Genomic DNA, 60,948 nt, shown 5'->3' on the forward strand with positions numbered 1-60,948 from the left:
CACTGTCCTCCCCAAAAGAAAAGAAAAATAACATATCATCGATTGATGGATAAAACAAAATAACCCGAAGATTTGTTAGCCTTAAACACAGGAAATGAGTTGTTTGGATCGTCAAGGGGTTGGCGACACTGCGGAACATGGCTTCTCACTTTGATTTAAAATTGTGTTTTTGCATGATTAGATATTAATTACATGTACGAAATGTATTGAGCAGAATACATAATTGCTTGGTTTTATCGTGAAAGAGGTTGACATAATCATTTTTTTTTTTAATATGAGGTCTGTTTGTGTGATTTAGGATTTACTGGAGCGGAGACCTGAAATTATGAGATGAAAACAGTATCCCCCTCAAGGGTCTGGGTATTGTCCTATTGACTTTCACTGAGTATACGTATAAACTGAGGCTGTGAGGGCCAGCTTGACAAGGCAAACCTGGAGAAAAATAATTTGTCCAATTTTCGGAATGGCACTAGGGATGGTGGTGGGTGGTGGGTGGTTGGGGTGGGGGGAGGGGGGAGGTTAAAGTGAGTGGTTAAGGAGGGGTGCAGGGGTCAGAGGTTAAGGCAGGGGTCAGAGGTTAAGGAAGGGGTCGGGCTAGATAGGTGGGCAAAAAGGCGAAGGGAAAGATTTCCATATACGAAGTTCACTCAACACCCTGTGTACAAACCCTATGAGATTGGACTGAAAAATTTTAAGTGTTTTCTAAGAAAATGCTTGTATTTTCTCACTGCTCAAATTGACTTTGATGACATGAAATTGCTATGTGGGGGCTTGTTAGTCAATACAGAGGAAAATTAATGAACTTCGTATATGGAAATCTTTCCAGGCAACTTATTCAAACAGTTCAAACAACTTATTCAAACCAATGGCCTCCGTGCACAAGTTCACGTGTACCCCCCTCAAAGGTAAGAAGGGCGAGTGGGGGAGACCAACTGGAGCTGACAATCGAAAGCATTGCCGAAGATGCTTGACGCTCTCACACGAAGACACCCTCACCTGAAGACGCCATGGGTTTGTGCACATTCAGTATAAAATAAGTCGTGCGCAAATTTGAGCTTTTCGCATGCCACAACAAGTACGTGCGCAGTACGCCCCGTCCAAGAGGCTCTCATTAGTGGTCAAATAGCGCCCTCTCTTGTTTATGCATGGAGCCCATAAAATGGCTACATAAAGTTTTGCAGTACGGTTGTGTGAAGCTTTCACTTGCTGTAAAACACTAACAAGTAACATTGTGTCACGATTTTGACAAATGCAACCAGCGAAAATTGGACAACAGTCATGACAGTCATACTTTAACTGTCCAATTGCCTTTCTAAAGGCTATTGGAACATGTATTTAAACTCAATTTATATCCTGAATACATTTTTTTCCCTACTTGTTTTAAAAAAAACCTGGGCAATGTCTCTTCTGTAATCATCCGTATATATACGAGCTGCTCACAAACATGACAAATAACACAAGTAAACCACAAAACTATTGCAACATTTGCAAGGTTTCAAATACTCTCTGACAAAGCGACAGTGCATTTTAAATGCAAACAAAATCCAACTAATTCCTCCCCTGTACGAATGCTATTGCAGAACTTACCATACATGATGTAGTCATGACAAAACAAATATAAATTCATAATTTGACACCTCACATCATAAAAAATTACTACAATTACATTTTTCAATATTATTTCATCAGAATGCTTAAATGCTACAGCAGTCATGGCAGTCATGGTACTAGTACTAGGCTGTGATTTCAAAACAGTGTCAGTGACAAGCTACCGGTAGGGGTCATATAAATTATCCAGTTTTCATTCACGTCCATAAAATAATTCCCATTTTCCCAAATATTAAAAAAAATCTTTCCGTTTTAAATTATAAAAATAAAACTAAAGTTTTCACCTACCTAAATCATTCGTAACCGAATAGCCACTGACTTCAATCTCTTCGTGCTGACCTAGCGGTTGAAAATCTTTCTTGGACGGTCGCTGATTTCCTCCATGACCATGTCCTCCCTCGACTGTTTTCCTCGAATCCCTTTTCCGCGTTTGCTGTAGCTCCATCTCCATGTCCATTCCTGATGTTGCACCAAATACTGCAGCAGCGACTGCCATAGTGATACGTGTACACTGCGGTAATATCTATTTCATGCTCATGATGGTTTGTGAAATGTTTTATACAGTCAGTGCCTAGGCTATTGCCTAGCAGCCTGCATGCATGCACATAGGCGAATTATTTTAACAACTCAGCCACCTAACTCTAAACCAATGCTCTATTCAACGATTTACGTGGAAACTCACAGGCAATTTCCTCTATGGCATCTGATTCATGTTGCTCCTGCCGCATCTACATGTACACATCACGGATTAAACGAACGATTCACGCCGAAGAAATCGCGCATCTTCAACGAGATGAAGATGGCGCGCTTGTTGTTTATGTTGCTCATCTTTTCATCGCGATCACGTTGAGGCAGTTTCTTTTTTGAACGTGTAGTTCGGTACCGCTTGGTGGCGTCTTGAGGATTTCCACGGACCATTTCCATGATTCCTCATCATGCATCGTGCACGATCTTACGACTGAGCTGATGTGGTCTCGGCAGGACGGTTGGTTCAGTTGCATTTGTTACATGTACGTTTGAAGATTTGTCATTATGGAAGGAAAGAGAAAGAATCAGTATCTAATTAACACAACTTCAGCACGTCAGGCCAGAAAATCGTTGAAGATCTCCATCATATCACCACCCCCATTGCATCAACGTTAAAATATGCTACTGGCATGTGTTATTTTTTATGATAGCAAAGATATCATGCAATCATTAGTTTTTCCCAAACATTATTATGCAATCAACCATTTAGCAAACATATTTTTCAACCCTCCCCCTTCTCAACCAACTTTTTACTATACCTTTAATCAGTGCAGTTTCTTAGTTTTCAGTTTTCTACAAGTTTCAGTTTCTTCTCATACTTTCCTTTTCTCACATTAATTCCACCTTTACTTAAATTCATCTTCATCAATCTATTAGCGATGATTAATCTAGAGCAAATATTATTAAGTAAACTTTTATTATATTGCCTTTTTATAAGCCGATTTCTTCTTTTTTTTATCGGGATTCATAATTATTCTGTAATAACTTCAAGTGTCATTGCAATTCCACGGCCACACGGGGGCGCTCTTTATCAGGACCGTTGTTTGTTCGTCAGCCTTTCTATATTTACCTCAGTTCGCATCTGTCAATGTATTTTCTCAATATTTTTGTTATTGAGTCGTTAAAAATAGACTAATATCTTCGGTAAATTATATTTATATATGTATATATATATTAAATATACGTTTTTGTTATAACTTTTAAACTGTTAGGCGTATATTAATCTGTTCACATTGAAACGCAATTGTCCGTGAGATCGAGAGAAACGATTCTTGATTTAATTTAAAAAAAAAAAAACAGTTTCCGGTGAGTCCGGTCTAGTTATACTAGAAATGAACATTATATCCATTGAAGAATTATGATTTTTTTCTCAAGTTATAAAAGACGATGGGAATTTCCTGCACTTCAAGTTTGTGACTATAGCTGACATTTACAGACAAATTGCTCATTTCACCGCGGAATTGAATCGTCATCCCCAGCTTCATCTTATACTTTTCCGTTCTATTTACGTTGGTTCAGATCTGTCAACATAATTATTTTCTCAATATTCTTAATATTGTTTAGAATGTCGTAAAAAAACAGAAACGACTATCTTTGGCTTATTTATATATTATTTACAATATTTTGTTTAAATATACCTTTTTGTCATAACTTTTAAAGTGTTTTAATATTAATACATCTGTACATTGAATCGCAATTCGGTCTGTCTGAAGGTGAGAGATTTAATAAATAGTAAATAAATTTGTCAGTAAGACAAACAATCTTAAAGCCAACCAATCAACTGTTGTCAATGATGAAGGCAAAAATTCCAACGAAATGGTATGATTCAAATTTACTGGGTGCGCGTGAAAAGTATCCAAAGCGCCCCCGCCCCCCCCCCCCCCCCGGTCTGAGTATCACTCCATGGAGGAATAAAAACACATTGTTTTTGCCTCCGTGGTCCAACGGATCCCTCTCTGTCCCCGGCCTAATCAAGGGGATATATTCCATGATCCACAGACTACCCCCGCCCCCCGCCCCCCCCGGCCCCCCCCCCCGAATATTTTTGAATTTGTGTACAAAGTAAAAAAAGAACCTTACAAATGCAAGCAGGCCGGGGGGCTATTGAGAGGTCCACAAAACCACAAGATTTTTCAATAACTAGTCTCATTAACATGCATAACGTGGTCATACCATTCCTCCATGGTCATACTAGCCTAATCGGATTTGGGAAATCTTTTGTGGGCCTAATTAGCTTATAACAACTATTGTTTATTGACATTTAAAGCACAAATGTCAACACGATTATTCACTATAAAGAGAAACGACTCTTGATTTTGGAAAGAAAGGAAGAAAAAATGTGTGACTCACGTCACGCAACCTTTTGTTAACTTCCGGTCTCCTTTGACCAGAAATGAACGTCATTCGTTGACGGAAGAATTGTTATTTTTCCCTTCATATTTTCAAATAAACCACGATGGGAATTCCCGCACTTTGTGATACCATGGGCATGCTCTAACAATACAGCCAGGGACAGACACTTACAGACATCGCTCATTTAATTTCACCGGAATCGAAAAATGGCATACTTTATGAGCGCTACATATTTTTGGCTTGACGACTACCTGCAACCTCGTCCCCAGTGCTTACTTTATTTCCAACCGCGTTTCCAATAGTAAACCCTGGATAGGAAACTTTCTTCCTGTATCCTGATTGGATACCGCAATTGGCTTGTAATGGATTTTTATCGTGTACTTGGTGCTATATATTCACAACGTGCAGTACGTGTTTTTGCGATCATTCGTCCACGCCTTCTCGAAAATACTAATTTCCTTTCCAATTTGCTCATATTAATATGAATATGTTACTGCATGTTGTCTCGATAAGATCGTAACAGTTTGATTTCAAAAATCGTGTTTTCGTAACTCACGCCGTGCTCGCGCTGCTACGAATTGACTCTGTTTTTACCCCAGACACCCCATACAAAAACAAACGCTAGTGTGTAACGCATATCCAGGCACCAGACTGTTCCTCATTTGCATACGTGTGCAAAAATCTTGCACATGCAAATGATCCAATAGACCGCTTGCAGACGCGTTCGATAATCGACGCGCGAAGGCGCGCGACGCCATGTTGTGGGTCAAGCGCATATCTATCCATGCACATTTTGTCCCACAACATGGCGTCGCGCATCTTCGCGCGTCAATTATCGAACGCGTCTGCAAGCGGTCTATAAGGGTGAGAGAGCAGGTAGTGATGGGCGCGTACTGCTCGACACCCTGGAGACGAGGTTGGACTACCTGCTGATAACTCACTCCACCCCCCACCCACACAGATTGAAACGTCGACCCTTGAACTCAATAAATAGCTGAGACCCTAACGGACATAATCGATTTGTATCAGGACCGATAATTTGAGTCCTCATAACTGAAACAATATGTGACTACAAACTGATAATTTTGTAAAGTTTTACTGAAAGTAAATTGTACAGACTTTGTTGCGTACTTCGCATATGATTTTTTCTAATAAATTAGGTTTTTAAAATTAAAATGCTTCATAATCATGAAGAGCCGATTATTGTGATCATCGGCAAGTATCGATTATTCAACAGACGAGCATGAATCATTTACAACACGTACGTTGAACATTGTTGAAGTTGCGAATTCCAACTGTCAGAAATGGCGAGGTTTACTCCAGGATAAACCTGTTTCTCGATCTGTAGAGTTAAAAAAGAAGATAAAATGGATCCTTCAGAACATACCAGGTGCAAAATGGTGGCGTTACTGGTCATTTTCTGCGTGTGTTTTGGTAAGTAAATCGAGTAGGTTTTTTTTTCACACCGTACACACTCATGACACTGCACTGCTTGCTTGTGGATTTTTACGCGAAGGCCAACCCACGGCCCTCACGACCGTGGTGTCGTCTGCCGCGCCGCCAGACAACATGCCAGAGGCTGAGCGTGGAGAGAAAGCAGGCACCACGTTCTCCCCATAGCTAAACTTGCGATAAACAGCTCTGACATTTTTAGCCTGTCAGAGTGTCATATGAATGGAAAGAAAGATTCCCATATCTGGCCATCACTATCTTCCCCCTTCTACCACCAGCCATCAGAGAGTGATATGTCCTAAAAATTAGTCATAATTAATAGCAGGGACAAATTTTGAATTTTTTACTGAGAAAACACTTGGAAATTTTCAGACCAGTCCAATAGGGTTTGTGCACAGGGTGACAAGTGATGGCCAGATATGGGAATCGGAGTAATTGCAGAATACCCCGCCACTCGGAAATACACCCCTAAAATCACTGGCTACGAGGTTGGAATCACTGCAAAAGAAACAATTCAAGTCCATTGCCAGCTACGCGGATACTGAGTGGGGGTCCATTATTTGAGAACGAAGCAACACAAAATGAATGGGAGTTGCTGAAAAAATTCTAAGTCCAAACCAACCACCCTGTTGGCGGCTACGAGGCTACGGAGTGGGAGTCCCCTTGAATATGCTTGAGAACGAAGCAACACAAAAGGAATGGGAGTTGCTGAAAAAATTCTAAGTCCAAACCAACCACCCTGTTGGCGGCTACGAGGCTACGGAGTGAGAGTCCCCTTGAATATACTTGAGAACGAAGCAACTTTCCGAATGGACATGATGGAACTTTGAATTGAAGAAGAGGTCCCGGGAGCATGGGGAGTGTAACTCAAATTACAATTGGAAAAAATGTTGCAACCTGACGCCACTTTTTTTTCATAGTCCCTGTCATCTCAATGAACTTGTGAAGGTCATTCATTGCAAACATGATATTAAAGACATGAATCTGGAACTGAGATTGAGAAACATTTCCAATGTTGTTAGGAAGTACTTAAAAAATTGCTTGACTCTCCATAGACTTTGTACACAATTGCGGAAGTGGCGTCAGGTTGCAACATTTTGTCTGTTTCTCAGATGTCACTTCCTTTTTTGCAAAAAAAAAAAACACACCTAAAACTCAGCCTCAGGATCAGGATCCATGAACAGTGATAAGCTAGAAAGAAAAGATTTTAACGGCTACTTGTACAGTCATTTTCCTAGTTCCGGATTTTTCCTAGTTTCGGATCGCTTCAAATAAAAACCTACCTCTTTTGGATTAGTCTCCAATAATTTTTTTTCTGACGATGTGCATTTTGAGAAGAAAAATGTAAGCTCCTTGATACACAAAGATTTTCCCGATAAAATATTTAGAAGAGGAATTTTGGCCAGATTTCCGACTCGCACTTCGACATGTTTGGACGGTTTGTAGAAAATCACGGGCGCTGCGAATCGACGATAAATTTTCTCCTCGGTATATCACCTGTACCGTGTGATTTCGAATATTTTGTTCATACACTACAGTTGTATAAACTCTTGCATCGAATGCTTGTTGAATCAAAATAAGTTGTAAAGTCTCTAAGTTTTGAAAATTTGCCAACGAATGACCGTATGCTTTTGCCTAGTTCCGGATAGTGTGTGCACTTACGACCCAACTACACGCACGTTAATCGGTTTTGTGTGACGTGTCAAAGATTTTCGGTCGGTGCGTGAGTTCGAGCTGTTGCGCTGCAGACAAAAGTTTCAAAATCATTTACGTTTTTTTCTCTTTTTAAAATTTGCTGGAATTCTCTTGAATGAACTATTTTTGGAAAGTGAAATAATTCTTTATCAGACAATATGCTTGATTCGGTTGGTTCTGGCTGAAAAAAAAAGATCATTTTTTTTTTTTTCGCGTGAAGCAGTTTTGATCGATTCGGAACTGATTGAACCGATCCGGATCTAGGAAAAGTGACATCGGTACTTTTGACGTCGTGAAATCAAAATAAAAAGAGCTTAAATTTTGATGGCCTCTCCATCACTCAAGGTAAACTTTTTAATCAATGTCACTTGAATTCGTGGAGTAGTTGTGCCGAAAGCAGCCTGAATGATGTTTGCTATCCGGAACTAGGAAAATAACTACGTATAGTTACGGAATTGCAACATAACATTGGGAAACTGAGATTTTAAATTTCTCCAGCGATTGAAGCACTAAATGTGTGTTTAATGCCGAAAGTTCTGAGTTCGATTCCTGCAATTGAAAATATTTACCAGTAGCTTCGTTCATATCTCTGGACTTTGGAAAAATTTCTACAGTAGACGTTCGTATGGGCTCTATTCCTACTTTTTATTGAATTTGAAGGATTAATTGTTCTTTCTGATTCATTGCTCTGAAGGTTGTTTTCTTAAAGGGAAGTACATTGTACTTAAAAGTATGAGACCCATTCAGTTGACAACTGATGTATGTGCGCAACAGTTGACTTCCTTAAACATAACAATAACGTTGTTTTTTCCTCCATAACGAAATCAACTTCAACAGAAAGAAGAATTACATGTAACTTAGCAAGTCAAAGGGATAGTCCAATTTTCTTTGTGAACGTTGTAGATGACCTGCATTTTACTTCTTTAGTTTTCACTTTCATCAGCAAGAATGTTTCTTATCAGTCCCAGCTTCTTAAATCTTGATAAAACTTAAAAGCCATGATTTTTGTGGACGTGGATTGAATGTTTAACAGATTCTTAAATTTGTTACTTGAAACCAGTCTGCTATGGCACACAAGGAGATAAACTTTGACCAATATCAATGGATCAGTCGATCTTTCATTGTAGGAATGAGAATGTTTCTGTGTAAAATGTTCAGCATGGCCAGAATTTTAAGGGTTCAATCTGCAAATAAACGAGGGATGTTCAACGAAAAATCAAAGAATGACTAAAGACTGCCCAAATTACAGTAGTGTATGTGTGTGCATGTCAAATGGCTTCACTGTAGTTTCTGTTACGTTGTTACATGTATGTCTGTTAGGAAAAAATCTAACCCAAATAAAAAAAGAAAAGGGAAATAAAAAACTAGACAAAAACAGAAGATAAACCTGCATTGGCAATGTTCATTAAACCATTGGAGCTACTCAGGAAGTTATTAATCCTCAAATACTTCCTGTACAAATTCAGGTTGCATTTTAACAGGAAATTGCGAACTGTTGTATTGTATTCAGTCACTGAGCCAATTAACCTTTGTTTGCTTTTACCATGCTTTTGTTGGAATACTTACACAGTTTCGTTTGGACCATGGGTGACAAAAGTTTTACTCAGTAAAAATGTCCATGGCATATTTTGGTGACGCATAATGTACATGTAAGGTACATGTAGCTGAAAACGTCACTTACAAAACATGTTTTGTTTATAAATGACTAATTGTAAGGTTAAATCTCTAAAAGTCGATAACATACATATAGAGCAGTTTGATTTATAAATAAACATCCTGTCTGAGAAAAACAGCTACATACACGTAAGCAAGTTTTGTTTCTTAATTTCTTTTTTTTTAACCTGGTTAATGCTTGGGGTTTACAGGTGTGGTAAGGTTTGCATACAAATGTACATGTACTTGTACTTTGGAACTATCAAGACATGCTTAAACTTTGCACCGTACATGTACATACATTTTGTACATAAACAAGCACACAGTTTGAACATGTACACAGATTAATCTCTATAATTTGCTAGATATTATGATTATTTTCAATTGTACCCAAACTTTTAGACATCATTATAGTTCCCCTTTGGGCTCTTTTGAAAATTAGTACTTCTGAATTTTACTGGCTGCTTTAGATACAAAACAAATGTAGTAATGAACTTTTAAAAGAAAATCATTGAATAGGAGAGGAAATACCAATTTTTAATATTTGGATCATTGTACATTTCGTTAGACAACAAAAACAGCAGCAAGACCGTATAAAAATACAACTGGCCGCATACAATTTGTCACATATCCAGCCAGGTTTAGTTTATTTTTGCTCCATATTGAAGTATTTTAATCAGTTCTTCAGTTACATAACATGCATAGTTTACAACATTAACAAACAATTTGTATTATTAAGTAAGACTTAAGAAGTTCTATTCTGTTTAAACATGTTTATTTTTTGGCACTGCGTGTATATTATTTCACTGCGAGTCAGTGCCAGCTACCGGTTAATAATTAACAGTTGCAATAATGAGCGTTGTATGTCGGCAACCACTTCACTGATGACATGTATTCATTAGCGGACAGGCGCGCCAGATATTTTCAACCGTATCAGAAGTGTTGACAGTCTGTTAATAAATAACCAGGGTTCTGAAAACGCAACTACTAAACCTGTCCCTCTCTCGCTGTACATTGACAAAGACAGATTTTATCTGGTATTGCCTCACACAACAAACAGAAGTAGATGTTGAAATGTAGTAATTTTTTTACTGTAAATATTTGTCTGTCAAAGATTGGGCCTCACCTTTTTCAACAGTCTGAATTCTGAAATGGCAAGCTCATTATTTTCTGTGTGTGCATACACGCATGTTTATGTGTACTTTTCTATACTTCTGTTGAATCTTTCTTTATTGATGACTAATTGAAAGATATACATGTAGTCCATCATTTGTAATTTGTGCATTTTGTTCGTTTGAAGCAACAAAAGTGCTCAAAATCTAAAGAAGGGTACTGAACAACTAACCTGATGAAGTTTGAGCTCAGCTTCAGCTGTATATTCCGAGAAAAACAGCATTCTAGGATCTCAATTTTAAATCAAAAGTTGCTGAATCATGTTTTGAATTGCGCCTGAATTCAGCGTCCAAGACACGTTCTCACTGAGCCGATTGCAGCTACGCGATGTTGCGCACTGATCCGACGAATTATAGCAACCGGGGGTGCGTGTGCGTCGTGCCAATGCTTGCGCGCGCTTCGCTGAATAACAAAACAAACTACTAATTTAAATTTTCCTACGGTGCGTCTTAAGAAGCACCGTTGGAAAGGCCTTCTTTCGTTGATTGCTTCAAAATGACAGCTTGCCAGAAAGAATAATTTCACAGGGAGTTTAATTCCCTTACTATCTTTCAAACAAGTATGTTTTTCAAAAATAATTACGCCAGCTACTTTTCAGATAGCTGCAAATGATGGACATGTAAAACTGTACATTTAGCTTATAAACGTATTGAATGTGGCTTTAATGATTCAAATCAACAACTAACATGTATTTTTCTTGAAAAAAAAATTGGCAACACATCTGAGCTTGTTTTCCCATACTTGTTTTTCCTGTGACACAGGTCTTTGATTATGACCTCACCCCTTGTACAAAATGATATTTAAGAGTCCGATGTGGTTTTTGGTTACTGAGTGTTTTCTAAATGTTTACACATTGTGGGAACTGGAAGAATAATACATCATGTGACGTGATATCCTGAGAATAAACCAAGGTGTCTGCCTACAAGAATTTCTGATTTACTGTAGCATACATGTACACATGTACATGTAGACATACATGTATATGTACTCCAAGGAATGCAAGGAGTGCATGTACGTATGCTGAAACCAATTGTGAAAATGTTACTGTCTGCTCAGAGTTATTCAAACTAATTAAAAAAATTCTTTGCCATTGATAGAATGCACAAGTACAAATGTACATGTACATGTACATGTAGACTATAATTCATTCAGACATGTCTTTTTGAAAATAAACATGGTTTAATTAGTTGCCTAAATTGCCTTTGTATTGTAATTGGAACGAATTAAAGAGGACCTTTTTCATTTTATGAAGAGTATGTGTGTTCAAAAATCAGCAGTTTTCTATTTCCCATTTCTTCATTTCTGCATCCAACTGTAAGCAGGTTACAAATGAAGTTTTAACCATTGCATGTTTTTTCTTTGTTTATATACTTGACACAGGGTCCTTCCACCCATCACTAGCCCAGGACACCCCTGCAAGCAAAGTCTACTTCAATGTCTCATCAACTGTAACTATCGGCACAGTACTAGATTTACAGAGCCCGCTAGGAACGTGGCTGAATTTCAGAACTTGTGATGAAGGGGAAATTTTGACCCAGACGGGCTTCAATGGAGACACCTTCACTCTGTCCGTTACCCCTTCTGGCTACATCAGAGCTGCTTGGACAGTTGGGGCAATTTCAAAGTCCGCAGAAGTCGGACCAGACTACGCAACCAACAGCAAATGGGTGCTTTTAAGTTTGCGATACATTTTAGGAGGCATTGTGTTGACCGTTGACAGCAACTTAATAACACTCGCGTCAGCTTCGCTAAACAGTGAACTTTTTGAAATTGACCTGTCCGGCGGTGGTGATGAGGTCGTCTTAGGGACTGATTTTGTGGGTTGCATGGAGCAAGTTACAGGGCTGCCGCTGGATAGCGCGACGAGTTGGAACAACGTAAACTGGGGTGTCTGCCCTCTGGAATTGCAGCAAGGGTGTCGTAAGTAGTCAATGTGATGCTGGTGTGACCTTATGATGAGGTCATCTTCCCATATTATGGGAACGGGAATCAGAGCTAGATGTAGCAATGAGTTTAATTTTAATTGTCAGAAATATTTCATCAAATATTAAAGTGCAGAACTTCAGGTGAAAAATGGGGAGGGGGGAGGGAGGCAACCCCAAAAAGTGGAAGGCATCATTGTTTCAACGTGAAAAAGGAATTAAGCAACTGAGGGGATTTTAGAAACAGGGGAGGGAGAAACAAATCATGGGTAAAAGAAACGGCAGTTAAAACATCCTGGGAAAACTGAAACACATTGCCAATCCTTTGGTTTGAATTGGAGTTGCGAAGATTGATAGGCCTATAGAATTTGTGTGACCAATAACACCGCCATGGAGTTATGAAAACAAGTATTCATTCATTCATCATGTCATTACCACTTCATAATGGGCAAATCTTACAAGCGAATGGAATCTAAATAAACTTTATATATATAACTTGCAATGTTAAACATGTTAAATATCATGGTCCATGACTTCACACATTATGCAGTCATTCTGCCCGCTTTGCTACCTTGGGCTGTTGTGCTCGCTCTTTTTGTAGCCATTTAAAAAAAACAAGTTTTAAGCACAACCCTTCTGAGAACTCTAAAACCAATTTTCTTTCTGCAAATGTGCCTTTCTGTTCCATTTGAAAATCTACGAGTCTATTCCTCTGGTTTGACCTTTGACGCAATATTATCATGATATAGTTTTGAGAAATTACAGCACTCATACATGTATTACATGTACATTGTAAATATATGCATGATGTTGGTACTATTTTGAGTTGTTGGACATTTCATTTCTTTCAGTTAAAACCAAATTTTATTCAGAAGTGCTGTGTTTTGTTTCGATGTTTTGTGCATAATCTCAAGCTAGCATTTTCACTCTTTTATTTTCTTCCTTGAAGTTTCCTTTTTCAATTGTTAATCTGAAAATCTAACACTGACTTTTATGCCATCACTGCACACAATCGCCGCCATGTGGGTTCCTAAATGACTGCAAATCCACCATTTGATTTTCTGGAAAATTTCATTCTAAATCAAAATCCACGAACTCAGGACTGATCAATTTTCCATTGTCAAACATTGAAAATTCTTGTGCGGTAAGACGTGAGCTTTACAACATTTGGTCTAAGAAATGTTTATGAAAAGCTTTGGAAAGTGACCTATGAAACACATTTTGATTGGAATTCAAGACAAAAACTCTTTGGTTAATTAGCAAGGAAGTACAGGCAAAGTCATCAGAAATTACTTGAATGGACAAATCCATCGGAATGCTCATTCCGAATAGTCTTGGAAACTTGAAAAAATCAAAATGTAGCCTTACAGAAATTGTGATACGGAAAATGCAGGGAGGTGAAAGTTATTGAAGAATATTGGTATCTTGCATTGATGAGTTCTTTGGAAATTGGAATACAAAGGACATTGACAAAGCTCCATTGGTACTTTGCATTCGTTTTTACAGCACCGCCATTATCGCACCTTTCTTTTGGTTGAGTCTTGATGAGATTGTAAAATTGGAAGTCATAACTTGACCACCATTGAATAGTCTTTTGATGTTTGTCACAATTTGACAGACATGAAGGAATGAAGTTTGAATGAGACACAGTAAGAGTGTTGAGCAGAAATATTGTCAACGTGTCTCTGAATTTTCAGTACCAATCAATTTTCAGTGATCAGTGATTCTCCAAAACTGATCTCATCAAGCCTCATCTGTATGTAACTTCACTGCTCCCCTATCCCTTTCTACTAACTCCTCTGATTCTGGGCGCAGTGTCAAGGAGCTGCTTAGACAAACAACATTGCTCAGCATAGCTTAATTAGTATTAATCAGCTGAGAACCTTTCACAAGGCATGCATTGCATACACTTTTGGCCGGTATCCTGCTTTTTCTCAGCAAATAATTTCTGTGCTAAGCAATTTTCTTTGCTTCGGAGCTCCATGAGATTTGCAACCCCCCCCCCCCAGGTATGCCCCTTGAAAATGTTGTGTGTTCCAACTGATTTTGTTTTTCTTCTTTAGAGCCTTCAGCGTGCAATGATCCATGCTATACACTTCCGTGTAAAAACAATGGTGTTTGCTCTAGGAACGCTCAGGCACCGTGCGGATACTTGTGCGATTGCACGGCCCGTTACGATGGTGTAAATTGTGAACTTGACAAAGGTACATGTACATACACAACATGCAGATTAGAAAGCAGACAAAAAATGCAAGCTAGATATGCACTGTAGAAGCAAACAAGAAACATGGGGCAATTCCTTAGTAGTTTACTAACATTGCATAGGAATATGGTGGATTTAGCCTTTAAAAAAGTCAATTTTTCTGGTGGGGGCTAGGTTTTCTAACTGAAGGAACCATGGTTTGAAATGACTAATTTATCCAACTTTTAGTTTGGACATTTTAGACATTCACAATATACGTACCTCTCTGAGAATACTGAGAAAAAAATGTAATCTTCAGGACGTCCAGGTACATGTTCCGGTACATGTTGCTCATTTATACTAAAGAAGGCTGTCTAAAGGATTAAAGAAGAGCAAATCTGTAAATGAAACCCTGTTGCACTGTAGGCCTCTTGTAGTATTTATGTAAGGCCAAAAAAAAAATAAGTCGGTCTCTGGTCAGCGCGCGCGTCGATTTTAATCATGCGCGTCGATCTTTTTTTTTTCTTCAAAATGTTCCACGGTAGCTCCAACAGCGCCCTCTATTTCCGCACCTCAATTTTTTTTACCAAAGAGCACCAAGGAATGGGAAATTGCACCAAGGCAAATGATCGAAAGCACCAAGGCAAATTATGGAGGACACCAATGTACATGAGGACACCAGAAAAGCAAAATAGTACCCCACCTTGTCTGTACAATCCAAGCTTGAAAAAAAAAAAAAGCCGCGTGGCCGTGTCAACTCCAGAAGTTTGGTCTGACCAGAGACCGAATATTTTTTTTTTTTCGCCTAACAGGTGTGCTGAAGAGTGTGAGGAGTGATGTTACGGTGCAAACAGTCAGGAAAAGTACTCCTGTATCTGACATATTTGACTGTGAAATTACCGCAGCTTTTTATACTCCAAATGCACAGCTGAATTCGGATGGCTCTTTGTGAAAATCACAACTGTTTGATGGCTTGTAAAGTGGGAAGGGGAAGACCAATTGTTAATCAGAATGTCCCTAATAATTGTGCATATAATTGTTTAATGTACACGTGCACTCCTTATTTTGAACAATGTCACTTGCACATTTTAACTTAATTTAATGTGCCATTTGCATGAAAACTGCGGGAATGAAAAGTCTATTATTATTATTAACATTAACATTTTAACTATTTACTTTTTTATTTACTGTGCGGCTCACTTTTGCTTGCTAGTTAATTAACTTACAGTAGTTGAATGCACATTTGCATCCTACAGTATTACAAATGTGTACAGAAACAACTGAACAATGACGCGTTTGTTTAATGGAAGAGGTGTACATGTAATAGTTTGGATACCATGTGTACATGTACATGTACTGTACATGTATGCTTACATACATTTACATGTACATATATGTACCATACATGTACATGTATGTAAATGTACAATGAACATGTACAGGCCATAATGTCAATGAATGTAGAATGAACATGTACATGTTTCTGGGCCTACATACAATAATTACAGACATTTTTTTTGCATAAAGGACAGACCAAACTAGTTGTCAAATAGATGTGAATGTACAAGTACATTGTTAAATCTACCAGGAAATTTGGAAACCCTGGAGGCTGGAGCACTTTATGTATGGTGTAAAATACAATGACATTCCAGACAGGCAGAGGCGGGCAGACATGCTTCAGTAGCCTCACCAGACTGTGGCATTCCATCAGTGCAGTATTTGACCAAGTTTGGGCCAAAAAGAGAGTACAATATACAATGACTCACATTTATACAGAGCATTTGTGCTCAAGTTTCCGTCAATTCTGTGTCCTACATGTACATGAACACGTATCTTTGTAATACAAAAATAACACCCTTGATTTTATGCAAATATTACGTTTGACTGGTAGTGAAACCTTTTGAAATGCAAACATATATAGCCTCAATGTTTTAAAGAGCTACGTGTACTGACAACAACAGTACATGTACAAAAATGTACGTGTATGTCATTAGAAAGCTCTTATTCTCCTCCTTTGTGTACTTAATTTACTTTATCGCCATGTATTTAATTAATCAAAAGAGACTTTAGTGATAGTGCCCGCATTGTGTAGAATGTTTTTAGAATTACTGACTACAAACTGAATGCTTCCCATTGGTAACAGGTGGCTTGACAAACATTGAATCTGTTGATATGCATAGGCCTTTTTAATCTCTCTATTATATCTGGGTTACATGTATATATGCATCTCAGGGATTATCCGACATTGAAGTTTTGTGCAGTGTGTCACATCCACAAAAATGGCCGACTGGAGCCCATAGGCCCAGTTTTCTTCTGTTTCTGTGAATGCGAAAAACAATATACTCATTTAGCTTGGTTTTAATTATTCACCTAGATTTAAAATAAAAATTGAATCCCATAGTGTGTAATGCATCAAAATATGTTTTGATATTGGCTCTGGAAAAAGAAGCATTTGTTGCCCACATAACAGGGCCACTGTCTGCTATTCCCTGCAACATTTTTTTATTGTCCATGTTACAGGGCCACTGTGCATCAGTCCTAACACTCCAGAATACCACCTGGATTGCCAGAATGGTGGAGTCTGTGTGGAAGACGCCATAGGCAACTCCACCTACTGCCAGTGTTCAGATGAATACGAGGGTACTCTGTGCGAGAGGAATGTAACCTATGCGTGTGATGCGGACGCGTGCCAAAACAATGCAACCTGCCTACAGACTGACAACGGTGTCCAATGCATTTGTGCAGACGGTATGATGTCCACACTAGATAATCTCGGGGGAGATGTAGTTTTGACACAGGGTGGAAAACATGCAGCGTTTCACATTTTAAAATATACAACCTTGCGCCAACCCTGTGTCAACCCTGAGATTGATTTTGCCCCGGGTTGAACCCAACCCTGCTCCAGACCAGGGTTGAGATTTTCAACCTGGGTTGAAACTGTCACCAGGGTTCAACGCAATAGAAACCGAGCGAAATAAGCTCAGTTGTGCATGAAACAGTGTGAAATGATGCAGGGTTGAAGGTGGGGTCGAAAAGTAAAAAACTCAGGGTTGAGTTCAACCCGAGTTGAGAGGCTCCAGTGTGAAAAGGCCTGAAGAGATTGTACAGGTAACTACATGTACATGGAAGGCCAAACTCACCGTTTTGAACAAAATGATTCCTTGTGTGTAAAAGAAACGCAGTTCACATAACAGCTGGGCCCAATTTCATGGCGCTGCTAAGCACAAAGAGAGTCTGGCTTATAAAAGCATGTTACCTGCCAAAACTCCACGTGATGTATTGCTTGTGATGAGTATTCAGCTGATGTTTGCTTAGCAAGAAAATCACATGGAGTTTTAGCTGGCAACCTGCTTTTATAAGCCAGATTTTTTTGTGGGGGGGGGGCCTACATGTATCTAATGTTCTCTTTAAATACGCATTACTCAAAGCTCTCATGAGTCTGCTTAATGGTTAGCAAAAACATAAGCAGGAATTTTCATGCTTACGTGAACCATTTATCAAAGGTGGGCATCGTTGCAGTCCTTTGTTTTTTTTGTGTTTCAGGTTTTAGCGGCGACAATTGTGCCATCAACATCAACGAGTGTGCCGTCCACCAGTGCCTGAATGGTGGCCTGTGCATCGACGGCATCGCCGACTACACCTGTAACTGCACGGGAACCGGCTACACCGGTGACCGGTGCTCGGAACCAGTCGACGAATGCCTCACTGAACCCTGCCTGAACAGTGTCGATTGTGTAGACACGTCGGGGGACTTTGTGTGTATCTGCTTAGATGGTTGGACCGGGAAGATTTGCGATGAAGATCTTGACGAGTGCATGTCATTCCCTTGCATTAATGATGGAACCTGCATGAACCTGAACAATGCTTACGAGTGTCAATGTGTCCAGGGCTTCAATGGTAAATACCTTGTTTTATCTTCCTATTTTTATTAACAGCTGTTCACATAAAGGTGCTTAACAAATGTACTACTTCAGCAGACTGAAGTCAGTAGCGAGTGGGCATTTCCACGCTAATGAGGAACACAAGCGTGACATGGGCGAACAATTGTGACCCGCTCCGCAAAAAAATGGAATTATTAGTCGCACTGTGCATTATCCTGTAATGGCCCGCTTAAGGTTGAGAGGGTGAACATTTCGTCATAATGGGATTCCATTTTTTTTTCATGAATGACATCTTGATTGCCTAAGTTTCAAGTGTTGGTTTTGGTGAATAAAGTGGGGGAAAAAACTACAATTTTGAGTACATCATGCCCAAATCTACAACCTTTTTTCTCTGCTAAGCATCAATACAAGTGAAATGGTATTGGTAGTATTAGAATCACAGTAGCCATTAAAGAGGTTGTGGAATGCTCGATGACATTTCCGTCATTTTTCGGGTATATGTAGCGTAAGGTGTGATGAAATAGAAACGACTATTGTTTCTGTCATAAAATGAGTGCAAAAGGTACTTTTGAGAGCTGTTTTTCAAGTCCTGTCATGCCTGTTTCGACCCGAACGTGCAATTTGTGTAAAAGTCGTCGTTGCGGGCAGCAAACAAAACACAGTAAATAGTGACGTAATAAACAGGACTCCCGATGCAGAGTAGCATAAACGAGTCCTGTTTATTACGTCACGATTTAGTGTGTTTTGTTTGCTGCCCGCAACGACGACTTTTACACAAATTGCACGTTTGGGTCGAAACAGGACCTGAAAAATAGCTCTCAAAAGTAACCTTTGTACTTATTTCATGACAGAAACAATAGTCGATTTTTATTCATCACACCTTAGGCTACATATACCCAAAAAATGACGGAAATGTCTTCGAGCATTCCACAACCTCTTTAACATTGAGGTTTTATTTTGAAGGTACCAACTGTGACAATAATATGGACGATTGCGTCTCCGTGACCTGCCCTGATACCTTTGAGTGCGTTGATGGGGTCGATGCCTACACATGCGAGTGCCCACCTGGAAAAAGTAATCATTTATATGCAGTTCTACACTTTCTTTGACCTTAGCAGGTTTTATATAACTTTCTATAATATTTAATATCAAGAAAAATTTTGGGACAATTTTTATTCTGTAATCTGTATTTTTGAAACGTGTTTTTTTGCCCTTGGCTTTGAGCCATATCAATCTAGTTCTTTCTTTCTTTCTTTTTTACATCAGAGCTTAACTGAAATTAAAACAGTGTTAGTATGTCTCCAAGTGTGATGATTTTAGTCACTTTCCTGAATTTGTTTGGTTTTTTGTTTTCTTGTTAATAGCAAATCAGTCTGGCTCCTGTGTTGACATTGATGAGTGTTCACCAAACCCTTGCCTCAATGGAAACTGTGAAAACCTAGACAACATGTAAGTGGCTTGGTCAAACTTACAGGTACTAATACTTTAACCCAAACGATCCCCAACCAGCCAAAGTCCAACACCAGGGTTTGTTGGAATCTGTTGGGATGATTTCTGCTGACTGTGCTTTACGTGGGATTAGGCATAGCACAAATAAACAGAGTCCAACTGTGCACAGTTTACCATATTTTGTTGGGATTTGCAAGGATGAGGAAGGTTCCTAGTAAATCAGCCTAGGGAGTTGGGGTTAATCTGATGATAAGCACCTCCCTCAACATCCCCTCTCCCCACCCCACCCTCTCCCTCTCCCTCCCCCTCCCGCTTTTCAAATTTCTGGACCCAGCTCGCCTCGCCATTCAGCCTCCTGAAAAATGTGCACCTGAAAATGTTGGTTTTGGATCTGCCTTTGGTGCTCAAATGAAATGCCAGTGCTCCCAACTGGAAAAATCCTGGCTTAGGTCACTGGTTTGTGGTGGGTAAATTTGAGTGATTTACTAGGAATCTTCCTCACTCTTGCAAAACCCAACACTATTTGGCAACTCATACGCCCAAACTGTTGGACTCTGATTCTGTGGTATGCCTGACCACACGTAAAGCATAATCAGTTTCGTAGTGCAGTGCTCACTCCAACAGATTCCATCAAAACATGCAATTGGAATTTGAAGGGTTGGGGTGGTTTGGGTTAATTCATGTAGTAAACATGAAGCGTATGTGTAAATTAGACTTGCTGCAATCGACTTGACTGGGGTCAGATAAAATATAACAATTTTAGACTTGAGACCAACTTTTTCTCATTTGCTTTAGAATTTCGTAATTTTTTTTTTAATTTAAATTCTTATTTTTGACTTCTGTCGCGCCATAGGTATAATTGTGTCTGTTACCCTGGCTTCAACGGCACCAACTGTGAGATCAACATTGACGAGTGCGATTCCGACCCGTGTCTGATGAATTCCACCTGTGTGGATGGAATCAACGACTTCAACTGCACCTGTCTGCCTGGGTTTGATGGGGAACTCTGTGATGTGGATATTGATGAGTGTTCACTGGATCCTTGCCAGAACGGCGCATCTTGTGTGGATGGGATCAACAGGTACGGGTTCAGTTTGGAGAATAAATAGAGAGGGCAGAATTACTGTCGGACAGACACTATCCGACCTTTAGCTGTATTTGATGAAACGAAAAGACTGGTAATCAATGAAAGTGTGTGATGCGATCAAGCTAAATGAGTCGTTTGTTGACCCTGGTCAATTTTTTTTTTTACAGATTTGAAAAGAGCACAAACTCAGCATTACTGCTGTGAAAACCGCGTTCTTATACCGTCTTTAGTTCAAATATTATGGAAGTTGGAACACCAAGAGATGTGATGAGGTGATGTGATGAAGTGGCCCTATTTTGGCCTGAATCTCCAAATGAAAGTTCCTGACAAACAACTCATTTACATGTAGCTTGATTGCATCACATATGACTTCATCAACAAATATGCATTTTACACCTAATAGTCCACTATCATGTTGCGGCCATCATGATTTTTTTTCCGTTCAAATCAGCGTTACAAGGGAGAGGCTGGAAGAAAAATAGGCTGGTTCCTTTTTGCACAAAAGCCATTATCATTCAGTACTGTTATTGGATACAGGGAACATGACTGAAATGGTGGCAGAATGATAAAAGGTCTATAACTGATTGTGCTAGTTCTCTTTGTCTGAGCTCTTTTTTGGTCCAATTTCACCCGATAACGTAGCCGTGGATGATCCTCCTAAAGTAGGGTCTTAAAACCCGGAACTTTCCTGTTACATTAAGAATGCTCCATGCCAACAAAATTTTGCTTGCGTTTTCCTTTCAAAATTGTTTTGTGAACCAAACATTTTAAAATTTGCCGGATATCGCCATCATCCCAAAAGTTTTCAACAAAATGGAATTAGCAGTGCTGTATCCCATTGAGCACTTGTTTTTCTATATTCTTTTGATTTGAAAATCTCGTGTTTTCATTTTTGTAACTTCACTCCCGTTTTGTGGAAGCAGGTTAAGAAATAATTGTTAGCTCTCCTTAGAAATTGACCTATCACCGTTTGTGTGTTAGCCACGCCCCTTAGACAACCCTGGAATTTTTGTACACTAAGTTCTGCTTGCCTCAGATTTTGCGCGTCCATTTGTATCATGTAATTCAATTGGACAATATTTCACAAGCTGCGTTGATCCGATTCTAACACGATTCTACTGCGATAGGTCAATAAGCTTAAGGATCCTCATGATTTAACTTATACAAGTTAACTACATTTTTTTTGTGATTGGTTTTCACAGCTACACCTGTGAATGTGTGTTAGGCTATGACGGTGACAGATGTGAGAATAACATTGATGATTGCGCACCGGATCCGTGTCAGAACGGTGCCGATTGTGAGGATAAAGTGAATGACTATACATGTGACTGTGTCCTTGGGTATGAGGGTAAGTCATTCAAAAACTCCTTAATTTTAAGCCAAACCTTGCCAAATCCAGCCATTTTCCAAAGGAGGCAAGAAAGAATGCGACTTCAAATACATTTTTAGTGTTATTGATTTTCAGGGCTTCAGTGATTGTGTGCTTCTTACTTTTCACTCATTATTAACCAAGATAGTTTGATGGGTTTAAGATACTTCACCCCTGACCTCAAGCTCATGGGTCATATCTCATGAACTGTGAATGATGAGTTTTCTGACACTCAGGGGCCACTCACCATTCAAAACCTTAACATTTTTTCCTGCGCCCATCAGACATCAGTTCACTCAGATACTTAAAGCTAATGTATAACATTTGCAAACGTCAAAAAAAACAAAACTACCAAATTATTATGAATTACCTTACTTGACTGTTCGTGAATAATAGTCTCAAGCATCCTGTAAAATTGTAGTACTTGGTGTGCTGTCTTTTTCACAAAAAGTGGAATTTTTGTATCGATTTCCAACGATGGTCGGCCGACCATTGTTGGAAAAAACTGACTTTGTCAATTACTGCCCCCAAAATACCAAATTTAATTGGCCCCTTTTTTATGTAATTGGGGACACACCCATAGGGTGTAAGCCAGCTAGTCTGGTTCACTGACCTGACAATTCCCCGATGTCTATAATTGGGCCGTTTTGTATGAAGTAGAGTCGGGGAACCAGACCACAAGAACAGCATGTTTGTCCAGCCTCTATGGACACAAAACTGTAAACGAGTCAGTGTAACAATATTTGCTTTAAAATACTTACATGTACCCCCGAATCCATCCATTTCTGAAAATTACAACAAAAGCAAATGTTTTTTCGTACCTTTAATACAATAATATCATTATATTAGATTTGTTTATTCTCGTCTCTTGCTTTTCTAAACAGACAAGAACTGCTCAACCAACACCAACGAATGCGATCCAGATCCGTGTCAGAACAACGGCGTATGCGTGGACCTCGTGGGTGACTTCCAGTGTAACTGTACCATTGATTATGTGGGGAAAATGTGTGAAACCTTGTACGATGCCTGTGTAGATAAAACACCATGTGAAAACGGCGCCACGTGTACCACACCGCCACTGCCCTCGCAGGACTACAACTGCACGTGTGTACCCGGTTACAGTGGCACCAACTGCGAGATCAACATCGACGACTGCGTAGGCGTGGACTGCAACGTGACCTCCGGAAAGATCTGCTTTGACTTAGTGGATGGTTACAACTGTGCGTGCCTAGTGGGCTACGAGGATCCGCTCTGTTCCGTCGACATTGACGAGTGCGCATCAAACCCCTGCAGAAATAACGCCACTTGCAATGAGAGCATCGGGGCTTTCAACTGTACCTGTGCGCCGGGCTTTGCTGGAGAACAGTGTGAAGACAACATTAATGAATGCGACCCTAATCCCTGCCAAAACGGTGGAAGATGTGAAGATGAAATCAACGGTTATCGATGTTTTTGCGTTCCAGGACATTCTGGGCTCAACTGCGAAGTATCTTTGAATGAGTGTAATTCCGATCCATGCAAAAATGGTGCTACATGCATGGATGCGCTGAACGATGTTATATGCACTTGTGTACCAGGATTCACAGACAAATATTGTGGAACCAACATTGATGAGTGTGAGCAGAATATGTGTCAGAACAACTCCACCTGTATAGATGGCATTAATGAATACACTTGCAACTGTGCACCAGGCTACAATGGCACAAACTGTGAAATAGACATAGACGAGTGTGCAGTCAACCCCTGCAATCTGGGGACTTGCATCGATGCAGTCAACGAGTAAGTACCGGTAAAGAGACATAAACCAAGTCATTCATATCAGTGATTTGTGTTTTCAGTTCTTGCAGAAAGGAGTTACATTGCTAAGAGAGCTTGGATCATGAAGTTATTCAAGAAGAAATCTTGACTTGAGATCCATGGACCTGAATCAGTTATTTGCTTCCATTGATTTCATTGGTGTTAGAAAGAAATCAACATGTCTGTAACAATTTGGATCTTGAAATTTGCTTCAGAAGTAACCTTTGCTCCAATTGTGAGATGGTTTTGCTTTACCTGGGTTGAGAAACCTTACATCTGTATAGTTCAAATTTTCAAAATACCAGCAGAGCAACACAGTATTGAGCCCTCCACTTCAAAGATTGGTAAAAATGTTTCCAAAACACTGTAATTTAAATGCTGAGAAGTTGCTTTCGTGCTGTACATTATCACAGATGGCTTCACAAATGGTATGCGCCAATTCCAGAAGATTGAAATCGTAGTATCCAAAACGTAAACGCCATTTCTCAAACAATTTCTCTGGTCCTATCTGCCAGATTTTAATGTTTGAAGCAAACGAAAAGACTGCAAACTTTTAATGTGAATTTATAAAATCTGATGTTTTCTGATGCAGAAAATGGATGTACAATGTATGCATGTACATGTACATGTACCCTGTACATTGAACTTGCAGTAACCAACGTGTAAAACCAGCAGACTGGAATTGAAGCCAAAGTCCGATAAACAGCCAACATAAACAATGTCAAAACATGGCTACCATGTTAATTTGATCATCATGAATGCATACATGAACATGTAGCCTCCATTGCTTAGCACTTCATACCTCGCATTCCAACCCTCCTCTTGCTTTTTCCCGCTTCAAATTGTTCCTTTTTTGTCACCATGTTTCGTATTCATTAGCTTTTTACATCCTGCTGGTTGCCATTGGTGAGTTGTGTCATTAAGAGTTACGTCACTGTTGAGTTCCTTCTGTCTTTCATGAGTCACGTTGAAATATTTGAAGTTTTTGTTGATACGTGCATTGTACATGTGGGTTAGTTATTGTGCCGTATTTTTGTTCAACTAAACAATATTTGTGAAATTCAGTGAACATGTGTGCATGCCCTATTAGTAGGTTTGTTTGTAAATGTTGAGTTGGTTTGTTTCAAAATTTGAATAGATGTACTGTGTGAACTTGTTAGATTACAGTGTAACTGAAAATTTTGATATTATGTGTTGACACTTCCATTTAATTGCATTGTTGAGTTGATGAACATGTACATGTATGTGTTGAAAATGTGTTTCGCATAATCTGTGGGTGTTCTGTGTTGCTTGATATTTTTATTTAGACAAATGTTGTATTTGTGTGCAATTTACTATAAAAATCCAATCTGGATTTCTGACAATGTACATATACCCCTTACATTCTACTGCACTTGAGAGAATTGTTTGTTTTCGAAAGAATGAATTGGTTATGTTTACTTTTACTGATTCAGGTTTTTGCTTTTCCATTTCTCTCAGTTATACCTGCAACTGCACTGACACTGGCTTTTTTGGACCACAGTGTGAGTCCAACATTGACGATTGCGCCCCGGATCCTTGCGTCAATGATGCAACATGTGCAGATCTGATCAAGGACTACAACTGTAGCTGTTGGAGAGGTTACGAGGGCAAAAACTGCGAAGTTGACGTCAACGAGTGTCAAGACGCGCCTTGCTTGTTTGGTGGCGTGTGCTATCAACGATCCAACCAGAGCCTGTATAACGGTGTCAACCCCTTATTTCCTGGACAGTTTAGCTACGCCAACGCCAGCGGGTTCCTCTGCCAGTGTGCCGATGGTTACAAAGGCACCACCTGCGAGATTGACATTGACGAATGCGCATCGGGACCTTGCGCTAACAACGGAACCTGCAACGATGGCGTGAATGGCTACACATGCGAATGCGCCGGTGGATGGGAAGGCGACGATTGCAAACTGGAAATCGACGAATGCCTTCCAGTGCCATGTAAGAACGGAGCTACGTGTACCGATCTGATCAACGATTACGAATGCATATGCACTGAGGAATATGGAGGGAGTAATTGTACCGTGCAGCTGACAGGCTGTGACATGAACAATTGCTTAAATGATGCCACCTGTATACCTTCATATGATGAAGCAACCGGCGATCACACTTACACTTGCCAGTGTACAGACGGTTACAATGGTACCTTCTGCCAAACGGACACCTCCGTATCATTTGAAAATGAGGCGTTCCTTGAGGATCCAAGTACCTATCTCGCGACTACTCTTGACTACTCACTTTCTCTTCAAACCACCTTACCAGATGGTCTTCTGCTTTACTCGGGTCCATATCCAAATGTAAAATACTTCCTACTGGAGATGTTTAATGGGGAATTGCTGTTGAAATACTTCCAAAGTGGCCAACCGTTAATAGAAATAAATGATTTCGGACAAACAATAAATGACGGTGAATATCATACTGTGAGAGTCATCGTAACCTCACAAACAATCACCCTATCAGTAACCATCCCTCAGGCAACACGTACTCGGAGAACTGCAACATGCTCTGGTGGGGTATGCAAACAAGAAGTTAACATTCCAACTGGTGTCAGTGTTTTATTTGACGAAATGTACATTGGGGGCGTCCCCGACGACGACAAAACATCTGTCTTGCCCCTCTCCCAATCAGGGGTATACTTCACTGGTTGTATGCGCGACATCAAGAATGGAGGATCCTACATCGTACCAGCCAGTACCAGGGCTGCAGTTGCCCCCTCTGTTTGTAGACGGGTGAATCAATGTCCCGACGATCGGTGTAGCAACAACGGTGTCTGCACAGATCGATGGAATACCTTCACATGTGTCTGCAACATAGGATACACGGGAACCACCTGCAATGAAAGTGAGTATAAGTGACAGACAGTGTCGTAGTGGAGTCCATCAGAGGTCAATCAGAAGTCCAGTTGCAATTGACCTATCATGATAGAATCGAGTTACAATCGCATCAACGCAGCTTGTGAAACGTTCAATTACATGATATACATGTACATGTACAAATGGACGCGGAACGCGCAACATCTTAGACAAACACAACTTAGCGTACAAAACTTCCAAAGGGTTGTCTAAGGGTCTTGACCAACTCGCAAAAGGCGATAGGTCAATTAAATCACAAGTCTATTAAAACTCTAACTCCCTAGGCATTTTTGCCAGGATGCAACCTCAATCCTGCAGAATCCTCCAGCTGCCTCCATGTAAAAATTGCATACAGCCTCAGTTATTTCTGGAATGTGGTCCTTGGAGGGGTGACCACTGCCTCAATCAGTGCAAAATCCCCCAGCAATCCCTGTCAATATGTTGAGGCACAGCCAGTGACATACTGGAGCAGTGCGGAGGATTTCAAGTATAATCTAGGCCGAAATTGATGCACGGCTGTGCGTAAACAATGCAAGATGCGGCCCAGGACCTTGACACGGGGCATCCTCCAAAATCAGCCACACATTTTTGCCATATAGCCTCAATCCTGCAAAATCCTCTACTTTGCAAAGAAGATTGTGGAGGATTTGGGAAGGTTAGGGTTAACAAGTCTGGTCGTCATAGGTCGTTTGAATAGAATAGAATAGCTTGTGACTTGACTTGAAACCGGAGCGATGGTGATGAACTTGTGAGGATCTATTATTGATTGGACTGTGGCATTGCAGACACAGCTTGAAATCAAACACAGAAACTGCTTGGACGAAATGACCTAGAACAATCAATTTGTGAGCTGACGCATGCAAAGTGTCATATTTCTTTGCATGCATTCACAGTACAAATTTTGACTGAGCACATAGTTGTTTGGGAAAGGAACACTAATGTCTAATTCCCTAGGCACAAATTTTGACTGAGCACATAGTTGTTTGGGAAAGGAACACTAATGTCTAATTCCCTAGGCACATTGTAGTGGTCTCAAAGCAAAAGGTAAAAACATCCAAGATATCAACTGTTTTTGTACAGAATTTTAAATCCAATCCTAGTGGACATAAAAGTGGACAATCATAGCTGACCTTTGATTAATGTTGTTTACTACAAGCTGAGTTTGGCTCTTTATATAATTTGTATTCGTGATCCCAGGACGTATCATTACTTAAAGTTTCCTTAATTACTCTGCAGGCTTTATTCCCGCCACATTCCGCTTTGAGGACATCCCCGAGAGCTTTGCAGAATTCACGGCCAACGACGTCCTGTCCAATTCCTTCAGCTCTGTCAAGCTTGCCTTCCGGACCCGGGAGCCCGACGGTCTGATCTTCTACACCGAAGATACTCCTAGCAATAGCTACATCACAGTCGAGCTGGTAAGCGAAAGCCTAAGAGTGGCAGTGTCCCGGAGTGGCAGCTTGGTGTCTTCAACCTTGGGCAGTGGACTGTCCGATGGCATCTACCACTTTGTTTCAATAACAGCTGACCAAACTGAACTCAGTGTATCACTTGACCCACTGACCTCTCCTGTTACGGACACCCAAGCTTTAACAAGTGGCAACCCGGACTTCACAGTCTTCAACGTGGGTGGAGTGGTTGATTTCGCTGTCATCCCCGCCGACGCCGCCACCCCTGACACCTACTTCAAGGGCTGCCTGTGGGACGTCAAGTTCAACAACTACTCTCTCCAGTTTGAGCCTCTCGATCTCCCCAGTTTCCCCATCCCTTCATTCCCGATGACCACCAACAGCAGCGTCTTGATCAACGAGTGTCAGAGTGACGACACGTGCGCCGATTCACCCTGTGAAAACGGTGGCACGTGCAACGTGACCTGGAATGACTTTGAGTGCGAATGCCCGACTGGTTTTGGTGGAAAGAATTGCTCCGACTTGACCATCTGCGCAACGGATCCATGTCCCACTGGAGCTGATTGCAGAGACGTTCCTAACGGACATGAATGTGAGTTCACCTTTTAATCTTGCTTTATTTGGACCACTTATCCCAAAAAAGAGTTTGGCAAAATCTGTTATTATCTCCATCAGAAGAATGGAGTGTTTGTTAACATAATCGTATCATGTGTGTATCGGTGCCAATAATGCAACCAGCCCTTGTAAATTCTTAACCCTAACTCCCTAGGCCTTTTTGCCAGGATGTAGCCTCAATCCTGCAAAATCCTGCAATTGGCCTCATGGAAAAATAGCATATAGCCTCAATCCTGCAAATTCCTCCATTATTTCTTGAATATGGTCCATGGAGGGATGACCACTGCCTGAATCCTGCAAAATCCTCCGGCTGTGTCTGTCAATAGGCTGAGGCAGAGGCAGTGACATCCTGGAGCAGTGCGGAGGATTTCAAGTATAATCAAGGACTACATTTATGCATGGCTGAGCATAAACAACACAAGGTCCGGCCCAAGACCTTGACACAGTGCGTCCTCCGAAATCAGCAACGCACTTGTGCCATGTAACGTCAATCCTGCAAATTCCTCCAATTTGCAAAAAGGATTTTGGAGGATTCAGGGCGGTTAGGGTTAATGTTGTTTACAGTATTCTACTCCATTGGGCCTATTCTGCCATAACATTCATACAATATTATCGTGTATTGTCTTATCCTTTGGCAGGTGTTGTTGAGGCCACATTTGACGGCACCTCAAGCCTGGTGTCCTACACCTCCAACATCAGTGATTCAACAAATCTTAACTCCATCACTCTGAAGGCTCGCACTCGCAATGATGCCGGCATCATCTACCATTCCTCCAACAACCTCACTGATTACTTCGTCACTTTATACCTAGTCCAGGGTAGGCCCGCTCTGCGGTTTAATCTTGGGCAGTTCGAAGAGATAACCTCCCAGGTTGTAATCAAGGACGGGTCCTGGCATGACATTGAGGTCAGATTCGCCACAGACACAGTTGAAATCATAGTAGATAAGGTATCGGCAAGCAAGTCAACCGTTATCGATTCAGATCTTTTGGCGTTAGTCATCACCGAAACGGGAAGTTCCCCAGTATTCCTCGCAGGAACCACGGTAGTCAACAGTGATTACTTCGTCAACTACAACTACTTCAAGGGTTGCCTGAATGACGTCCGAGTGGGCGGGGTCCTCCTCCCTTTCTATGACCGGGAAACCGTCAACTCGACCAGTTATGACCAATTCTACGCCACCATCACCGATGTCAATACCAGCTGTGTGGGGGATAAGACGGTCTGCGACTCCTACTCCTGCAACAACTTCGGCACCTGTGTGGATTTGTGGAATGCCGCCAGCTGTCAGTGTTTGTCAGGCTTCGACGGGGACAGATGCCAAATTGACATAGATGAGTGTGAAATGTTCGATAACCCTTGTGTTTCGGGATCCACCTGTCGCGATGATGTCAACAATTACACCTGTCTGTGTCAGTCTGGGTTTGAAGGACGGGATTGTGGCAGTGAAATCAATGAGTGCGATCCTGATCCCTGCTTACAGGGTTCAGTCTGCTATGATGGCCTTGATTTCTTCAACTGTACCTGCCTGGGCGGTTACATTGGTGCCTTGTGCGATGTTTTGGTAAGGAACAAAATGTAATAGTTTCTGAAGTACAATTGTCATGGTGAATGATGTTGTGATTATACCCTTTTTCTCTTTAAAATTTATAGTCATACAAGATAAGCTCATTGCAGGAACTGGCAAGCTAATTTGGTTGAGCTCCGGAATCTCAGATCAGCCGTCTAGGGTTCATGTCCAAACCCCAATTTTTTTGCATAGCCAGATTTTCAACCTGAGGTTTATAAAGTAAACCAAGGCACCCAGCAGGTTCTTGAAGGTTCTTTTTGGCCGTGAAGTTTGTCGTGAACTTGTCAACAGTTAACGGCTGCTTTTGATAGTTGTGTTTAGTAGAAATCAAAAGGCAGCATTTGAAGGTGATGATACTTGGGTTTCGATGTCAAAATGTATCCTTGTTCCTTTTCATAGATCAATGAGACATGCGCTGGCAATCCTTGCAAGAACAATGCCACGTGTCAGGACAGTGCGCCTGGATCAGAGGTAAGCTGATGTGTAGAGTGGACCGTTTTAGACTTGGACAGAAGCCCTGCCCTTTTGGGGGTTTGTTTACATTTGTCACAATTCTTGTGATTGAGTTTGACTGAACTGTTGTAGTCACCTGATCAAAAGCCATGATTTTATTGGTCGACCGGCATCATTTGATTGGCAAGCTGGAAGGGTCCATTGTGCTCTATAAATGCTTTATAGCAACAAAAATGTCAGTTCCTCACTAGTTTTGGAGATAAAATCTTATGTCTGGGATTTAAATCCTGGCGGAGCATGTTTTTTTTTTCAATCATACATCAAGCATGCATGGCATGTCCTAACAGTACGGGGCAAACCCTTTTCCTGATCCTGAGTGGAGTGCCGTGGTCTGGAGCATTGAACTCTCGGTCTGCGGGTAATTCTGCAAGTTGTGGGTTCGAGTCCAGCCTGGGGTTATGGTGCGTGTGCCCTTGGGCAAGGCACTTTATCACTCATTGCTTCTCCCCACCCAGGAGTAAACGGGTACCTTTGTGATATATTTGAGCTGTTTTGCGCCAAAAGTGGCAGCATCAAGCTGTACATGTATACTCCCCAGGGAGCTGAGATGATATTTGGAATGTTTCACTGGCCCAATGATCAGGGGTAATAACAATAATGTAAGCGCTTCGATCTTAGTTTAATAAAAGCGTCATTTAAGAGTATCTGTTTCTACGATTCACATCAACAGGCTAGTTTTGCATGTGAGTGCCCTACCGGTTTCAACGGTGATGACTGCGGCCATGACATCGACTACTGCGTCGCCCACGAGTGCGCCAACGGAGCAACCTGCAACAGCCTACGGGATCAGGCAAATTACTCGTGCTCATGCGCAGATGGGTACAGCGGGAACCGGTGTGAGACAAACGAAGACAACTGTGTAGGAGTTGATTGCCAGAATGGAGGAAACTGCGTTGACGAGATTGATGACTTCTATTGTAACTGTACAGGAGGTGAGTATCTTAATAAAAAAGACATATTTTCAGTTATCAATGATGCTGTATAGTGCACTTGGGGATATATGACCGGCTCCACACAAAAAAAAAGGTATTAAAGATATAGTCCATCATTTGTAATTTGTGCATTTTGTTCGTTTGGAGCAACAAAAGTGTTCAAAATCTAATGAAGGATACTGAACAACTAACCCGATGAAGTTTCAGCTCAGCTTCAGCTGTATATTCCGAGAAAAACAGCATTCTAGGATCTCAATTTCAAATCAAAATTTGCTGAATCATATTTTGAATTGTTTTGAATTGCAGCTTTACGCGATGTCGCACACTGATCCGACGAATTATAGCAACCGTGCGTGCCTGTGCGTCGTGCAAATGCTTGCGCGCGCTGTGCCGAATAACAAAACGAACTACTAATTTAAATTTTCCAACGGTGCGTCTTAAGACGCACCGTTGGAAAGGCCTTCTTTCGTTGATTACTTCAAAATGATAGCTTGCTAGAAAGATTAATTTCACAGGGAGTTCAGTCCACTTACTATCTTTCAACCAAGTATGTGTTTCAACAATAATACGCCAGTTACTTTTTCGGATGGCTGCAAATGATGGACCATAGATTTAAGTCGTGCTGAGCATTATTGTGTAATGGCCCGCTCAACATTGAGAGGGTGAACATTACGCCAAAATGTAATTTTCAGTTTTTGTCATGAATGACATTTTTAATACCTAGAGTTTCAGGTTTCATTCACAGAAATGTGGATTTTGATGAACAAAGTTGAACATTTTTTGTGTGTGTGCATCGTTCTGTTGTTCTACAACAAAGCCAGCTATTTCAAAGCCTGTTTTCTCAGTTGTGTAATTTGAACTCCAAGGAAGTAATTCATATGCAAATACGTTATATCTCCAGAACGGGAGGGGCTATGGAGCTCTATTATACACCAAATGAAAGCTTACAGTGAAGACTTTCCGACCATGTATATAACTCAATTTCACTTTTTCGACATAATATCCTTTTTTTGTGGAGCCGGTCACATATCAAGTGCAGTAAAAATATTCTGTTCTTTGAGGCGAAATTTCAGGTCAAGTTACTTAACTTACAAATTTTAAAAGTGTTTGAATTTTGAATAATACCAAGATGTAGTACCACGTGTATTTGTGCAGTTTGAATACATTGTTTTTGTCTTGTCTGATTTAGGTTATGATGGTGACCGTTGTCAAAATGACATCAATGAGTGTAACCCCAACCCTTGCCAGTTTGGCGCAACTTGTAACGATCTACCCAACGACTTCAATTGTGTCTGTACTTCTGGATTTGATGGTAAGTACAAGTCCTACTGGATCTCAAGATTTTAAATTTGCATTTATTACACGAAAGACACAGCAGTGCTGGTTCTCTATTTCGTGAATGATTTTAGTTTAGTGTACAATTTTATTTGCGTTTTTAAAGAAAAGCCAAGAAGACAAGAAGTACGATACATTTGTTCCTGGTACTGATAAACATAGGACTTGATGCATCAAAACTTGCAAAAAGGAAAAATGGCATGTTTTTTTCTGCATAACCATCGATCAGGATTATCTTGTTCATTCAAAATTTCGGATGGGACTCTAAAACAAGAATTTTAAGAAAACTTATATCCCATCTTGAAGCTTACCAATTTTTTTCTGGAACAAAAAAAAATGAGAACGTTTGGTTGTTTTTAAATATTGTATGAGAATGTTTGCATTTTTCAATTGCAGTTTTCCCAATTGATTCGCTGATAATTTCTAACATTCTTATTGATTCAAGATTTGCACTTCTGAAGTGTTTCTGACACTCACGTTACTCAATAAGCTAGTTTGGTATCTTGATGAAGTAGTTCAGGTCAAAGGTCATTCGGTATAAAATCGCTGATGTGATGATACGCGATGTTATGCAGACACCCATTCTGCTTGTAATTAACACGCGAGCGTCGTGTGCTCGTCTCCCTGCGCATTAATGCGCCTTCGATGAGCGTTCGATTATCCCGCATATGCAGTTGAAATACCGAACTGGTTTATTGAACCTCACTTTTTTAGGTCTTTTTCATTTGAGAATGTACCCACTTTTGAAAATGGAGTTTGCATGTTGAATGCACCAAGCACAATGCTTAAATAATGTGTGATGATGCTTGCTTTGCCTGATTTTTTTCTCAGAAATAATTGTCATTGTTTCATAATGGAAAGGAGTGATTGCATGAGTTCTCATTTAAGTTACTTTTAACATTTTTTTTGCAATGAAGCGCATAAAGAATGCCACAATTTGTGTTCCGTCAATTCAAATAAAAGCCATGTCTTTGATCATTATTTTGTAATCATTCACGCATATTGTTTTCTTAGGTATTATGATAAAACGTTGATTGCTGCATTACTTCTGGGTGGTTTTGGGGAACCACATCTGGCCTTCAATGAGTGTGTTTAATTTTCTGTCAGAATTGACATTATCATCTGATTATTTTCCAGTGTTTTTGAGTTTCACAGGGGTTTGTCTGCATGCTTTGCACACCAGCACATTTATTGAGTTTGGTTTGGCCTTTTTGTTGCATGCCGTCTCACAGTCACACGCTTACATTATACTTGTAGGCGTCTCGTGTGCACATTTTTTTTTGCAGAGAATTCAAGTGCGGATTTTAATATAACTTATGAATGCATCAATATACTGCCGTGCCACGTTTGCATGATTGTAATCATTATGACATAACACAGTGCTTAATCTACATCATGTCAATACTGTAACAGGTGTTCTAGTATGCAACTTCTATATTAGGTTTTGCTCTTCACCAACATTTTTTTCACAAACACTGTATACTTAGTGTAGACTTAAGTGATTGTGAGAAACAAAATCACAAACTACTCAGTTGGGACTCGAACCCATGACCTCGTGCAGACATCATACCACTCTACCACCGAGCTTGCCGGGGTTGGCTGGCTGGTTCGAATCTGATATGGGCTCCGTGCACAAGTACCCCTTCAACAGCCAGAAAAGGAGAGTTGGGGGAGACCTAGCCTACATGTAGTTCTCGGTCCCCGGTCCGTCCACTGCATATCTCAAATCATTCAAAGTTATTGGGGGCAGGGATTAGTCTGGGAGACCATCGCTAGTTAAATGTGAAGGTATTCGCGCGCCGACGACGCTTGACGCTCGCGCACGAAGACACTATGGCTTAGCTGTGCACATTCTGGACAAACAAGTCGTGCGCACTTCGCTTGCGAACCAGTACAGTATGCACTCGCGGTGTCTCGTCCAAGGGGCTCTCAAAAATTGTTTAAACTGTGCCCTCTTTTGTTGGCGCATGGAACCCATAGCAGCGGGTACCTGTACCTGTACCTCAACCAAACTATGTTTTCAAGGATGGGAATGCAGGCTTAAACTTTCACGCACTTGTTAAACAGTTAAAGTATTGTCAACACTTAACTAAGGCTGCCACCTGCTCCACTTTGCGTCTGTTGCGTCACACGCAAAACAGGCATTGATCTTTGTCTTGTTGCATACATGTATAAGAACAATCTAGAACCATCTTCCTGAGACACTCATAAAACTTGAAAAGGAAATAGACTTAAATATAGATATCCTCGATTCTTTTGAGTCTGGAAAAATGAATAAATAAAATATAAATTGTAACGCTTATGTAGTGCTTTCTGTCATAACGGCAATCTCAAAGGGCTTTAGAATTAAAGGCAGGTTAGAACACAGATCCCCATTTTTAAATGTGAGTTGAATTTACACGTTTGGCATGTTTGGGAAAAAAAGTGTGAATGGATGTTGATTTTTTGTTTCCATTTACACTTGTAAATGTCAAAATGTCAGGCTGACTGCTGAGGATCGTTACTTGTAATGAACCTGGAAGACACCTTGCTCCAGCTTAGGATTGACTGGCATTGAAAGAAACTCCTTCAATTGTGACACTATCTGACCTCGACGATTTTCAGTTGTTGTTAAATTAGAGTTATATTACTGCTACTTTGTTTCATATCATCATCATGTTAACCAATTTTCTGTCTGTTGGTCTGTCTGTCTGTCTTGTATTTACGTGTCACTAACCCATCAACCTGAACTTGATCTATACTAAACCAAACTCTCCGAGTTATGACACCATCCCATGGCACAACAACTTAATCCATCCCGCTCAAAAGCAGCAACTTTCTAACTCCAACAATCAGCCTAAAAGTGTTGCATGAATTTCCGCTCTACTAACAAAGCCGACTGCGCTGTCCCCTAACCTGTGTGATCCAAACAAGCAATATCCCATATAACCGTTCCTCCAACTTGCGCTATGATTTGATTTTCTTTTTACTCTTGTATTTTATTTCCCTTTCCGTCATGCAACACCTTTAGGCCGGTTCTGTTCCGACGACATTAACGAATGCCTAAATACCCAAGACCCCCCTTGTCAAAATGGTGGCACCTGCATGAACACATGGGGAAGCTATAATTGCTCCTGCCCCGCGGATACGTATGGGTCTGGGTGCCAGACCACCCCCTGTGACCCTTCCCCCTGTGAGAATAACGCCACCTGCACCGCCCTACCCCCTGGGGTTCATGACTGCCTGTGCCCGCTAGGGTACGTGGGCGTCAACTGCAGTGTTGCTAGTTGTTCCAACGTGGTTTGTCAAAATGGCGGCTCTTGCCAACTCAGTGATGCTAGCTGGGAATGCAAATGTCCTGAATTTACCGCAGGTAGACCTTTCTGTTTCTCTGTTGGTTATTTTGATTTTGTTTTGTTCGTGTGGACTAACCCTAGACTGTTGTACCTAGGAGACTTCACAGATGTCAGTTTATTGCGCGTCGTGGCCCTCTATTGGTGAAAATTGGTACAGTCAGTTCTTATGGGTTTCACTATCAAAAGCCACGCTTACCGACAAAATATCAGCGTCCTCCTTGAGACGTGTTTCTTAGAAGATGAAGTTCCTTCCACAATCACACGCAGAGCAGAGAGATAAGACTTGTATTTCATTTTACCCACGTCCGACTGCAAACAACTTTCCTTCTCCATAGTTTTATACCAGCCTCCCCCCTTCCAAACAAAAATCTCTTTGCCTTTCTGATTCTGATAGTAATTAGTAGAGTATTTTTTTCAAATCTCTTAGTTGCATTTCAATCAAATTTTCCAACTCCACTCAACTTCCTCTTCATCAAATCTTCTGCCATAAAAACCACCCACTTTTAAAGTCTCTCTTAAAAAAACGTAGAAATTATACATGTGTTGACATCCAGTTTTCTTTCTGTTTTGTTCATCCATTCCAAAATCTAGATTTCTTGCTTTTACTTTATACATAGACACTCTGTGCACTCTCCTTGGCATTTGTACTCACATGTTTGTTTTGGTCGGTCTGTTTGTTTGTCTGTCTGGCCGTTATGGTGTCTTAATGTTTGCCATTTCTGCCATCTGTTTAGTTGGTTGGTTGGTTTTCTGTTTGTCTGTTTGACATTTTTCTTAGTATACCTTTGCATTTTGTGACATTTTTGTGTTCCTCGTCTAAAAAGTTAGTGTAGCTGAAATGCTTCTAAGCAAATGCTGGTAGCTTTCAAGATCTAGGAATAGTTGCTTCACTTAATACAAAAACAAAATACATTAAAATACAAGAATTTTTGTTGTAAAGGTTTGTTTAATCAAGGTACATGTTGTGAGAATAATGTTGTCTGTCAATTTCAGTCTCACACACACAATGTATTCTGCAGTTTTCGATGTTGTGATTAACTGTTTGTGTGATTATAAACAGTACCTTTTTATTTCTTTAGTTACTGATTAGCCATTTTTATTGTAAATGTCTCAAGTTGTAATCACGCCAGGGACACAGCATCCGAAAGTTGTGAAGACCTAAAGGTTGGACTTATACCCAAAAACTGTCAACCTAATGCAATGCTGTTAATAAGCAAATATGAGAACATAACTCTAGAATCAGGAAAGAAATTGAAGTTAACACTAAACATTGACAGCTGTTGAATCAGTCTTAGGTTTGGTTTTAAGCTCATTTTGGTGCTTAGCCTATTTTCTCAGACAAAGTGGCATACATGCACAGTTACAACTTTCAAATTTCATTGAAATTTTGAATCTGTACTTAAGAAACCAAATCTGATACATGTACTAACAAACCTCCCTCTGTTGCCCCTCTCAGGTCCCCTGTGCCAATACAAGGGACCCTGCGCCCCGGATATCGCCCCCTGCGTCAATGGCGGATCATGTGACCAGACCTTCCAAGATGGCGGCAGCTTCACCTACATGTGTATTTGCCCAATCGGCTTCAACGGCACCAACTGCGAGTTGGAAATTGACTGGTGCGACAGCAACCCTTGCCAACATGAAGGAAGTAACTGCACCAGTACGAGGGAGGGCTTTAATTGCAGTTGCGGACCAGGCTATAAAGGTAATGAAGTTATTACTGTGAATGATGGTTACACAAGTAAATACTAAACAAAACAACTGTCCACATTTTCTGAAGGGGGAGGTACCAAAAGACACCCTATAATAGGCTTGAGACCTAATGACGTCAAGCTTTGTTTTCATGTGCCATTTTCTATGTGGTAGACGGTCCCTACTTCCTGGCATGCAACTTTTCCTCGGATCTGCTGATTTCCTGGTCTTTTTTACTTCTCGAGAATGCCATTACAAATTAAAAAACACTGTACAAAGTTTTGTTTGGTTTGGAGTTTCATTTCTTCTAAATTCCCAGTTGCATGCCTGTACTTCGTCTGGCGTCCCGACTTCGCTTCCCTAGGAAAGCGCATGTAAACAAAGCCATTATGTCATTAGGTCTCAGGTCTAGTACAGACCTTAACTCTGAATCTCCAGGGTATTTGGCTAGAAACCGTCTTGAACACTTGCTGAAATTTGAGGCCAGTCCAGTTTAACAAGTAGTTTATTTCACGTGAACAGATTCGCTGATTATTTAGGCAAGACCCCGCCTCTTGACCTCCTAGATTTTGACCAATCAGCGGGCACTTTCTATATCGGGTCTTTGGTCATTCACCCGTTGCACGTCACATAGACAATGGATTAAAAAAAATGTGTCGCACGCTCTGTATCATGTTACGCGATATCGCGCCCTGCTGTTGTTGTATTACAAAACACTGCATTCGAATTGACCAATCGAACATTTAGTCCTGATTTAGGAATGAAATGACGTCACGATTTAGTAAAGTCAACTCCGATTGGCTGGTGCGCGGCTTGCATAAATTTGCATGTCAGGAGATGTCAGACGTTCTCCAGGATTTGGCTCCGTGGATAACGGGTGATACTCATACTATTTAACAAGATCCTTGAGGACAAAAATCTTGAGCCCAAACTGCCTCAAGTTTTTAGTCATCATCTGCACAGATACAGCCATTACAACATGGCGGTGTTCAATGGGTATAGGGTTGCAGGCCAGTAAATTGGTTCGAAATCGCCTACGCCGGCCAAATCATGATTTGCATGCCCTCAAATTCTTCGCTATTTGAGCATATTGTGGGCTGTGAACTTGAGGGTTTGTAAAAAATATGGATGAAAGCTGTGCACAGGACTGTGAGCTTGTAGTTCTGTGCAATGTGGATGAAATTGGAGCCCTAAAAGCACTCTATTTTGCAATGGAGTGTAGGCGTCATTTTTCGAAATGGCGATGGGCTTCAGGATCATTTTAAGGGGTGATCATCTTCGGATAGAAATTTCACCTAAAAGTCATCAGGTAACCCCCCGAAAATTGAAAAGAAAATGAAAGATGACGAAATTAGCTTTAATTTGATGTGTGTCTGGAATACCTTGAAGAATTGTGAGTATTTTTCCTGAATTTTTGAAGTGGGGGCATTTATCATTGGGGTGTATGGCAGTTTATTTACTGGTCTGCAACCATAGCTCTCATTGTTTCAGAATTTGTTGTTTATGCGCTGGTGTTGACAGCTTAATGCAGCAAACCCGCAGACTTTTACACATGATGCACTGTGTTTTGTCTGGGAGGATATAACCAAAATTGTTGGGCTCAAGATTTTTTTTTCGAAAAGCAGTTGCTGTTTTTCTTTACAAATAAAGCTATTTCAGATTTACTATTTTTAGGCTCTTTTAGTGTAGTGTTTGGACCATTTCCAATGTCACACTCAACTTAAGTGCCACTTCTCGCAAACACAGGCACGTTTTGTGAGGAAAAGTTACCAGACTGTGCCAGCAACCTGTGTCAGAATAATGCGACGTGCGAGGACCTAGACTACGGCTACAAATGTCACTGCCCTGACGGCTACAGTGGTACCGACTGCGCGATTGACATTGACGAGTGTTTCAACGAACCGTGTGCAAATGGAGGCAGTTGCACAGATGCCGTCAATGACTTCATCTGTATTTGTAATGGCACTGGTATGTTCAAATCATTAGTATTTTCCAAATCATCGTCAAATTCACATGGTTGCTTTTTATCTTAGGTTTTCTCATGGATTTTAGTTTTAGGCAACGACATAATGAGGCAACATTATATGTCATTGAAAATGAGCACTATCACATATTCACTTGTCCAAACCCAGACAAGTTTGTTTGTGGTGTAAATTGAAGATTTTCTTTTGTTCCTCTTCCCTTTTCCTTTGTTTATACTTTAACTTTTTCACGACAGCTCTCATTGGTTTTGTACACGTTTTCCAACCGAGGAGTCCTCGATTCATCAATGATGTTGCATGAGTGTGTCCTCGATGTACACCATAAACATGCACACCTATCCAACCGCAAATTGCTCTCACAACAAACTTGTGAAGGAAATGCAGGGGTCAAAAACCGTTGCAGATATTTCACGTGCCATTTCAGACCTCGCAAACCTATACATTGCCAATAACTGTTCCTCTTGCTCCACCGATGTTTTGGCCCTTTTATTTTCTTCAACCATATAATTGAATTGCTCCAGATGGCCAGAAGGCTGTGCAGAACTACAGGAATCATCCGTCGTCGGCATGTTCCAACTTAGTTGTAATGATTATAAGATAGAATTTTGCGTTTGGGTGATATAAATCAAATTATAGGTTTTGCCTTTCAGCGACGTTTAAACACTGTATACTCAGTGTGTTACCTCCCGAGTGAAAGTTGGAAATCACTTTTTTCCAACTTTCACTCGGGAGGTAACACACTGAGTATACAGTGTTTAAACGTCGGTGAAGGGCAAAACCTATAATTTGATAGTTGTAATGACTAGTAAGACACTAGCTCTTGACTCAAGATGTGGACGCAGCTTAAAAAGCTGCCAACCGTTCCTCCCAATATTCATCATTTCCTCTCCTCGCTTCTCCCTGACAGGTTACCAAGGCAAAAACTGCTCCGAGGACGTCGACGAGTGCCTGAGCTCCCCCTGTCTCAACGACGGCACCTGCACCAACAAGCCAGGAACCTTTGAGTGCACCTGCAAGGATGGCTGGTTGATACCTCACTGCCACCTACCCGATCTCTGCTTCCAAAAGCCTTGTGAGAATGGAGGCATTTGCGAAAACATCATCTCGCCGGACGGTATGTCGGTTGAGAAGGAGTGCTACTGCAATACAGACTACGATGGCCCAGACTGTGAAAAGGTTAGAGAAAATTCTTTCTCTGTGGACATACTCTCTGAGATAGAAGGCACTAAAGAGTTTGTCCTGACTTTACAAAATCTTAACTGAGATGTAACAGGGACACGAAAAATATTGGACCCCAAATCTATGGAATGACCCACATGGCATTCGCTACTTTTACTATCTTGCTGTGCACGGCCAAAAATACAATGGCTGAACTATATGCAAAGCAGCCAACGTAGCAACCGGTATGCATGTGTGCAAATACATACGGCGGTTGTGCGCATTGCGCGTATTTTTCCCATGTGCTAGTGCCACAAAAACTGGGTTCATACATTTCACGAAAGCATAGTTTGAACAAATGGAAGTACATTTTCAACTTATTCCATATTAAAATAAAAGTACAGTCGAACCCTGATAAGAAGAGCATTGTTGATACAACATCCTGCTTATATAACAAGGAAAATGTTAGGCCCCAAGTCTTTGTTTTTCTTTGTTTTGCTTTATTTTTCATTACTGCATAATACGCGGTACCTGTTATAACAAGGTAATTTGTAAAGTCCCAAGGACCTTGTTATAAAGGTGTTCGACTGTGTATTTTGATTGAATTTTAGTTAAATTAATCACTTGTCGTCTAAATCAAGCAGAATCTGTGGGTGACGGATTGTAAAACAAATATTGATTGCTGTGACTCGTGGTATAGTAAAACTAGCCTCCCACGGTGATCCATGGAGCGTTCCACTTCATTTCTAAACAGAATGCCTCATTGATCACCTGGGGAGGCTAGTTTTACTACACCACTCCGATGAATTCAATACTTGTATACTGTAACTCATGGTGTAGTAAAACTAGCCTCCCTTGGTGATCCATGGAGCGTTCCACTTCATTCCTAAACAGAATGCCTCATTGGTCACCTGGGGAGGCTAGTTTTACTACACCACTCGAAGCAGTCAATACTTGTTTACTGTAACTCATGGTATAGTTAAACTAGCCTCCCACGGTGATCCATGGAGCGTTCCACTTCATTTCTAAACAGAATGCCCCATTGATCACCTGGGGAGGCTAGTTTTACTACACCACTCGAAGCAGTCAATACTTGTTTACTGTAACTCATGGTGTAGTAAAACTAGCCTCCCTTGGTGATCCATGGAGCGTTCCACTTCATTCCTAAACAGAATGCCCCATTGATCACCTGGGGAGGCTAGTTTTACTACACCACTCGAAGCATTCAATACTTGTATACTGTAACTCATGGTATAGTTAAACTAGCCTCCCTTGGTGATCCATGGAGCGTTCCATTTCATTCCAAAACAGAATGTTTATAGTATACTCTATCTAATTGTTTTCCACTGGCCCCTGGTTGAGTAAAATAGTTCCTCCCCAAGCAGGGAAGTTCATTTCCAATAATCCCCTTTTGTGTCTTTACTCTTAGTTCATCGGTAACCCGACCAACTGGGCCCTGATTGGTGGCGTAACGGGCGGGGCCGTCTTGCTTCTCATCATCGTCATCATCTTGGGCATCTTCCTGGTCAAGGTTAAGAACAAGAGAGCCACTAGAGGTACCTACAGCCCCAGCCGACAGGAGATCTCTGGCTCTAGAGTGGAGATGGATAATATCCTCAAGTTGCCTCCGGAAGAGAGGCTCATCTAGGATCCATACTCAACCTCATTCCCCTGACGATGGTCCCAATTGGTAAAGTCATTCTCGAGTAGCCGTTTTGCACACAGCGCTCCGACCGATCATTACTTGGAGACTGTTACTGTGGACATGTTTTGAAAAGAGAATCCATGTTCCCTACTTTTTTTGACATCCTGCCAGGGGTTTCTGTGGGGAATAAAAGTCAACTTGTGGGAATGAGGTTGATGCAGGAGCCGTCTTTGTCTAGTTGCCAATGTTCAATACATTGGTGCAGATTGGAGAGCAAACATAATTGGCACCAGCCTACTTGTACATGAGCCGTATTGAAAAAAAAAATTACCACCGCATGCGAAAGACATATTATTTTTTTTTTATTCTAAAGTATGATATACCCACAGACAAGTGAATATCATAATTGAAGCTTTGCTTTTAAACATTTTTAATATCATTTTACCCGGATTTTACTCAATCTGCCCACTGGTTATATTTTTTTAATAAAATTTGTCAATATTCGAGAAAAGTTTTAAACAAACTGACAAATTTATCCCGAAAAAATAGTTTTGTTTTTAATTAGAATACATTGACTGAAAAGGGCATGTGATACAACACAGTATACAACATAATAGATTCAAGAGTGCCTTACAACACCGTCCAAAAACAATTAAAAAATTCCAGCAGTTGTCAGTTTGTGTGAAGTCATGTGACGCAATTATATTGAATGTTTTTACCAAATATGTAAATATATTTATATATGAAAAAAGGTAGGTTGTAGGATTTGAAATTCAAATGGAAAGGATTTCTTAGGATTACTCTGAAAAGGGGAAAAATATCAACTCGTTTAAATAAAACTACTTCAATTTGTGAAGTTTAAAAAAAAAATTGTTTAGAATACTTAATTTTTTGCAAGTTATTCCTGTGCTTTTATTTCAATGGTAGTTTCATCACTATATAAAAGAAATAAAAGAAATTTGTATTTGATCTCTTAAGTATTACTTCATATTATTGTTTGAATTTGTATTTATTTAATCAAAGAATTGTGTTTGTTTCCTTTTATATCATCTTTGCTCTTTATTTAGCTTTTTTATGTTACATGTACTACCGCTTGCTAGTCATCAGAACAAATAGGCCTACAACAAAACAATGTCATGGTTTGTTTACATGTGCATAAAATACACGTGTAAGCAAAGCATTTCTGGCTGTTAAATATAGGGCCAGTCATAAAAAAAGAAGCCCAAATGTCAGGACCATATTTTTAATGAAGTTCTGCATGTAGCACTTTCAAAATCTAGGATATGAAGGCCCAATTCATCAGCTTTCTTTTGGTACAAGAATCATTCGAATCACTCACGTACTTTTCAAGTTACAGAATTTTGAACACAAACACCGTTTTAAAGTTCTGTCCATCGATCACCAATAAGGAATAGTGTTCTTTCAGCAAAACGAAAACAACATCCCTATGTGAATTGTTTCCATTTTCTGAAAGAACACTGCAACTTGAAAAGTACACAAGTAATTTGAATGATTCTTGTACTATTTGAAAGCTTATTAATTGGGCTTGCATATATCCTAGATTTTGAAAGTACTACATGCAGAACTTCATCAAATAGTTGGTCCTGCCATTGGGGTTTCCTTTTTTTTTACTCACCCTGTATACAGACCTAACATTAACCCATTGCTGCTTTATTATGTAGATAATGTAATTTGATTAATTTGATTATTATGTAGAATTGATATGTTGTTAGTAAGTTACTTAAGCATTCCTTTACGTTATAGAACTTTTGCTGTATTCCAATGTAAATAGCTGAAGATTTTTTGGTTCCATGCTTTTAACCTTTTACAGTAGGTATCCTCTAGTTAATTTTACAAATAATTTCTACCGTTATTTCAGTACTAGAAATGATGTTGAAGTGTGTGTGTGTCTTTTTTTCGTAAAATTATTAAACACCTTAGAAACGAATCTACAGTTTTAAGAAGCATTGATACAAAGGAAGTTTGACACTAAAAAATAACAAGGTTATTGTTAAACATAGATAACACACGCACTCCAGTCTATAATTTTGGACTACCTAAAGCTTTCTGAATGTCTCATCTGCTGTGAAATGCATTTATAATCAAGTTTGACAATTACAGATAATGTTGCTAACAGCTGTCTTCAGCTTGTGGATGTATCCACCGACATTTCAAATCATTTCCTAGATATTAGATATTCTTTCAGAATGAGACATACGTTCTTTATGAGACCAAATGTGAACTGCGTGCTCCAAAATGTATTTGTGCAGTTCTCTGAATTGGAGCACCATGCTTTTTTGTATGGTTTTAATGATATAAGCATTGGATATGTGCGTGTATGTTTTTAACGTGTGGTTTTCAATGATGTGTGTTTCAAGCCATATCCTTTACATGAATATATTCTATGGTTTATTGTAAAGTGGAATTTGAAAGGTGGTGGCAAAATTAACTCAGTACTACCTAGCAGTACAATTGTTTTTCAATTTATAAATCATTTGTAAGTATTCAGATAATTCCCTAGGCAAGCACTTTTTTTTATTCATTGTACATTTATGCAAATACAAGGTGCTGATGGAAAATTTGCTCATTATTATTAATTATATTGAGGATTTTGTTTTTAATAAACTGTCATTAGCCAATCAGAATCCTGGATGGTAACTAAGAAACATCATATGGCAAGTCCTCAGTGTCTCATTGGTCAAAAGTTTGATGCATATTCATTATGTGTTGTTAAATGTGTCCCTGGTTTGAGATATAGTGTCATATATTTACAGGTCAAATGTGATAGGTCTGACGAATGTATTTGCCGACAAAATATTTGAGCTTAGCTCTATAAAAGTGGTTCATCGTTACAAGTTGGATTTCAAGTAGCTTTATCAAAAGTAACATTTGACATTAATTTAAGAGGTAACAGACAAAAAAACAAGAAAATTCAGAGCGCGGTAAGAATGTCTCTTGCAATGTATAAGGATCAAACAATCTGATGTCTGAACAATTAATGAAATTAGAATATATGATCTTTTTATTAATTACAAGGTTGTGACGGTAGCATTGTTAACAACAATGATGGCCACCACTTCATTTTTAGTATTTTTGTAAATTGTTGATTCACGCATGTACACACATGTTTGCTCATTGCCAATATTTAGATGAGGATAAACCTGATACGTGATCCAAAGATTACCTAAACAAATAGTTCATTCAGATGTTTCAACTAAAGCTGAAAACTGCTTTTGAAAATGAAAAAGGCGGATAACTGTAAAGGTTTTGTGGGAAACTTTCAGGCACGAGTCGTCCCTTGTAGATGAGCTTTTACCAGAAAAATACTGCTTGGCAAAACTTCCATTAAGCCAAAATTGGTTTATTAACCATACTGTGTACCAAAAACACTTCTGTCTGGTTCTTGGGATGAAGGAAACTTTTCTGAATTCAGAAAATCTTCCTGAAATTGGCCCGATAATTTTTGTTCCTCTCAGATTGTAGTACCCAACGAATGTTCAGTACTTTAATAATTGGTCTATGGCCACGGTTGTAGTTTACAACAGTAATCTAATGAGGTTTTAACAAACCCTGTTAAAGTTATAATCAAGATGTACATATGTTGATTGCAATCTTCTGTATTGTAATCGTTGCTGTAATGGGAATATATTTTAGTATGGAGAAATCTTTGAAATGTTGTCTGAAACGTCTTCATTTGTTGTGTTGGTTCATTTTTTTGCTACCGTTCACTTTTCTGATGAATCCTTTCAAGTTAAAAATTGTAGGTTTTTTTTATTTGAAAAACATTTTTTTTTGAATTTTTCTTTTGAAATTTTGATTGTGACTATTTCGATTTCATTGACATTTATTGATCCTTTTTTTTTTTTTACATGTTAACGTTTTCAAGACATTTTCATTATTAGCTTCTTAACTCAATTTTTCTGCTAACTTCATTGCATTTCAGACCTTTTAAATTTCGATTCAGCATTTTTTTGTAACGCTTGAGTTTTTTAAATTTCAACTACTGATGTGTTTGATTCGGTTAAATTTTAAGTTCAGTGATACATTTCAATTTTTTTTATTGCATTTTTATAACTCCACTTTCTTGCATTTAACTCTATTTTTGTTTGTTCAATTGCAACTACACTGATAACTTGTTAATCAAGTTGCATCTAAGACACTTTTTATTAACAAGACGGTACAGTTCACGTCTGAGTAAACTCACGTGTTCACGTTTTGCAGACAAAAAAACAAAACAAAAACCCGAGTGTCCCATTTGCATCCCCGGTAGGCAGAGATGGCAGGCAAAAAGTCAATTCCAAATTTGGAATATATCCATCAGGCACTTGTCCTGACAGTAAGTCTTATTACAAATAACCCAATCAACTCGGCAAACTTTTTCTTGTCTACTTTTCCACATTTTATTAAATAATGGAATGCGACCATTGTTCATATTACAGCTTGGCTGTATCACAAAGAGGCCTTCATATGTAAGTATTTTCTTGGAAAATACACAGAAAAAGTACAAGACAAACTCTGAAGTCTGTTATTCTTTTTGCTGGGAACCTCCAAAATTCTTTTACTGGGAACCCCCAAAATTCTTTGAATTGTTTTGCAGTTTTTACGAGCTTGGTCACATATTTGGTCCAACGTAATTAAGAAAAAAAGAAAGTAAAGAACAAAATGCAAGTGTAACACTCAAAACCTTCAAAATGGGGTATTATTGGCTACTGGCTTCCATGAGAACCCCCCCCTCCCGAATTGACTAATCCAATAGGCCCCGCCCACGTGGGCAACAATACATGAGCCTCTCCAATGCCACACATGTTCCGGTTACGTGCTTCATAAATGTAGGTACATGTACGTGCATGCATGTCAGATATATCAACATTAATCATTGTTGTAATTGGTCCACTGCAGACATTGGGCAGGGCTTATTAAGAGGCATACATGTAGGTTCATTTGCATTTATCCCAAAAGTAACCTATGAAATTGTTATCAAAAAGCTTACTTGGATTAAAGCAGCACTTACACTATTCACCCCGTGAAATTATTTTGTCTGGCTGGCTGTCATTTAGACAATAATCAAGAAATGTAGGTGATTTCCAACGATTAGTCAATTGACTGATTTTTGGAAATCTAGACAAAAAAGTGTATTGCGATCAAAAGATTGTGCAGGTTTTTTTCCACAGTTTTCTCGAAAAGCGTACATGTACTTTCTACTGAGTTGAAACTTCAACAGGTTTGAACATTCTTCTTTGGATTTTGAGTGGTGTTATCATGGAAACATACAAAATGCATGAAAAGCAAATGATCCTATAATATGCCTTTAATGGATCGCTCAATTACCTGACCTTTTGAGTGGTATGCTACACTTGGATAATGAGTGAAGCACTCTTTCAAAACGTCAACAATTGGTTTTCTTCAAGAACATCATGCCCCAAAAAAGATTTGCATGGTGTAATCTATCTACCTCAACCCTTTGTTACAAATAGGCCACATTTTTAAGTGAATAAGGCTGTTGTAACACCACTGCTTGTGGGGTACCAACCCTATAAAATTTGTTTGAGACATGTTAACAATTTTTAATTGTGAATTGTGGTAACTTTTAAATGTATACATGAACTGATGAACATGTATGCCAATAACCTAGGATTTTCATCTTTACACACTCCCACCATGGTATTACAACAGCGCCCTCACTAGCTCAAGAATGAGGCCTAGTTTTAGCTTAAATTTCCCACTGAACAGAATGTGTTTGCGCTGTACAAATACATATCGTAAGCTCAATTTTTTGGACAAAATAACCTCAAATGTGGCCAGTGGTGTACATTGTATGTATGTACATGTACATATCTTTATTTATTTACATATTTCTGTACAGTTTGGACCAGTTTTACCACATACGCTACTCAAGGACTCATACCATCCTTGAAAATGCTGATTTCAACGACATTTATTGTAATGCTCAACTACATACTCCACTGGTGTCTATCAACAAATCCTGGTGACATCGCTCTGAAACGTATGCAATGTTTTCATAATTCCCACATACTAAACGAGTGCATACATTTTGGAGAACAAAATGGACTTGAAGTATCGGTGTGGCTCCAGATTTTGTTGTGCCAACAATTTACTTGTAACATACGCATAAAATAATGAATCAAAGTAACCACGCATAGGTTAACACCATTAAATGAAGGTCAACATGCCCGTGTAAACCCTTTATTGTGTAATGGTTAAAATAAAAGAAGCAAATTTTGGCTCAAGCGGGCTGCCGTTTCTCTGCAAGCAAAAATAAATAGTTAAAATGCTGGCACTGTGGTACTGAAGCAAAACAGTTTTCTTTTTGTCCCCAAATTAAAAAAACGACAAAATGACTGAAATCTTGGAGATTCCCAATGGTCCTTGGATCAAGGTGTTCGTGTAGCCGAGGGGCGGGGCTTGAGTTGTCAGAGGGGTGCTGGTGTGGGCACGCTCATTAGCGGCGAGTCCAGAGGTTCGGGGATCACAGCTGGGCTTGGAGCATGCGCTTCAATCTTCTTCAACACACTGCCGTACAAGTCGCGTACTTCTTGACCATGCTGTAGAGAACAAGAAGTAAAAGTGATTTTTGGTTGTCGTCTTTTTCAGCAACTTTAGCCACGGGCACAAAAAATCTAGTGGAATAAGCCTCTCTACTAATGACGTCACACTTTGTTTACGTGTGTAAACAAAGTGGTGCTCAGTGGACCGTGGGCCCCCACTGGCTCCATAAGAAAGTGCACATGTAAACAAAGTGTGACGTCATAAGTACACAGGCTTATTAAAACCTATCCAACAATAACACAAGTCAGCAGCCATCTAACTATGCATACCTAGGGTTTCCCTTGAAAAATGAGAAGTTTTCCACACCGAAAACAAAGGTGCACCACTCTAAAGACTATAATGTGGCACATGGAAATTAAGAATCATTTTAACTCCCCCCAACCTTGCAAAAGCTTCCCTCTAACATTATCATTGTCTAAAGCATTAATTTTAAATTTCACCCACCATGAATGGAAATTCAAGCGAAGTAGTGAGACAACTCCAATTCTGGATCCCTAACTTAATTTGGACACACAGTACTTAACAAGCTTTACTCTAATTGATGAATAGTCTTTTAAGACTCCTCCACAGAACCTACCTCTGTCTTTGGTTCCAATTTGTCCATCAACTTCAAAATTCTCTGCGAGGGCATTTTGTGGAAGACGTACTCCAGAAGTCGCAGTGAGTGTCTTAAGACATTCTCCTGCACGCTGGACGCCAGAAGAAAATCGTCAAAGATGAGGTTGCAAAATGTCTCGGAGGCAAAATCCTCCCCCATAAGAGCCAGCTGGGAGGAGAAGGGATGCAGGAAGATGTCCTCGTAAGACATATTGCTCTCCGTCTTGATAATCTTGGGCAGGATGCGGGACAGAGCCTCCTTGTTCCTCTGTCTGGTGATGTATAAGATGTAGTACAGCAGCAAGGTGGCTGCGATGCGGTCCTTGCGGGAGGACTTGAGGAGCTGGTTCGGCACGTCTTTGAGTTTCGGATCATCCTCGGTCTCGTGGATACGTCGGTTGATCTGGCGGGTGTAGTCATCGGCAAGGAGGGACACGAGACTTGGGAGGAATCTCACAACAAGGTCGTTTTCCTAAAGGCAGTTAAAAGATGAAATTCATCAGGAAATTAATTCAACTACCCATTTGAAATGAGAGCGGCCTCAGGACTTTCAAAATGTTCCCAGCTTTTCAATATAGCGATTGGTTTCGGTATCTGCTGTTATATCGCATCTGAACCTGCCACCTGACCCATGCAAGCTCGATGGTCGAGTGGTAAGATTATCTGCCCTAGTAAGCAGGAGGTCTTTGGTTCGAGTCCCACCCGAGCAACCTTGCCTGCTTTTTCTTGCAGGCCTTTGGAATAAAGTGAGTATTCAGTGTTTTTGAAATTACATTGGTGAAGGGCAAAACACAATATTGAAGACTCCGGCTTACCATTTTAGGTTCCCGAAAGACTTGCTTGTCAATCATGTCCCAGGCACCAAGTCCCAACGCAAGCATCCTCAGAAGCAATAACAAGACGGCACTCTCCTGTTGAACAAAGTAGCAAAAATTATAATACATGGTGTAGTGTGTAAACGTATTTTGTAAATAAAATAACTCTCTGCATTATCAAATATGTCCATACACAGAAAACAAGTAACACCAAGGAGTCATGTTGTGCATTGGGTCGGGTCGACCTGGCCAAACCGACCCGAAACATTATAGATGTAAACCGAATTTGAATTGAAACCGATCTGAACTCCTTAAATCTGAGTGACCCAACCCAACCCGACACACAAATTCAAGCAAAAACCAACCCGAACCGACCCGAAACCAAACCGACCCGAAAAAAAAACCCTGCATATCTGGCTTGGGCTACTGTGTCCGCTTTTTGTGTCGAACTAATAATCGCGTACCGTGAAAATAGTCGTCTCACAGAGTGAGTACGACTCGTAACTTTGGCTGGGCCTACATGTTATAGACAGCGCGTGATTGACCGCAAACCATGTGCACATTCTTGAGGTGGGTTGACATTGGTAGTACCGGCACAGTAACTATGCAGTAATATTGCACAGGCTAAATTTTCAAACTGTTTCGGGTTTTTTTTTTGGTTTTCAAAAGACAGCTTAACCGACCCTGCCCGGCCCGACCCAAATATCACAAAAGCAAAACTGAAACCGACCCAACCCAACTGAAATGATGGACACACCGACCCGACCCGACCTGAAGTCAGTTTCGAGATACATGTACATTTATACTTTAGTGTGTATCTTTTATCCAGGCTAATTCCAGTTAATGGCATTTGAAATCAAGACTTGTGCTTGTTAGAAGTTGTACAGCCAAATAGAAATAAAAAAGATTATAAAAGTGTAAAAGTTTTTTATGTCTAGTGTATTTATGAATATTCAGTAGCTGCGCATGGTGTCCAGAGTATTGCTCGACGTGTTCGTGGTCTGACAGTTTTGGCAGAAACTTACCCAGTGTGTTTGTCTTTCAAGTACGTACCATATTAGAAGTAGCATCTTACCCTTGGCAGTTTCTCAGTGTTCAGGAGATGTTGTAAGACCTTGATACTGCTACTGGCAATGGTGTGTATGGAGAACGGGTCGCAGAGAATCATCGAAAGGTCACTGAAAAATGATAGGAAAATGCCATAAAAATTGCCATTAAATTAATACTAAACCAGTTCATGTCTGACGACGTGTACATGTTCATGTATGTAAACACGCAAAGGTTTTGCGGTATTCGGAATGGATGAAAGATATACACGCAATGAGCGAGGCTGGTGTCATAGGAAAATCCGACTCCTATGAAAATCGGACTCTTTTTCCCTATTATTGGTTAATCCCTTGCACGTGACAGGTCACTCTCCCATATATGATCTTAAAACTAGCATATTATTGTACTTAGGCATGTGCAATACTACCAATGAGTCCATATTTCATGGAGTCCGATATTCAAGCCACACCGGAACTATCTGTTAGCGACCCGCTCGCAATAAGCAAGGCTGGAAATATCAGGGTGTGCTACCCGCAGATGACGGCCTGAACCCATCTGGCATCGAGGTTTGAGACAAACAATCCTGCCCCTGGGTCCGGTTGATGTCAAAATATTCCCGGCGGGAACTGGCTCAAAAAAGTCTGTGCAGTTGAGGTTTTAAGTTTTATTACAAAGGTGCTTTTGAAATTGTGAATGGTCCATTCTTAATTGTTTGTTTAAAAATAAAAAATTGAGAACTTTAGAACACAATATTCACCCAAGAACTTGTTCCTGTCCTCTCCTGACTCCGTCAAGAAATCCCTGGAGTTCTCGGGCTCGCTTCTCATCGACGAACTTCTCCCGGATGCAGGCATCCAAACACCAGGTGAACTTATGGCACGGATCCTCCGTACAAATCTCATGGACTTCCATGTCGTGCAGAACCATAAGCAGCTCGGCCCGCAGGGTGCAGTAGTGAACTGTCCTCGTACGCAGAAACAACGTCCTCAGAAACTGCAGTACCATGTCGTAGAGTCGGATGCTCTTGCCGACCATGTTTGCTAGTTTCTGGACCACTTCGCCCTGGCGACGCGTTTTGGGCGTCACCGAGAAGAACATGTGTGAGTTGATCGTCTCGCTACCAAACAAGATCGCTTCCTTGCTCTTGATGTAATCTGTCAGCAACGGAGACACTTCATCGCCAAACAGCGATGGATTCTGCTCCCAGATCTGGCGTTTGACTTCAGTTGACGCCGCTTTGTAGAGTTCTCGGTCGTCAACAACGACGGTCAGATACTTTGCAGGGACTCTAGGGAGCAGCTTCATGATCTCCATGACAACCGGCTGCACAGATTTCACTCTGATGAGAGGGAAACACTTGGACAGTAACTCCTCAATGGTCTTGTAGGATTTCTTGTTGCCGATCTCGGACAGCTGCCGGCACTTCTCAATGAGTTGCTGTCGGAGTTCTTCCATGATGGATCGGTGGAATTCATAACGGCGGATGCTGTGGAGGTCCAGCAGGGGCAGGGCTGGTTGGAGGGTGGGCAGGAGGATCCCATTCTCCGCTTGGAAGTCTTCGATGGCTTGCTGGGGATCTGTGCAATTAGTGAGGGCCTCCCGCAGATGATCTGGCCCAGCGATGCCAATCTCTTCAAATCCTGACATTCTCGGAGTAATACAAACCTCAAGAGGTACCCTGTATGAAAATTGAGAAACGTATTCTGTTTCTAGAGAGTTAATGAAGTCATAGATATTATAAACAATATAGGCCTAGGCCTGCACAAGTACTGTCCAATCACAACAAGTTCGTGAATCATTCACGAAGCAAAGGATCGACTTAAAGGGACACTAGGTCCTGGAAAAGCCCAATTGGGCTACAAAACGCGCTTTGAACGAGATGATGTTAATCGGAAACAACATTCAAAAGTAGGATATAAACATCCACACAACTATCCTTTCAAAACTGGGCGTTTTTGAGTTATTCTTGTATTATGCGTGCGAGAACGAATTTCGGGGTCCACTTTTGCGACCCCATTAATTTGAGCTGTTTGGCTGCTGCTTGTGATTTCATTTGCAAAGTGTTCGCCTTTTGCGGACGTTGAAGAAACCACTTTTTTTTGGCTTTGGTGATTGGTCAGTGCTGCTCCCAAGATACACAACGTGTATATCGAACACTGAGAACGACACAAAAAACATATTCGTACTCCATCTTGTCCGAGCAGGATTTTTTCGTCTTTTCTCAGGAACGGTAAGACATTAGGTTGGTTTCCTTTCAACCAGATGTTTGAAATAAGCTAAGTAAACAATCCAAAACATAACATTTTCGGGGATTTCAGGACATAGTGCCCCTTTAAAACAGAATCAAACTGATCAAAATATGCAATAAATTATGATTTCAGCAGCTGTGTTGAGGCCGAATCCCACGGCCTCCAGTATTTACAGACCGCTGGCCACAACATACGCTGGCTAGGGCCTAGGCTACCTCCATGGCTAAACATGTCAAATTCCCAACATGCCCAATGATGAGCATTGGACACATGTTGGAGCTGGAGTTTCGTAAGCTAAAACTTTTACCCAAACAGTGCTGATTCCCTGAATCCTCTAATTTATCCATACGATTTTGCATACCTCCTACATGCCTTAGGGAGTTAGGCATGTTAGGGTTAATCTGAGACTGAAAAACATTTCCAATTTTGTTAAAAAATATTTTGAAAAGGCAATGTATGCAACTCTCCATGCCCATGGACTGGAAAAACATATTGCAACCTGATGCCACTTCAGCAGTTGTGTGCAAAGTCGATGGTAGCCCCATAAATGTGGCCTATTTACTGGACTGCCTCCGTAAACATAGGCCACACGTCCACATGTACAAAAATCGTGTCGACTTTGCCAAATTTTGATTTTCACATTTAGGCTTAGTTTGTAGGATTTTTTTGCTTTAGAAGCATACTCACCCACTTTATAGGCTAGTCAGAAAGTGCTGCCTTTTTCAGATGTCTAATTTTTGTGAAATTTCATGTTGAAATTTTGATACGCAAACGTGTAAAAATGAATCTGGAAATTTCACGAAAAGTATACATCTGAAAAAGGCAGCACCTTCTGATTAGCCTATAAAGAGGGTGAGTATGCTTCTAAAGCAAAAAAAAACCTACAAACTAAGCCTTAATGTGAAAATCAAAATTTGGCAAAGTCGACACGATTTTTGTACATGTGGATGTGTGGCCTATGTTTACGGAGGCAGTCCAGTAAATAGGCCACATTTATGGGGCTAAGTCGATGGGGGATCCGGCCGGCCGAGAGTCAATAACATTTTTTAGTATTTCGTAACAAAATTTGAAATGTTTCTCAGTGAGTATGTGAGTCCCAGATTCATGTCGTAACAGCATTTTTGCAATGAATGACCTTCATTGAGATTATAGTGGCGTCAGATTGTAACAGTTTGTCCGAGGCCCTCACCAAGCGCCAGGGAATGAGGGATGGTACACAAGACTGACAAGTGTCGGTAATACACGTTTTTACATTATGATGTACATGTACTCTATGCATCGCTGATTCGCTGTAGGCCTACATGTACATGTCCACGTTGACAAACGACGCACAGTGCTGCACATCAAGTCGCACTGTATTTAACTAATTATATTGTAACTCATGACAGATTTGACATACCAAAACCCTCCTGATATCCTTGGGGACCAGTCAGTAATGTTGTAGAGCCGTTTGAGCTCCCTGACCGGAGTAGATTTTGATTTTTCCCGCAGCAGTCAATTAAGCGTCGTTTCACTTCGAAGATGGCCGCCATGGGCCAAATTATTTGCGCATGCGTGCTAATACCAAACCCGACTTTTTGCTTTCCACATTGGTTCTCGCGAGATACATGCATAGTACGCGTACATCTTCGTGCGGACACGTTGTCTGTATAGTGGGCACCAGTTAAAATTATGAGAAAAATAGTTGGTTTAAATATCTTTTTAAATCACATTTTGAATAAGGGATCGCATGTGGTAAACCCTGTGTGAAACCACATGGACATGGAAGTTGGGGTGTGTAATTTATTCAAGAATTGATTTAGTTTGTTTAATAAAAAGTAATCCATATTTTTATTTGGGGGGGGGGGGGGGGGGGTTGGGGGTGGGATGGGGGTGTGGGAGTTGGTGGGGGAGGGGGTGGAGGGTAGGCCTAATGTGTTCTTATTCCTCCATGGCCTATGTGACGCAAAGGCTGACTGTTGCTCCATATGATTATAATTTATTTCTTCTTTATTTCTCATTGTTTCAACTTTGACTTTCGATGGAAAAACATACTGTGCCATGTCGTTTTCACTTTGCCTTAGGCCTCCAAGGATTAAGTATTCTGTCTTCTGTGATCCAACCCCAGCTCAGGCGTATATACGGTGTTTAGTGAATCATAGAACAATAATGAATTGACTTATGATCTTTATCTTGATTTGGAATCAACTGGGCACTAGCAGTAAATGGTTCGTGGTCTGATCAGCTTATATTAAGTTGAACAGAAACACAATGTTAAAGCAACTGCCTCGTTGGCGCAGTCGGCAGCGCGTCAGTCTCATAATCTGAAGGTCGTGAGTTCGAGCCTCACACGGGGCAATGATTTTTGGTTAATTTAAAAAAAACATGCACAGATAGTTTATCGTTGCAATGGTAATGATTTCGTAACCCTAAAATGTCTTCACCCGCTTTATAAATTATTAACATTAACGCTTTGGACCAATAATGCTGCCGTTTTGTGAACGATAAGATAAAGTCAATGTTATATAAAATGTCAAAATCGAGGCAGGCGACCTCTCAGCTTTTTGATGTACTCCTTTGGTTTCGTACTGGAATTGTTGTAAAGGATCGACACTGGAAGAAAAAAAAACACCCGGAAAAGATATGAAATGTATATTACCCGGATTTTACCATGATACCCCCTCTTTTGTGAGTGCCCGTTTTCGGGGCGGCCTGTACCCCTCCGTAAGCTATACCGTGACCCCTTTGCTGCACTCCCTTTTGTCCCTTTTTTCCCCTTTTGTCAAGTCGCATAATGGATCTTTTCATTGAAAATCGAATTCTGCTTCGCTGATCAGGGCCAATCCTCCACTGCAGTGAGCCATTTTGTTTGTGTGCTTATCAGCTCATTATCGATGTACATTTACACCCTGTGAGATTCTCAGCCGGTGCAGCAACTTCTAATCTTCTAAGGCTGCTTTCTGTTTTATCCAAGCTACCTCCGCGAAGTGCTTGGTATCAGTGGTTGTTTCTAATTCTATGAGAATTCAAGATGTAGGACACCAAACGTCACGATTTTCAAACTTTACTCTCGACATATGTTTTTGTTTTCATTTCTGTGGACTTCTCTCAACTTGATCTGTTGGTACCCCCATCGCGACCATGCATTCCCGGCTCGTTATAGCCTTCGGTTCCTTTAAGAAGGCATCCTTATACCCCTTCTTGTTGGGCACCATGGCGCTACAGATCGTCGTCTGCGTGGTTCTCATCCCTGCCCTGTTTCTATATGGTGATCCGATGTGTGGAACCAGGCGAGGTTTGATGAGAGAAAGAGGTAGGAACGCCTTCCTTATAGGTGCATGTGCTGAGATGCCTGGTGGGTATCTCGGTAATATTCATTAGTTCCCATGGTTGTTGGTCACTTCGCCCCATTTCCACTTTGCCCCATGTCACTTCGCCCCTAACCTGCTGTAGTCTCTGAGTCAATTGTGTAGTTAGCACTCAATTGGAAGAAAAGAAGAACCACTTCTCCCCATTGCCACTTTGCCCCCTCGCCACTTCGCCCCATTGCAGTCGCCCCGTCGCCACTTTGCCCCATCCCCAATTCGCCAAAGTGACGTCGGGCAAAGTGACATGGGGCGAAGTGGAAACGGGGCGAAGTGACTGTAAAGCGTTCCCATGCGTACTTTTTATGTTGTGTTTTTTTGTGTGTTGCATTTTTATTAGTAAAATGTCATTACAATTAATGGGCATTAAATGTTATTACTTCCAAAATCATCACCATAAGCATCTTGAGAATCATCATCCTCTTAAAATCTTCATCATCAGTGTCTATTTTAGAACCACCATCACTTTTGCATCTTCAATACTTCGGAGTAGGACTATTGTTACCCGTGTTTCCAATTTCTGGGTCCACCTTGTCCTTAATTTTCCTGGTCAACCTAAAAACAATAATCCTATCCAACACTTCAAAAAACCTCTTGCGTACACCTTTCTTATTCCCTCCCACTTTGTCTCCAAAGTATTCACCACCACCACCTCTTTGGCACCCACCCAAGGGCGGATCCGGGAGGGGGCAATGGGGGCCATGCCCCCCCCCCCCAAAAAAGCCAAAACCAATGTTTTGTTTTTAAATGACGTCGCAATAAAGGCAAGCACTGCGTACACCACCATCTTTTCCTCAAATATAATTGGTTAAAGTGGTCAGAAATTGCCTCAGATCGCACCACAGAGCATCTAGAGTCCAACATTTTTTCGGGACCCTTAAGCGGGACCCGAACCCCTCGCCGTAATTGTTTTGACCCACTTATTGGGGGACCATTTTTTTGCCTCCCCCCCCCCCAAAAAAAATGTGTACTGGATCCGCCCTTGCCCCCACCCCACCCCGGCCCCACCCCACCCCCGCCACATGTCATTACGTCTTTTCCCTTCTCTTTGCCTTGCTGATCTCATACTTATTTTCTCATACTTTCGCATTTCTATTTTGTCTTCAGGTAGGAGCTATGCTGCGCTCCGCAATCCACCCGTTTCCCTGGTCAAGAACAAATCTAGAGATGTTGGGCCAAAGACGACCAAGAATCACATGTCTCACATTCCACGACCTTTCACCATCCTTACAACAACCAATCGTGGTTTTCTGGATTTCACTGTCAACTGGATTCTAAGCGTTCGACGATTGGGTCTGGACTACAACATCACCATCATTGCTGAGGACCCAGATGCCTATCGATACCTCACACGAAACCTGACATTCGACGATCGAAATCTCAGAATCGAACAAACCGAATACGGTTTCTCCCATCCCGCGCCGCAGAAGTTCCGCCACTCTGGGTATCGACGCCTCGTCAACAAGCGGCCCCAGTATTTGGTCGACAAACTGGAAGAAGGATTCGATACTCTGGTGGTCGATGTCGATTCCTTTTGGTTCCGAGACCCTCTCGATCTCATCGTACCGAATTACTCGAAATACGACGTGTGGCTCGCGCAGGGACACGACGGTAAAGATGGCCATAAGTTGCCCTGCCCCTGCTTAATGTACTTCAAATCGAACATCGTCTCTTTTAGTGTTGTTCGACACTGGATTAGTCGACTCCTGAAGGACAAAGGGATGGAAAGTGACCAACAGTCTTTGAATAATGTTCTCAAGACGAGGCGTGGACAGCGGGCGAGGATAGGCTGGCTTGACAAGGCAAATTTCCCAACAGGAGACGAGTACAAAGAGAGAAGAGAAACCAACGAAAGTACTGAAGATGTTTTCATCTACCACGCCAATCATATGGGGATTACACAATGAAGAAGCAGATAATGAAGACGTATGGACTGTGGAGGGTTTTTGGTTGATCAAGTTGAGTCGGAAAACTGAGTCGGTAACGCTCAGTGCGCAAGTCCCCCCTCAGCGGTTGCAAAGAGAAAGTTGGGGGAAACCACTGAGAGGGTCATTAACACATACCTTATGCGCCCGCGCCGTGGGTATCTCAGAGGATGTTTTTCATGATCTTTAATTTGGTAACAATGGAGGCACAAAGGGGGCCAGGGGAACCTCAAGATGTGATGACAATGGCTGATTATTGGGTCATGGTGGTAGTGTTGTTGAGATACATGTATTTATAAACAAAAAATATAAAGGGAAAATATAAAGGATGGAGAGTGGCAAAAAGAAGGGTGGTGATAGAATATGGTTTGATTGACAAGGAAGGTTAAGGACAAAGTTTGCAGAAACTGGAATGGAGGATACAGGTAAAAACAAGAGAAGGGCAATACTCCAAAGAACAGGCACATTCTATCAATTTACAATCGGACGGCACACGAAACATTTCTTGGTGAAGTGGGTCCACTTGTCTGTTTCTTAATCCTTTTCTCCCATCTTTTGCCCACTTCAATATTTATTTTAAGCTTCACGAATCATATATTTTGGAAGGCCGAGATGGGAAGTGTATCGAGACGCCAGTAGTAGTGTCATGGTCTAGCGGTTAAGAGCACCGGACTCATGCTCTGGTGTTTCAGAGGCAACAGTGGCATGGGTTCAAGCCCGGGCCCGGACACTTGTGCCCTTAAGCAAGGCACTTAACCATTATTGCTTCGTCCTTCGGATGGGATGTTAAGCCGTAGGTCCCGTGTGTTGTATAAGGCCTAACGCACGTAAAAGTACCCAGTAACACTTATCGCTAAGAGAAGGGGTTTGCCCCGGTGTTTCTGGCCTCCTAGTTATACTCCCTTGTGGAAGTCCTTAGGAGAAGAACCAACCAAGTACCAAGTAGTCACTCCCATTGATGGGGGTTGACTTTGGTCTAGTTTTTCAAAAGTTAGCGCTACTTCTTCACCCAATCTAGATGCTTTTAAATGTCATTCTAGTCAACCCAGAAATGTGTTATTTTTCATTCTACATTAGCGCACCCGCGATGTACATGTTCACTTGTTATCGTTCGGCAAGACCCTAATCCCTCATTCCAAGACACAGTTATTTCTTAAACACTCCATTCTCACGCAAGTTGCTTTGCTACTTAATT

At 40.6% G+C, this 60,948-nt stretch overlaps 3 protein-coding genes and 1 non-coding gene across 7 annotated transcripts; 3 read left to right on the forward strand and 1 right to left on the reverse strand.

Annotated features, from left to right (window-relative positions):
* The first annotated feature begins 5,719 nt into the window (after positions 1 to 5,719).
* Positions 5,720 to 44,144, forward strand: LOC119734184 (protein crumbs-like). 4 transcript variants are annotated; one of them, XM_038207534.1, is made up of 22 exons: positions 5,720 to 5,922; positions 11,842 to 12,381; positions 14,447 to 14,587; positions 17,086 to 17,313; positions 18,109 to 18,462; positions 19,410 to 19,520; positions 19,811 to 19,895; positions 20,749 to 20,976; positions 22,185 to 22,330; positions 23,236 to 24,130; positions 25,028 to 25,054; positions 25,628 to 27,012; positions 28,260 to 29,024; positions 29,686 to 30,611; positions 31,017 to 31,088; positions 31,801 to 32,062; positions 33,252 to 33,374; positions 36,408 to 36,749; positions 38,189 to 38,437; positions 40,171 to 40,392; positions 41,314 to 41,582; positions 42,994 to 44,144. In XM_038207534.1, exons 1-22 carry the CDS (start codon positions 5,856 to 5,858, stop codon positions 43,210 to 43,212), a joined length of 7,656 nt encoding a protein of 2,551 aa, XP_038063462.1. In that variant the 5' UTR covers positions 5,720 to 5,855; the 3' UTR covers positions 43,213 to 44,144. The 4 variants fall into 4 exon arrangements, with proteins under 4 accessions (XP_038063462.1, XP_038063466.1, XP_038063463.1 ...); XM_038207538.1 differs by lacking the exon at positions 36,408 to 36,749; XM_038207535.1 differs by lacking the exon at positions 25,028 to 25,054.
* Positions 44,145 to 47,584: 3,440 nt separating this feature from the next.
* On the reverse strand, positions 47,585 to 56,039 carry LOC119734289 (negative elongation factor B-like). Its single transcript, XM_038207707.1, has 6 exons — positions 55,884 to 56,039; positions 52,993 to 53,913; positions 52,264 to 52,366; positions 51,189 to 51,284; positions 50,354 to 50,845; positions 47,585 to 49,772 (listed from the first exon to the last, which is right to left on the reverse strand). The coding sequence occupies exons 2-6, from the start codon at positions 53,880 to 53,882 to the stop codon at positions 49,641 to 49,643; spliced, it is 1,713 nt and encodes a 570-aa protein (XP_038063635.1). The 5' UTR covers positions 53,883 to 53,913; positions 55,884 to 56,039; the 3' UTR covers positions 47,585 to 49,640.
* Positions 56,040 to 56,748: 709 nt separating this feature from the next.
* Trnam-cau lies at positions 56,749 to 56,821 on the forward strand. Its single transcript has one exon. It is a non-coding gene; the product is annotated as a tRNA-Met (tRNA).
* Positions 56,822 to 57,275: 454 nt separating this feature from the next.
* On the forward strand, positions 57,276 to 60,485 carry LOC119734474 (UDP-D-xylose:L-fucose alpha-1,3-D-xylosyltransferase 3-like). The gene is made up of 2 exons (XM_038208000.1): positions 57,276 to 57,776; positions 58,936 to 60,485. The coding sequence occupies exons 1-2, from the start codon at positions 57,605 to 57,607 to the stop codon at positions 59,733 to 59,735; spliced, it is 972 nt and encodes a 323-aa protein (XP_038063928.1). The 5' UTR covers positions 57,276 to 57,604; the 3' UTR covers positions 59,736 to 60,485.
* The last annotated feature ends 463 nt before the right edge of the window (positions 60,486 to 60,948 follow it).

This window comes from Patiria miniata, unplaced genomic scaffold (assembly GCF_015706575.1).
Source record: "Patiria miniata isolate m_02_andy unplaced genomic scaffold, ASM1570657v1 HiC_scaffold_27, whole genome shotgun sequence".
Lineage (NCBI taxonomy): Eukaryota > Metazoa > Echinodermata > Asteroidea > Valvatida > Asterinidae > Patiria > Patiria miniata.

Coding starts and splice junctions, on each gene's coding strand:
- LOC119734289 (XM_038207707.1), bottom strand. CDS start 53,882: ATGTCAGGATTTGAAGAGATTGGCATCGCTGGGCCAGATCATCTGCGG. Junction 52,367..52,992: donor GGACAGGAACAAGTTCTTGG/GTGAATATTGTG, acceptor ATCATTTTTCAG/TGACCTTTCGATGATTCTCT. Junction 49,773..50,353: donor AATTGGAACCAAAGACAGAG/GTAGGTTCTGTG, acceptor TGTTCTCTACAG/CATGGTCAAGAAGTACGCGA.
- LOC119734184 (XM_038207534.1), top strand. CDS start 5,856: ATGGATCCTTCAGAACATACCAGGTGCAAAATGGTGGCGTTACTGGTC. Junction 22,331..23,235: donor CTGTGTCCTTGGGTATGAGG/GTAAGTCATTCA, acceptor TTTTCTAAACAG/ACAAGAACTGCTCAACCAAC. Junction 30,612..31,016: donor GTGCCTTGTGCGATGTTTTG/GTAAGGAACAAA, acceptor TCCTTTTCATAG/ATCAATGAGACATGCGCTGG.
- LOC119734474 (XM_038208000.1), top strand. CDS start 57,605: ATGCATTCCCGGCTCGTTATAGCCTTCGGTTCCTTTAAGAAGGCATCC. Junction 57,777..58,935: donor AGGTTTGATGAGAGAAAGAG/GTAGGAACGCCT, acceptor TTTTGTCTTCAG/GTAGGAGCTATGCTGCGCTC.